The 72,089-nt window shown below is 43.2% G+C and overlaps 1 protein-coding gene across 1 annotated transcript; it reads left to right on the plus strand.

The window, feature by feature from the left end:
- Positions 1-17,656: 17,656 nt before the first annotated feature.
- Positions 17,657-58,872, plus strand: ZFAND4 (zinc finger AN1-type containing 4). Its single transcript, XM_088475753.1, has 10 exons — positions 17,657-17,959; positions 21,439-21,724; positions 35,354-35,429; positions 35,543-35,610; positions 39,190-39,376; positions 46,294-46,441; positions 48,547-49,650; positions 51,802-51,856; positions 54,261-54,378; positions 58,144-58,872. Exons 2-10 carry the CDS (start codon positions 21,541-21,543, stop codon positions 58,277-58,279), a joined length of 2,076 nt encoding a protein of 691 aa, XP_088331879.1. The 5' UTR covers positions 17,657-17,959; positions 21,439-21,540; the 3' UTR covers positions 58,280-58,872.
- Positions 58,873-72,089: the final 13,217 nt, after the last annotated feature.

Below are 72,089 nucleotides of genomic sequence, written 5' to 3' on the forward strand. Positions count from 1 at the left end.
GTTTCTGAAGAAACCAGTGTGGTTATGTTTTTTTTTTTTGTATGTAGGAATAATGTTTTCCTACATAGGAATAAGGAATAATTGTTTTGCCTTCTTTGGGGACAATGCACTGTGGGGGAAATGTGATTTTTTTTTATGTGGGGACAATGTGTAATATGTTACTTCTGTGAGGGCTAATTTGTAATATGTTGCCTTCTGTTGAGACCAGAGTGATGATCATTTTTTTTTTTAGTGGGGGCCAATGTGTTTTATGTTTGTTTTCTTTTGGGGCCAATATGTTTATTTTGTTTTCAATGGATACCAATGTATTTTATTTTGATTTCTGTAGGGTCCAATGTGATTGTTTTCTTCTGCTGGGACCAGTGTGTATGTGTTGTCCCGTCCTGTTGCATCATGGGTCCCAATGTGCGTGTTTTTCTCTGTGGGGTACAGATGGTGTGCCTTGGAAATGTTAAAATCGAGTTCGGTGTGCCACGCGTTGAAAAAGGTTGAAAATCACTCCCTTAGACGATAAATGGGTTCATCTTTTCAAAACATTCATTGAGGAAGGAATTGATGTTTCAGTGCAATCATCTGTGGTGGAATTTCTATTCTCATTTCCAGAAACTAAGGCTGGGTACACACGTAAAGATTTTCTGTCCAAGCATCCAACTAGTTGATCGGTTGGAATGAAAATCTGGTAACGTATGGGAGTAAATGATGATCAGCAATTTGCTCCTAAATGCCAGAAAGCAGATGAAAATGGTCGTCAGACAAGTTTGTTAAATGTTTGATCTAAAGTCCAGAGGTTCCCAATCTCGGTCCTCAAGGCTCCCCAACAGTTCAGGTTTTAGAGAGATCCATGGTTGAGCACAGGTGATTTAATTAGTACCTCAGTCAATTTGATTTAACCACCTGTGCTTAACCATGGATATCTCTAAAACCATGACGTCTCTCCCATCACCTGCTGCGGGGTGAGCCGGAAGGTGGAGGTGGTCGTGAAGAGTCAAGGTAAAAAATAATGAAAGAAATGGTACAGAGATACATGTACTAAGCCTTGAAGAAAGATAAAGTGGATGGAAAAAAGTACCAACCAATCAGCTCCTGTTACTTTACAGGCTGTGTTTGAAAAAAAATGACAGGAGCTGATTGGTTGCTACTCAGTTTATCTCTCTCCAAGGCTTAGTACATAGACCGTATAGTGTCCTTTTTAGATTTTATTCATTATTCAGTTTTTTTTATACATCTATATAATATTTCTGTCACATTTAATTGAATCTACTCTCTAGATCAGGGGTGGGAAACCTTTTTTTCTGCTGAGGGCCATTTTGATATATATAACATTATTCACGAGCCTGGTGCAGGCCACGCCCCCTCCATGTAAAGTCACACGGGGGCTAGGCCACAATCGCAAGTGATTACAGCAATGCCCGGATCATCCTGATCCCTTCGGGGAGCTGTAAGAGCAGCAGTGTGACCATCTGAAGTGTCCTAATAGTGCTCCAGGCGGCACTGCTGCATAGATTCTGGCTGCAGGGTACCATTCTATGCACCCTGCTATCCAGATGAGGCTAGCAGAAAAAAGCTCAGAGGGCCAGACCAAATGATTCCGGAGGCCTTATACGGCCCACGGACCTGAGGTTCCCCATCCCTGCTCTAGATGATGAGACACAAAAAATGTAAGCTGGTGGCCCAGACACTGAACACCATCCTGGCCCCATGCTAATTTAATTATACCACAGAACAGCAGACCACTTTTTTTTTTACAACCAACATACTTCAGTTTCACTGGGTGATTCGTGTCATTAGCCCCTCCCTCTTGTGACGTGATGTGTGAGTTTTGGTCAAAATGGTGTTAGAGGGTGGGACTTCGGTCGCAGACTATGGCATACAGCTCCATCTCAAAATAAAAATTTGGCCCATCAGTGGGGTTTCTGGGTACTCAACCCTTTTGCGCGCCAATGAAAAGGTCTCTGGTCATGAGAGGTTACGGCTTAGAGTTAAGCCTTACAGCCAATATGTTTACGAAATAAGTCAATCCATCTAAAGTTACACTTAATTTAAAAATGTAGTTCTGGGTACAGATTGATAAGAGAGAAGCGAATAAACAATTATACTTCCTTTTAGTTCAGCGATATACTGACATATTGGGTCCTCCAATGAACAAGTTCTACAATCCTCGCTCCCTCTAACAGCTGCTTGGTTCACACAATAGGCCATGTCATAGGTGAGACGTTCACAATTAGGAGTATTAGCAACATTATTTGTTTTAAGCACAATCATTTAATGCATTTAGGAGATTATTGGCTACTTTGGTAACAAGAAACAGGCACATCATTATCCAGCATTTGGTCTTAATATGTAATTTGCTTGTCTGCTTTAGGAACAAATACACAAAAGAAGGCAAATACAGCTATTCAGTAATATAGTAGGTATTTCCCTAACTGCAACATGTCCTCCTCAATAACTTTCCTCAGTCTCTAAGGACTTTGTCCTGGTTTCATGCTTCACCTCTGTGTCCTGATGTATAGAAAAGATTGAGTGGGTTTCAGCATTGAATCAGCAGCTTAGTTGCAAATAATAAAGTACCAATGGGAAAAGCACACAGACCAGTTGTCCTCAAGACTTTTGTCTCACAGATAAACACTTGCATGACGATGAATTGTTTGGTTCTGCTTTTTGTGTCTCTGGCTGGTTCTCAATGTTCGGAAATTCCATTTTGCTATATGCTACCTAGCAGCATATTTTACAAAGTGGGGGGTCCAAAACCCAGTACCAGAGCCAGCAACAAGAGTTTGGACCTCTGGACTAACATGACAGTGATTTTATCACATAAATTATGTTCAGGTCATTGAGAACCAGCTTGAGATACAGGGAGCAGATCTAAACCATTTATCTTCATGCAAGTATTTATCAAGGACTGATGAACAGGCTGCAGATGTCCATGTGATCTGAGCTGTTGACAATACACACCAGCTAGGTGGGTTCCTGATGACTTACTCACTTACAAGCAGAATGTACAATGCAGAGAACCACCTCTAGGTTTTTGGGAAACACCAGGACCTAAACTCCATAAAGAAAGTGGAGTGGGATCAGTCATTAGCCTTCTTGCTAACAATCAACTTAATTAAATTATTTGCACGGCCGCAATTCTATTGAAACATAAAACAATTGGTACAGTAATTTTGGAGTACTTGGGGGTCTATGGGCAATTACAATGATAAAAGATTGGTATGGCAGTATCTAAAACCTAGTGCAGTGGTTCCCAAACTTTTTAAGAATCACGGCGGCCTAGAGTATCAACATTTTTTTCCATGGCACCCCTGGGCCAAAAGTTTCTTATTGAGAAATTCAGAAAAAAATAAATAAAAAATTGTTTCTATATGTCACACTCAGTCATGAGGTGGTTGACACGGCTGCACTTCTATTTGTCCCCATATTTTATGATTGGCAGTCATTAGCACTGGTTTTGCCTATTACACTGACTAAAAATAATTTTTTATGGTACCGGGCCACCAACCCGAGGCACCCCAGGGTGCTGTGGCATCCAGTTTGGGAACCACCATCCTAGTGTAAATAAATAAATAACTATACCATTGGAAACAAATGATGGTTCTCCTACTATTTCTGGACCAGTTAGTAAAGAGACCATACCAATGTTTGTCAGAGCTGTTCAAGAGAGACTTTGGCTTTGGAAGTTGAACTTCTGTTCTTATTAGTGTCTCAGACAGTCTATCAAGTCTACTCAATGCCTGTCTCTTTTATCTTCAAACAATACTATACTAAAGTGGGACTACAATGTTGCTGATGTATTTGTCAAGAAATCAGCTGAAACACTTCCACCACATGATTCCTATGAAAAAATGGTTATGTGTATTATTCTTACATAGATTTTCTTTATTAGCAAGTCTTTATATAGTGCACGTATATTATGCAGCATTTTGGAGAGAATATTTAGTAATTCTCATTGTCCCTGCCCAGTTAGAGCTTACACTCTACATTCCCTACCACATAGACACTCATGCACATACACACTATAAAGTCAGTAGTCAGTTAACCTACCAGTATGTTTCTGGAATATGTGAGGAATCTGGAGCACCTGGAGGAAACCCATGCAAACATGGGGAGAACAAACAAACAACACAGATACAGCCTTGGTCGGGAATATATATATCCAGATCTTTATGGAGCTATTTTACTGAACTAATAAAATGCAACCAGAATCAAACCCATATTATGTAGCCACTTACAAACCACCATAATGCAGCCAGTATTAAACTCCTATAATGTAGTTGTATTACACTCCTTATAATGCAGCCAAATTTAAATCCATATTATGCTGTTAATCTCCATAAAGTGCTGCCATTATCAAAGCCGTATAATCCTGATAATATCATACCCATATAATGCACTCCCTTTTAAACCTCCATAATGTAACCACAACAAAGTCTCCATAATATAGCCAGTTTTAAGCTTGTACACATTAAATGATGTGTACCCAGCCATGTGACGGGCGCTTGCCAAGGTGACGGGCCGACATATAGCGCATCGATATGTCGGCACACTGCCGCATCCCACTGCATGGGGTCATCAGTTGCATCGGCATATTGAGCTGCATGTAGGGCCGACCTGATGATGCGACTGACGACCAAACGGGAGCGCGCAACAGCCCCTGTCAGATCAGCCAAAGTTTAGTCTAATGTGTACCCAGCTTTAAGCTCATAAAATGCAGCCAATATCAAAACCATATTATGCTGACTGTATAATATCCATATAATGCTCCCATGATTAAACTAATATACAGCCAGTATGATATCCAAATAACCCTAGCAGGAGCAAACCTTTTAATACGCAGCCAGTACAAAACCCATATAATACCGCCAAAATCAGACCCATATAATACTACCGGTATCATACACATATAATGCAGACTCTATCAAACCCATATAACACAGCCAGTATCAAACCCATATAACACAGCCAGTATCAAACCCATATAACGCAGCCAGTATCAAACCCATGTAATGCAGCCAGTATCAAACCCTTGTAATGCAGCCAGTATCAAACCCATGTAATGCAGCCAGTATCAAACCTATGTAATGCAGCCAGTATCAAACCCATGTAATGCAGCCAGTATCAAACCCATGTAATGCAGCCAGTATCAAACCCATGTAATGCAGTCAGTATCAAACCCATGTAACGCAGCCAGTATCAAACCCATATAATGCGGTTCGTATCATATCCATATAATGCCGCCAAGATCAAACAAATATAATGCAACCAGTATCCAACTCGTATAACGCAGCCAATATCAAACCCATATAACACAGCCAGTATCAAACCCATATGGTGCATACACACGGTCAGATTTGTCAGATCATTATTGTTGAACGATAACGAACGATTGAACAATTTCATGAACAATGAACGATTTCTGACAGTATTAAAATAAATGAAATCGTCCAAATCTGTCTGCAAACACAGTCGATATCAGATATCGTTGGTCGATGCATGCCCTACATGTCAACGATATGAACGATTGAATGATTTTTACAATTGTTATCGTTCATGTTTTTAACAAAATCTGACCGTGTGTATGCAGCAATATAACACCGTCCATATCAAACCCATATAATGTAGCCAGTATCAAACTAATATAGCTCAGCCAGTATCAAACCCATATAATGCAGTTCGTTTCAAACACATAAAAAGCAGTATCAACAGATGATGACTCCGGTTTGATCTGTAATGATAAAGGTGAGTGATGTCATAAAGATGCATGTCATCGTAATAACTGCCTGTATAACCTCCCCACCTGAACACAGCACAGAAAAAGTAACTACTGTATAGTAATTTCTGGTCTGATAAATTCGATGTAATGATTTTTCCTATAATGATGGAGGTCCAGCCATGGACAGGTTATATAGCGGAGACGTTGGGAGAGGACAGGGAGTGAGCAGATTAACAGAAGGTAGAATATATCTGGCATTGGTTAAACCACAAAACTGGGATGGTAGAAAGGTGTTGTGTGTGTGTGTGGGGGGGGGTTTGTCACATGATGGTTTTTGGCCCATTTTTGGGAAGGGTTTGTCTTCGGGGGTGAGTAGGGGTTACTAAACTCCATCATTACAGTCCATGGGGGAAATATAACAGGGTGCGACTTTGAAAACGGTGCGAGTTTACATACGCTGAATGTAATAGAGTGCTACAAGCTGCATGAAACCTCGCATGAAGCATTTTTGTTCCTTACAAAGTTGCATCCAGATGTTTCCCATTCCAAATATAGAACTTGCACTATGTAATAGGGTGCGAGTTGTAAACTAACACAGAACTAATAAAAAGAACACGTGCAACATAATAGACCTTTTTCAGGCTAGCGAGTTTAGCCTGAACAGCAGCGTGTATAGCAGAAGCCTGCACAGATCAGTGAGATTTGTGCAGACTTCTGTGTGTAGAAAGGGATTTAAAGTGTTAAAGTAAAATAAATGTGGTCCCCCTCCCCTCTAAAAGCACGACCTGCGCCGTGCTGAGTGAGCCAGTCCTGGTTGTGAAAATAAGGGGGGGAAAAAGACAATGGGTCTCCCCGTATTTTCATCAACCAGCACCAGGCTCCGTAGGCCGGTCCTGGTTGTAGAAGTACAGTGGACAAAATGAGTAGTAGTTATCCACAACCAGCACCAGGCTCTAACTAGGGGGTGTAATATCACTGCCGGGGGACATGCTTCATGGGGACCCTTGGAGAAAGCATTCAGCAACCCACACTAGTCAGCCCAGACGAAGGATCCCTTGGGAGGTGGGGACCCCCCAATAAAGGAGAGATTTGAAAATGGCTGTGCAATGACGCTTCCCATCCAATCTGATGGAGTGTGAGAGGTGCTGCAAAGAGGAATGGGTGAAACTGGCCAAAGATAGGTGTGCCAAGCTTGTGGCATCATATTCAAAAAGACTTGAGGCTGTAATTGCTGCCAAAGGTGCATCAACAAAGTATTGAGCAAAGGCTGTGAATAATTATGTAAATGTGATTTCTTAGTTTTTTTTTTTAATTAAATTTGCAAAAATCTCAAAAAAACGTTTTACACGTTGTCATTATGGGGTAATGTGTGTAGAATTTTTAGGACAAAAATGAATTTATTCCATTTTGGAATAAGGCTGTAACATAACAGAATGTGGAAAAAGTGAAGCGCTGTGAATACTTTCCGGATGCACTGTAGTTAGAGCCCTAAAGCTTTATTTGAACAGTAGATAAATACATTTTTAATCTTATATAATGCACAAGGAGAGGTTGGTTGCAACCAAACACACAACTACAAGATGGATTACTTGTCTGTTAGCATGTAGTCTCAGTGGAACAGCTGTGTCAGGCTGCTACCTGGTCATTTGTCCACAATGATTTATAGGTTCAGTCATTTTGCTCCAAAGATACTTCCTTTGAATGAAATGTTTTGCAGTCTGCTGCTTCAGATACTCCAACACTTAAGGAATGCATTGTTGGTGCTCCAAAGTGGTTGTTAACGAAAATTTGTTTTTTTGTAGCTACTTTAAATCCTTTTCCCGGGATTGGAGACTCAGCGGCAGCTGTCTCCCTGGTCCCACTGCAGCCCACACAAAGCAACGTGTGCTGGGCTGCTGACAGCTGCTTATCAGGCATTTCTTTTCAGGGGCTCAGGAAGCTCCCAAGAAATATGCCCTATAACTATCTGTTTTCGGGCAGGCACTGGCGTTAACACATAGGATCTGTGATAGGATCCGTGAATTTATGTGTTTTCGCACAGAAACAGAATTTTTAAGGCAAATAAAACAGGAACTAATTGAATTGCCCGAAGACAATTCAAGCATTAAAATCACATTTAGTGATATCCGTTATAAAGCTACCCCACACAACCCTGTACTAACGGCTAAATTACTGGATGAGCCTAACCTTTCCTGCCTGACACCTTTTACATAGGGAAGCATTAGAAGCTGAAATAACTGAGGAGGAGATTGCTGGCGCTGTAACTAACATGCATTTAAATAAATCACCCGGACCGGATGGTTACTCAGTGGAATACTACAAACTCATAAAGCATGACTTGGTGCAAGCACTACATGCACTTTTTGGTAGCATTAGAGCGGACGCTCCCTTCTAGCCTAGTTTTCAATCAGGCATTTACCTCCCTGAACCCAAAGCCAAATAAAGATCTGACTTTCCCCTCTTCTTACCGTCCAGTTACCCTCCTAAATGTTGACTACAAAATAATGGCAAACATATTGTAGGTCTTTCTGGCCTCTATACTGACGGATCATCAAATGGGCTTTGCCAGAGGTAGACATTCCGTAAAAGTAATCCGTACAACAGCCATTGCGGTGGTGATGGGGAATGGGTATGAAATACCGCCGGCCGGTTCGATTCCCGTCAGCGGCAGCCCGACAAGAGCAGAGTTAGAAGCAGCGGAAGGTCGACAGCGCTAGGTAAGTATCTACTAACCTAACCCCCCTAACCCTAACCCTCCTTAGGGGTGCCTAACCCTAACTTCCCCCCCAAGTGCCTAACCCTAATCCCCCCTCTAAGTGCCTAACCCTAACCACCCCCTTCCCCGCTGCCTAAACCTAAGTTTAGGGGGGTGTCTAACCCTAAGTCCCCCCTGGGGGTGCCTAACCCTAACCCTCCCTCCCCCTAGCCTAACCCTAACCCTCCCGGGGGGTGCCTAACCCTAAGTCCCCCCGGGAGCCCTAAACCTAACCCTCCCCCCCCAGGCTGTCCGCACGCGGCGCCCGGCATCACTACGATCGGGATGCCGGGCGCCGGTCTCCCGGTGTCGGGGAAATGCGGGCGTCCACATCTAGACGCCCGGCATTTCACCCTTGCCGGGATATGACAGTAGGAAAGCCGGCTGCCGGTATTTAGGCAGTCGGCTTCCCGATTGCTTCCCGGTGATGGAGACCAGTCTCCAAACTGATTTTTCAGGAATCCTCTTAAGCCTTGATGCCACAAAAGCATTTGATATGGTATCCTGGCCCAACCTTTATGAAATTTTAGATAGAAGGGGTTTTGGATAGGGTTTTCAAACCTTAATTAACATTTTCTATACTTCTCCAACCACTTCATTATTAATTAATGGTACTGTGGGAGAGGGTTTGGTATATCCGATACTTAGACCCTTTCCCCTAGCTTATTTACAAGCTCAGCACTATGTGGCCGACCTTTCCAAGGTACTCTCACCAGATGACTGTAATAACTCTTTAGATGATTTATTGATGAAGGAAAATTCCTCCTACAAAGCCATCTCTAAACATTAGTCTTTCCTTCACACTCCTTTACAATATGATACACAGAAAACTGGGCTGGCAAAATGGAGAGACCAATTTACATCTCTAACCACAGATAAATTGCTGCGAACACTTGAGACCTCTATCAAATGAATCCCTGCAGCATCATATGCAGAATTATTCCTAAATATAATTCATAGGACATACCATTCCCATATCGTAGACACCTCATGGGGACCACGGATGACCATTCATGCCCTAGATGCGGCTCTCAAAGGGCTGAATTATCACACAGTTTTTTCGGAGTGTCCGGTAATTTGGAGATTTTGGATACAGGTATGGGGTTATGTCATTCGACATTTAGTTAATTGCATACCCTTAACGCCCGAATGGGCAGTATTCGGCAAACTACTCAAAGGCACCAGAGTGGTGAGGGGGTACGGAAATGACTGTTAGCCATATCAGCCATAGCTAAAAAATGTATTCTACAAATGTGGATACAATCTGCTCCCCCCTCCATTCTCCCTCTTTTTAGAAAAACTTTTTCATGTTTTTAGAATGGAATGGTTAGAGGCCTCATTACAAAAGGACAGGTTTACCGAAGATTATTCAAAACATGGGAAAGTTACATAAAAACTAGGGGTGTGCACCGGCCACTTTTCGTGTTTTGTGTTTTGGTTTTGGATCTGGATCTTTCTTCGTGTTTTGGATCTGGATTGGTTTTGCCAAAACCACCCTTCCGTGTTTTGGGTTCTGGGTTTTGTGTTTTGGATCTGTATTTTTTTTTTAAAAAGCATAAAAACAGCTAAAATCACAGAATTTGTAGGTTTTTCTGCTCCTATGCTATTATTAACCTCAATAACCTTAATTTCCACTCATTTCCAGTCTATTCTGAACACCTCACACCTCACAATAGTGTTTTTATGTCCAAAACGTTGCACCGAGGTAGCTGGATGACTATGCTAAGCGACACGAGTGGGCGGCACAAACACGTGACCCATCTAGGCGTGAAACTGCAGTGGCAGACAGGATGGCAGTTTGAAAAACTAGGCCCCAAACTGTACATAATGCAAAGAAAAAAAAGAGGTGCAAGATGGAATTGTCCTTGGGCCCTCCCACCCACCCTTATGTTGTATAAACAGGACATGCACACTTTAACAAACCAATCATTTCAGCGCCAGGGTCTGCCACACAACTGTGGCTGAAATGATTGGTTCGTTTGGGCCCCCACAAAACAAGCTGGCAATTAATGTGTCCCTGCACAAACTGGCTCTATGGAGGCAAGATGTCATCCTCATCCTCCTCATCCACCGATTCCTCACCCTCTTCAGTGTGTACATCCTCATCCTCACAAAGTATTAACTCGTCCCCACTTGAATCCACCACCACAGGTCCCTCTGTACCTTCTGGAGGCTGGTCTCCCTGGAAGAGCTGATAATTCATTTTGATGAACATCATCTTCTCCACATTCTGTGGAAGCAACCTCCTACGCCTTTCGCTGACAAGGTTCCCGGCTGCACTAAACACTCTTTCGGAGTACACACTGGAGGGGGGGCAACTCAGGTAAAATAGAGCCAGTTTGTACAGGGGCCTCCAAATTGCCTCTTTTTCCTGCCAGTACAGGTATGGACTGTCTGCCATGCCTACTTGGATGCTGTCACCGATGTAATCCTCCACCATTCTGTCAATGGTGACAGTATCATATGCAGTGACAGTAGACATGTCAGAAATTGTTGCCAGGTCCTTCAGTCCGGACCAGATGTCCAAACTTGGTCCTGCCTGCCCTGCATCACCGCCAGCGGGTTGCTTAGGATACCTAAGTTTTTTCCTGGCAGCCCCAGTTGCAGGAGAAAATGAAGAAGGAGCCGTTGACGTGTCACGTTCCGCTTCAGCTGACAGTGTGTTCACCAGCAGGTCTTTGCACCTCTGCAGGCTTGTGTCGGCCGGAAAGAGAGACACCACATAGGCTTTAAACCTAGGATCGAGCACGGTGGCCAAAACGTAGTGGTCTGATTTCAACAGATTGACCACCCTGGAATCCTGGCAAAGCGAATGAAGGGCTTCATCCACAAGTCCCACATGCCGAGCGGAATCGCTCCGTCTTAGCTCCTCCTTCACTTTCTCCAGCTGCTTCTGCAAAAGCCTGATGAGGGGAATGACCTGACTCAAGCTGGCAGTGTCTGAACTGACTTCACGTGTGGCAAGTTCGAAGGGCTGGAGAACCTTGCACAACACGGAAATCATTCTCCACTGCGCTTGAGTCAGGTGCATACCCCCTCCTTTGCCTATGTCATAGGTGGATGTATAGGCTTGTATGGCCTTTTGCTGCTCCTCCATCCTCTGAAGCATATAGAGGGTTGAGTTCCACCGCGTCACAACCTCTTGCTTCAGGTGATGGCGGGGCAGGTTCAAGAGTGTTTGCTGGCGCTCCAGTCTTCGGCACGCAGTCGCTGAATGGCGAAAGTGGCCAGAAATTTTTCGGGCCACCCAAAGCGTCTCCTGCACGCCCCTGTCGCTTTTCAGAAAATTCTGCACCACCAAGTTTATTGTGTGAGCAAAACATGGGACGTGCTGGAATTTGCCCAGATGTAATGCCCGCACAATATTGGTGGCGTTGTCAGATATCACAAATCCCCAGGAGAGTCTAAGTGGGGTAAGCCACTGGGCGATGATTTCCCTCAGTTTCTCTAAGAGGTTGTCGGCGGTGTGCCTCTTACTGAAACCGGTGATACACAGTGTAGCCTGCCTTGTAACGAGCTGGCATTTCTGAGATGCTGCTACTGGTGACGCTGCTGCTGTTGCTGCGTAAGGTGATACATCTACCCAGTGGGCTGTCACAGTCATATAGTCCTTAGTCTGCCCTGTTCCACTTGTCCACATGTCCGTGGTTAAGTGGACATTGTGTACAACGGCATTTTTCAGGACACTGAGGACACTTTTTCTGACGTTTCTGTACAGTCTCGGTATCGCCTGCCTAGTGAAGTGGAATCTAGACGGGATTTGGAACCGGGGACACACTACCTCCATCAATTGTCTAAATCCCACTGCACTAATGGCGGATACCGGACGCACGTCTAACACCAACATAGCAGTCAAGGCCTCAGTTATACGTTTTGCTTCAGGATGACTGCTGTCGTACTTCATCCTCCTCGCTAAGGACTGTTGGAGGGTCAATTGTTTAGTAAAAGTAGTGGTGTTCCTACTTCCTCTCTGGGATGATGAACGACTCCCAGCAGCAGCAACAGCAGCAGCGGCAGCAGTAGGCGTAGCAATGCAGGATCCTCCAGAGGAATCCCGGATAGGAGAGTCAGTCATGCCAGTGACATGGCCTGCAGGACTACTTCCGATCCTGACTAAGGAGGAAATTGACGAGGAGGGAGTTGACGGTGTGGTTTGCAGGCGCTTGGATACAACAGGACAACGGGATTTAGGTGTCCCTGGACTGCTTACGGTCTTAGCCAAAGTTTCTGAACTTGACAGTAACTTTTTATGAACGCGCTGCAGGTGCCGTATAAGGGAGGATGTTCCTAGGTGGTTGACGTCCCTACCCCTACTTATTTCACCTTTACATATGGTACATATGGCAAGACAGTTGTTGTCCGGATTTGGATAGAAATATTGCCAGACCAAAGAGGTGGAATGTTTGGTCTTCTGCCCAGGCATGACCGTGATGGGCTTTTTCATCCCACGGACAACAACTGTCTCCCCCGGAGCCTGATTTAAACAAACCACATCACCATCAGAATCCTCCTCGCCAACTTCCTCCTCAGCGCCAGCTACACCAGTATCCTCATCCTGTTGTACTTCAACAGTGACATCTTCAATTTGCATATCAGCAAGTGGACTGTGGGTGCTCCTTTCAGCACTTGCAGGGGGCGTGCAAATGGTGGAAAGAGCCACCTCTTCCCGTCCAGTGCTGGGAAGGTCAGGCATCGCAACCACCACCACACTTGGACTCTCCTTGGGGATTTGTGATATCTTCTTAGAAAGCACAGTTCTTCGCTGTGCTTTTGCCAGCTTAACTCTTTTGATTTTTTTAGTGGGAGGAGGGCTTCCATCGTCATGTGAAGCTGAACCACTAGTCATGAACATACTAGGGATCGACCTTAGCCGTTCCTTGCCACTCCGTGTCGTAAATGGCATATTGGCAAGTTTACGTTTCTCTTCAGCTGATTTAAATGTCTTTTTCAAGGTCATTTTCCTGAACTTTGCCATTTGGGATTGTATGTGCCCTCTACTATGACATTGGGCATCGGCCTTGGCAGACGACGTTGATGGCATGTTATCGTCTATGTCATGACTAGTGGCAGCAGCTTCAGCACTAGGAGGAAGTGGTTCTTGATCTTTCTCTATTTTATTTTTATCGGAGAAAGTTTGGTCCTCCATTTATGTTATATCGATTTGATATATACGTGCGGCTAAACACAGAAAATAATTTTTTTTTTGGTTTGGACTGGAGTGTACTTTGTGGGTTACAGCACCCTTTAACGGTCAAGCCAGCCGGCCCTTTACTTATGACACAGGCGCCCGCTTGGCACTACTTTGTTGATGCACGTGCGGCTACTGCGCACACAATTCACAAACACAGAAAATAATTTTTTTTTTGGTTTGGACTGGAGTGTACTTTCGGGGGTTACAGCACCCTTAACGGTCAAGCCAGCCGGCCCTTTACTTATGACACAGGCGCACGCTTGGCACTACTTTGTTGATGCACGTGCGGCTACTGCGCACACAATTCACAAACACAGAAAATAATTTTTTTTTTGGTTTGGACTGGAGTGTACTTTCGGGGGTTACAGCACCCTTAACGGTCAAGCCAGCCGGCCCTTTACTTATGACACAGGCGCACGCTTGGCACTACTTTGTTGATGCACGTGCGGCTACTGCGCACACAATTCACAAACACAGAAAATAATTTTTTTTTTGGTTTGGACTGGAGTGTACTTTCGGGGGTTACAGCACCCTTAACGGTCAAGCCAGCCGGCCCTTTACTTATGACACAGGCGCACGCTTGGCACTACTTTGTTGATGCACGTGCGGCTACTGCGCACACAATTCACAAACACAGAAAATAATTTTTTTTTTGGTTTGGACTGGAGTGTACTTTCGGGGGTTACAGCACCCTTAACGGTCAAGCCAGCCGGCCCTTTACTTATGACACAGGCGCACGCTTGGCACTACTTTGTTGATGCACGTGCGGCTACTGCGCACACAATTCACAAACACAGAAAATAATTTTTTTTTTGGTTTGGACTGGAGTGTACTTTCGGGGGTTACAGCACCCTTAACGGTCAAGCCAGCCGGCCCTTTACTTATGACACAGGCGCACGCTTGGCACTACTTTGTTGATGCACGTGCGGCTACTGCGCACACAATTCACAAACACAGAAAATAATTTTTTTTTTGGTTTGGACTGGAGTGTACTTTCGGGGGTTACAGCACCCTTAACGGTCAAGCCAGCCGGCCCTTTACTTATGACACAGGCGCACGCTTGGCACTACTTTGTTGATGCACGTGCGGCTACTGTGCACACAATTCACAAACACAGAAAATAATTTTTTTTTTGGTTTGGACTGGAGTGTACTTTCGGGGGTTACAGCACCCTTAACGGTCAAGCCAGCCGGCCCTTTACTTATGACACAGGCGCACGCTTGGCACTACTTTGTTGATGCACGTGCGGCTACTGCGCACACAATTCACAAACACAGAAAATATTATTTTTTTAGCACTTGGGGGGAGCACCCCTGATGGACAGAGCACCCCCTGGACAACACTGCAGCACTCCTTTAGGACTGGGACACTGCACAGGACTTTGGAGTGGACACAGCCCCTATGGAGAACTGACTGCACAACACAGTCCAGCCAGCCCCTATGGACTTTGAAGTAGTGGACACAGCCCCTATTAACAACAGCAGCACAGCACAACACAGCCAGCCCCTATGGACTTTGAAGTAGTGGACAACAGCAGCACTACACTACACTACACAGCCCTAACTCCCACCCTCCCTCTTCACTGTCCACAGCCGAGTGAGAAAATGGCGCCGACGTGGGTACCTTATATAGGATCCAAAACCCGCGAGACTCGGAAGGCGGGATGATGACGTTTTGCCTCGATTTCAGATCCGAGTCAGGCGGGAAAAGTCGAGCCTGATTCGGATCGGACTCGGATCGGGGGGGCTCGGGGGGGTTCGGATTTCAGAAATCCGAACCCGCTCACCCCTAATAAAAACCCTCTCCCACTCACTTAAGTAACTGATTTGGAAGTGTTTCAGAAACACCCTATGGCAGGGGGTTCCCAACCACGGTCCTCAAGGTACACTAACAGTCCAGGTTTTAAGGATAGCCATAGTTGAGCACAGGTGACTTAATTAGTAGCTTAGTTTTTTTGATTTAACCATCTGTGCTTATGCATGGATATCACTAAAACCAGGACTGTTAGTGTACCTTGAGGACCGAGGTTGGGAATCACTGCCCTATGGTATGAAATGCGTGTATGTTTTCAAGACCCTCTGATTTCCCTCACTGCTGACTAGTCTATGGTTGATTTTATTCATAGTGAAAATGTATTTTATATTTGTTACACGGGCATGGATAGGGTAAGAGTGGACAACATGGTTCTCACCATAATTATTATATTTATTGTTTTATTTAACATTTATCTGGAATGTAATGATCGATTAATTTTAATGTATATTCGTTATTTGTCCCAGTAATGTATAATGCTGTATTTCTATTGACTGTATTATAATTGATAATTCATATTGATATGCTTCAATAAAGGAGAAATACATTTTTTTTTTTTTAAATCACGTTTTATTTGCCTGAAAAATTATCGGGTTTAATTCAGCAGCGGCGCCTACCCTCTTACCCGAGGAGTGCTGCTGCTGGTCTGGCTGGCCGGGTCCCGGTACCTGCACAATGGGTTTGTCAGGCACCAAGACCGGAGCATGAGCGGCGGTGCCGCCACGCATGCGCATAACATCGGCTTCAAGGGATTGCATTACAGTGGCTTCCACTGAAAACCGATCTCTGCTAATCGCAGTCCGGACTGGCAGTCCCAGGGGGAGGAGACACCTCTCGCTGGGACAGCCTGTCCTGTGTGTGACTGGCAGGTGGTGCTTCCAATGGAAAGCCACCCCCAGTCACAGTGTAGAAAGTGCAGTCACAGACTGCAACTGGCTCACTGAAGTGGTGAATTTTAAATACCCATTATCAGCTTCATCACCTTTGCTTAAATGGCATTTTTGATCTCACTGGATCTTGGAATAGTACCACCAGTAACTGCCTATTACTGACATTGCCCACTGCACAGTGGGTGTGTAACTTTCTGTCACTTCCAAACTCCTAAACCGGCACTTCTTATAGCTTACTTCGACCAAGGCGTCTACATTATCACCTGGAACCATTTCTCCCAGGCTCTTACGTCAGCACCTCCAACCGAGACATCCTGCATATACAATTACATTTACCAGTGTTATTACCTGCATTTAGGTTTTCCTCTACCCACCTGGGTTGGTTTGTACCATTGCATGCTTCTTTCAAAAGGCCATCTGATGATTAAATGCACTCCTTTGCACAAATATCCTGGGTGCCACTGCACACATGCACTAAACAACCATTGATGATTAAACTATTGAATAATTAATTACCTTGCAACAGCTACATTACATTGCAAAGAATGTTGCTATATTGGCAACACTACCACTATTCGATACCCATTTTGCAATGGCCATCTGAACCTAGTGAATATTATGGGGTTGATGTATCAAGCAGTGATAAGTGAAGTTGCCCATAGCAACCAATCAGCGTTATGTACACTCTATTCTATACAGTGGTAGCTAGAAGCTGATTGGTTGATATGGGCAACTTCCCTGCTGGTTCACTTCTTGATACATTTACCCATGTGTCCTGTAAATATTAGTACAGTCCTGTCTGTCACTGAGGGGAGGATTTATCAAATCCGGGATAGAGATAAATTGGAGAGATATCTGTACCAACCAATCAGCTTCTATCATTTTACAGGCAGTACTTTAAAAATGACAATTAGAAGCTGATTGGTTGGTACTTTATAGCTATCTTAGATTTGGTCAATTTCCCCTAGTCACCACTCTGGTACCGGCACCAGCCTGCACCACTTACTACTGCCAAGTGACAGATGCACACACACACGATTACATACAAGTCTACAGTAGAGTATTTGTGGTCACATGACCGTGCCAACCACCTGACTAGAGAGGTAAATCACGTGATACCCGTTGTTAGGGACACGAGTTAACGTCCGGGTCTCTTCGTAACAACAACAAGCACAGGCAGACACGCCCTCTCGATTTCTCCTGCCAGTGGTAACCTCCCTCCACTGTCTACATAGTCCCGCCCACTTTCCTAATTGGCCGCAGCTAAGGAGCCCCCAGGCCGTTGTGTACTCCTGACGTTGTATGGCTAACTGTTCTGCCTGTCTCTGACGTCACAAAGGCGAGGCGGGCTCTGAGGTTCGTCGCTGGGTAGTAGGAGTAGGATACGGGAGGTCCTAGTGCCCGCTCTGCTATCTATATGGTGGGTGGGGTGATGTGCTAGTGTTTCCGCCGAAGGTAGCAGAGCGCTGGCGGGGGCGCAGTGCCGGGAGAGGCCATCTGGTGTGTGTCCGATGACTCCATCATTGAATCTCTGTGGGCCACCACCGCTGCCCCCTGTGTCCCTGCCCCTCGCCGAGTGACCTACAGTCTGACACACTGAGGTAGGTCATGCCCTCCGCTAGACAATGGGAATAGAGTGTAAGCTCTTCAGGTGATTGCCTGGCCTTGGTTACACCGTGTAGGTCGTCTGGATGATTATTATACAGTGTGACTGGCGTGTTTGAGAGGGAGCTGATCTGTGACCCTGGAATGGCTGTGTCATAGTGGAGGCAGGCTGTATACAGGCACATTACTCCTATTGTTTCCTGCCTTGTGGGCTCCTCATGTAGCCAGGCGCAGTGAGCTTGCTCCCCTGACGGTGTCCTCCTGACTTAGAGCCGCCTCTACCTGGCCAATGATCACCGGAGCCACCAGTCTAATTAGTGACCCTGTACAGTACATTTGTCACAGTGTAATGATTCTCTCATATTAGTCAGAGGCATAACTAGACTTTTTGGTGCCCTGTGCCAGAGAGAGCATTGGAGCTCCTCCCACCCCATTTTTTAAATCGGGACATAAGACCGTGCATCTGAAAAAGGGCCAGGGAAGAGATAGGGGTACTCCTGGGGCAGCCAGGAGATGCTGGGGATAAAATAAGAGGAAGCTACAAATGAGAATGATAATACACAAGAAATTTGACAGGCCCAAACAGTGCCCTGTGCCATGGCACAGGTCGCACTACCCTAGTTACGGCCCTGTGATTAGGTGATTGGTGTTTTTTTCAATGCCACGTTTTTACGGCTAGATAAAAAAAACATTCTGAGCAGTGAGTGTGACACAGTGTGTCTTGGTCACAGGAGTGGTGTCAGCTGTAAGACCATTGCTGGTGGCGGTTACACAGGAATAATGGTGACATAGAAATGGTTTATAAGTGTTGTCACTGCCTGAGTGTTTCACAGCTTATTATTAGCACTTATAATGCCCTGACCTATTGTGCAGCGCTGTACATTCAGCTGATGATTCCTCCAATGATGCATACAGTGACATGTAGTTAAGGTCGCCCTGCACAGGTGAGTTTGCATAAGGAATCTGCATAGCAATTGTAGGTGAGGATAGGAAAGGCAGTGTGTGTCTACTGTAATGCTGGGTACACATTGTACAATATATTCTTTACAGCCTCTAACCTATCTATCGTTTAGTGCATCTGAATATATGACGATATATCTGTGAATGATATTGTTCTCAGATATATCACATTGGCTCTGCAGCAGGTACCAGCTACGATGATGTCACAACTGTCTGGGCAAATTTAAATGCCCGCCCAGTTGTGATGTCTGGCTAGACATATCAAACAGCCGATTGGTAAGTGTGTATGCTTACCAAATCATTTGCTCGGTTGTCTAATAATAAAGCATTCATTGGTGACTGGTGTAACTTACTGTGCAGCAGCCAGTGGTGCGGTTTGGTTGGAATGGTGATCAACAGTGGAAACAAAACCTTAACAGTAAGCTGCTGGCAACCAAGTATGTCCTTGATCAATTATAAGTAATAGACAACCTGATTCACTTCGGTGGCCACATTGGATGGCCTTCAAAAGTGCCACTCATTATAGTAAGTTAATGAATACATTTGATCAATAAGAGACCCCTATCTGTAATAACATACCAGCAGGCCTTTTAAACAAGTATTTCAAGCTATATCAAACATATGACATCAAAGCAGGTAGAAGCTGGGAGCTGCAAATAAAGGCTTGGTGGACTGTCTGTTGTCCATCACTGAACGATAAAAACTAAACCTCTTTCTTGTTTTCATTCTGGCATAGGCTTTTGTGCCGGGATGCAGCAGCAGTCTCCTTTCCTCTGGGGGGGTGCGATCACACTGATCCCTCCTAGATTTACCCCTGGCTGAGGGGCCCACAGAGCCCCCCACATCAGAGCACCCGTTTTTTTTTCCTCCTAAGGGGGACATGGCCACTCCTCCCATGATTAGGCCACAACCCAGATAAATTCAGAGTCTTTGGGGCTAATTGAATTGGCCCCCGGGATCAGTTAGACAGTGGTAAAGTACCGTGGCTAATTGAATTCACCTCTATGCATACATTTCCTAAATCATTAAAAAACCACTGTATAACTTTACACATGAACTGTTTTACACTGTAAACCCATCTTGCTAAATACTATTCCGATTTGCCCAAACTGCAATCTCAATCCTAGATTCAGTCCATCCCTAATTGTCTTTAGTGGCAGTTTTTACAGGCAGCATGTTTTGAGTGTAGAATGTCGGTGTTAAAATGCACCTTCTTGGATTATTTAACACGCAGGGAAGCCCATAGAGTCTGCATTTTATACTGAATCTATGGGTTATCGCACATTGCACAAGAGTTTACCGTGCTGTGAAAATGTAAATAATTGAGTAGCTCCAGCTGTTCCCCATGCGGTAAACCTCGAGCCTAATTGGATATGCCCAGGGCTCTTGCTAGGTGTCTCGGCACCCAGCTCTGTCCCGTGCTCCCTCTCCGCCCCTTCCCTCACTGCGCACTCCCCCAGAGCTTTAAATAAAATAATTACAGCAGCGGGTGGGTGGAGGGCGGGGATCTTCCGCAGCCAGCGCATTTGTGCGGCCACAGGCACTGAGCGTGCCTGGAGCCAGCCCTGGATATGCCCCATAGTGTACAGTAATCTTGTTGCAGTTTTTGAAGGAAGAAAAGGCACGATTTCAGATGCCACCTAAGATTTACCCGCAAGAGGCCTGGAACCATGAAGCACATCATAGCCCTGTCCCCTGCTGTATAATACCACGGTATGTGGCATTGTGCAGCGTGAGGCCACAATGACGCAATTCACAGCGAATCGCATCATCAAGCCCCCTAACTACCCACTTGGGGGAAGTGAATAGATCTGGAACCTTGTTCTAATTTCTTTCTGGAGTCCAGGAGAGCTCTCCAAAATGCTTGAATCTCCTAGATAATCCAGTAGAGGAGGCCACTTGACTGCTAAAGCAGTCGTATCCTGGCTATCTCTGGTGGATGAGCCACTGCATCCACCATAACCGTGCAGTTCCTCTTTCTTGCCTGGTGTGTCACTCTATGCTTCAATGCTTCTAGCACACTAAGGTGATGCAATAAAGTTCTGAGAAACAATCCAGAGTGTGCGAGAAACATCAAAGCAGAGAGCCTCACCCCAGGCAGGCGTGAGGAACTGCACGGGTTGTGACAGGTGCAACCTTGAGGCTCGGTATACTGTGACAAGTATGGTGCTGGGGTGACAGCACTTATTGAAGTTATGGGTTATTGGCACTCCCACTCGCACCACCCTCCGTAGCAAGTGAGCAGAAAAGATTTGGGGGTGCACTACCACCAGTATTTGAAATATTAAAGGGGGTTTATACTGTCAGTTGACTTTTATTAGTGAATCCACTCTTACTAAACACATTACTGTTTTTCATGTTTTGTTGGACCTGGATATGACCAAGAACTTTGTGAATAAGGCTGATTTATGTTTTATCTAAGAGAAATTAAAATACACTTTATTTTTTTCCCTGGCTGGAAGGCTCAGGCCTAATGACTCTTTAATTTTCTCTGTTTATTTCTGTCTCTTTCTAGGTTTACACGTTTAAAAATGGAGCATAATAATATGCAAATTTTCTGCAGTTCTGACGTCTCCTAACTTTAATTATACATATTCCAAATTTTATATCCTGTGCAATGGCAAACAAAAAGGAACCTCCTTTTTTTAATGAAGATAAAGTCGGATCACTCCACTACAAGCTACCTTTTTATGAGACAATGGAACTATTAATTGAAACACTTACAGGGACGTGCTTTGAGCTGCGGGTGTCACCCTTTGAAACTGTGGTCTGTGTAAAGGCTAGAATTCAGAGACTGGAAGGTAACTTTGTTTTCCTGTTTGGGTTTGGCTAACCTCCTAGTGAAGGGTCAGCACAGTTGATTCTAATTAGATGGACTAATTTATTATAATATTATGAAATGCCTATTTTCATTGTATTATTTAGAGGCTTTCAATGTCAAATGACTAGATGCTATGTCAAGTCTTTTTGTGCACATTAATATGTCTCACAAACACATTCCTGATAGATTTGCATTTATCAGTATCCTGTGTCTGTCTAACTGTTCTCTAATGACCCATAAAGAAGGCTAATATGAATTTGTGTGTTAGTTTATTTAAAAATATATATATAATTTTTTTTTAATTATATCCCCCCTGTGTCCTTAGGCCCCCAATAGAACCCCCCCGATCATAAATCCTAATACCCCCTTACCCCATTAATAGTAAGAAAAAAAATAACCCTCCCCCCCCCCCCCCCTCCTGGTAAAAAGACCCTTTTTCTATGCCCCTCCCTCTTCCTCCTCCTCCTCCCCCTCCCAGTATGTTTTTACTTTTATTATTTTATTATTTTATCCCCCTCTAGAGTCATATTTCTCTGTATTAGCCCCCCTCCCCCTTATGCAGAGCGTGTGTCAGGGGGGAATGATGATCAGTCCCTCCTGCTGAAGCTGATCTCTGCACTTGCAGAGATCACCCACATAGTGCTTGGAGGGGAACTAACTTCCCCTCCTCGCACATGCGCCCCAGAGTGTTCGCACTGTATTCTGGGGTGTGATTCCGGAAGTGATGTTGGCGGTCATAATAAGGGAGTTATAAATCCCACCCTCAGTGTATATATCACACCTTGACCCTCTGTCCCCACATTTTTATACTCTGCAAAGGGCAGTATATACACAACAATTCTGTAGTGCACACATGGTTCTGGTTGGGCCCCATGACAAGTCTGGGTAAGCTGCTTAGTGATCACTACACACAGTGTATCATAAGGATTTGTGTACAGTAGGAACACAAGATGCCCAGTTGGTAACCCCAATGACAGTATGTGAGGTCAGCACCTGCCCTAAAGCTGCAGGCAGGAGAGGAATGTGGACAGTGAGACCTGCCACAGTTATTATTGTACCATGGTGATGTCAGTTAGGTCTGCATCTACAGCAAGTCACAGCAATAGCTGCAGTTATATCGGCTCAGTCAGCTGTACAGTACACTAGTGTTCATTCCAGCACCCTGCATCTGTCACAACCTGTGCAGTTCCTCTTTCCTACTTGGGGTGTCAGTCTCTGCTCAGCATCTATTCATCCGGGGGAGATCGGTCACCGCAACTTTTCCCACCCGCGGGACACTGTGGCCCGCAGGTGGGGAAGGCACAGGGCAGGCTGTTTTAGCGGGGCGCCGCAGGGGCAGGGCGCATTTTGCCCCTTTCAAATCTGGCAGGGCATGGCGTCCCACTAACTCAGCCTAGCGGGAACATTACTGCAGGAGGAATTGTGGAACATAATCCTTTTGCCATTAAATGCATATAAAATTCACATTAAGGGGACAATTCAATCAGTGATGATGGTGCGACTGCACACATCACTTATTCAGGTAACCCAGCATCTCAGATATTCCTGGGCACCTCGGTGGGTCGCAATTTGCTGAAGAGCTGGTTGGCGCGCTGGCACCTCTGCCTTGCTGCCTATTGAATTTTCCCCTAATGGTTAAAAAGCACATCACCGTGGGGGTGGTATGAACTGTCGACACCAGAAGTACGGCAGGTCGACAGTCACATGTTGATATGGACATTAGTTGGACAAGCAATATGTCAACATGGTTAAAATGTTCATAACGTTAATAATGTCATCACCAGACTGTTTTTTGTTTTTGTTTTTTTTTGCACATTTTGGCTTAACCATGAAAATATATATACTGTCGACAGTATGATCACATCGACATTTGTCTTATCAAAATTCTGACTGGAATCCCCATCACCATAAAAATTGTACTGATCACAATGGAGGGGAAACCCTCCTGTTATTAATTGGTTAATAATGCCCCTTTCAGACATACATGCCGGCAAACTTGCGGCTCTAACCTGGGTTTTTCAACAATGGTGTAACCCGGATCCCAGCTCAGAGAGCCCCTTTCTGAGAGCGTCTTGTCTATATTGAAGATTACCTCTGTGGTACAATGTGGCCTAGAGACCGCAGACGTGGCAAGACTATCTGGGTGACTAGGGAGGCCTATTTACCATCTGCTACTGAATTTTCTTACCGCCCTTGTAGCAAGGATTTTAGCAATATTGCTGTAAATGGAGGCATCCTTCACTGTGCCCGTTACTTGGGCCTTTATCTTCTCTCCCCGCACTGCCAATAGCTCCCGCACCTCCTCATCTCTCCTGTTCACAATTTAACACCCTCTTCCATTTGCCGCTGATGAGGTCCTCAGTAACAGCCCCAGGCAGTCCCAAACAGCCAATCACTGCGTGACCTCGGTCTAAAAACCGAATTATCAGCAGAGAAGAGCTGTGGAAATAACCGCAGATATATTTTTGCAGTCTAGTATAGCCAGGCTATTGGTTTGGTTGTTACATAGAGCCTGATTCTGACTTCAGAGCACATTTAAAAAAAAAAAAAAAAAAAAAGCAAGCAACTTTGCATCTGGAACAAATCATTTTGCAATGCGATGAGTGCACATACATTTCTTTACATACATAAAGAAATAAATGTATGTTTATGTATGTAGGGTAAATACTTGTACTGGCTGTTTTCTTCTTCAGGGTCCATAGGGATCCTCAGGGATACCATTGGTATATTATGGTTGGAGACCAGGCACCAAACAGTTTCAAGCTTCAGCTCCCAGGATGCATTGGGTCCTCCTCCAAATATACCCCGCCCCTAGCCATAGGACTTCAGTTGTTTGTCTGGTGCGGCAAGATCAAGATGCACCTTTGGAACAGGGGACTGCTTTGGCAGTCCTAAGCTTTTATTTTATGTTTTTGGGTTGGCAGTACTAAGTGTCTGTATTAAGACGCATATACTGCGACTCCATCTACCTCTGCCGGGCCGCAACCCAGTATCTGGGCTGGTGATTTCGGCAGGTCGCGGAAAAGCTTGCTAGCCGCATTGCTGCTACCTGGACTGCAACTGGATGTACGGAGATGTCAGGTAAGGCGAGAGCTACCTCCTACTGTGGATGCTCATGTGACACATTTAATCAGAAATGTTACATTGTCTATTCCGTCAGCATTTCTCTGAAGGATTCCATGGCTAAAAAGATTGAAGCATGTCCTCAAAACGATCTTTTCATCATCTGGAACTGTTACCCGTCCAGCTATGGCTGGAGCCTGGGTAGCCAAGGCTGTTGAAGAATGGATGGGAGCATTGGAAAATTCTCTACCAAATGCTACCAGAGAACATATACGGGAAGCGGCTTCCTATCTGGGAGGAGCTGCTGTAGATGCTGGAAATTTCGCTTCTAAAGCATCAGCAGCTTCAATATTGGCATGCAGGGCCCTTTGGTTAGATCCTGGAAAGCTGATACAGGATCAAAGAAGGTGCTGGAAGATTTACCCTTTTTTTGGAAAAGTACATTTTGGAGCAGAGTTGGATAAAATGATAGCTACTCTGGCAGCTTCAAACTCAGCAGGTCTGCCATCTACGGCACCCTATAATATCTAGACAGGTTTATTTTTGGTCCTTCCGTTCTCAGGGATGAGCAAGGGACCAGCCTTCCTCTAGACGTCTAGTTTTCACAAAATATCAAGGCGATATACTAAGAGGTCTAGCCCGGCAAGACGTCCAGCTTCTAAGCCGGACGACAAGCACTCTGCCTAATGGGGCAGGCCTCCTCCTGGGGGATCCCAGGGTGGGAGGCCGACTTCTTCAGTTACGGATTGTTCGTGTCAAATAGATGCCTGGGTCCGAGAAGTGCGCTCTCGGGGTTATGCCCTCACTTTCAGGAGGCATCCTCCCCAGAAGTTTTTTGCACAGATCTTCCAGCAGATGCGGTAAGGCTTTGGTCCTTTTAGAAGGCCATTCACTCACTGCTGCAGGCGGGGATAATAGTCCCAATTCCTGTGTCGCAACAGGGAAGGGGTTATTATTCCAACTCATGCCCTATACTAAACCTAGAAACCCTCAATAGGTTTATCCATGTACCCACATTTCATATGGAAACTCTCCGATCAATTATTTTGGCAATGGAGCCGGGGTATTATATAGTTTCCCTCGACATTCAGGATGCATATCTGCATGTTCCTATTATACCATCCCACCAGCAATTTTTAGGGTTTGCTGTCCTTCAGAAACATTACCAATTTCAATGGCAGTCACGACGCCTATCTCAGGCATCAGGGAGTCAGAATTCTGCAATATCTGGACGACCTTCTTATGTCACAGACTCCAGTTGTTTTACAAAACCATCTTCAACTGACCATAGCCTGCTTACAAAAGCACGGCTGGATTAGCAATTGGAAGGTATCATCACTTTCTCCAACTCAGCAGATGGTACATCTGGGAGCTCTTTTGGATTTTCAGGCACAGATGGTGTTTCTGCCAGAGGACAAGATTGTGTCCCTATCGTTGCAGATACGCAAGCTGATTCACGATCCTTCTGACTTTTTGGGTTTTAAGCAGGAGGTGTCAGAAAAGTTGCAAATACGCAAGCTGCTTCACAAACGAAGGGTATCCATTCTGTTAATAATGCAGGTCCTGGGATCAATGGTATCCACCTTCGACATGGTGGGGTATGCTCCGATCCATTCCAGGTCTCTGCGAAAATTGATTTTCTCCAAGTGGAACGGACAGTATCATCAAATAAAGTCCCAGAGGATCCTTCTTACTCAGGAGGTTCATCACTCTCTCCTGTGGTGGCTGAGAAAGGATCATCTGAACAAAGGCCGCCCATTCCGGATTCCAAATTGGGTGCTTCTTACCATAGACACCAGTCTTCGGGGATGGCGAGCAGTGACAGTTCATCACACCTTTCAGGGAAGGTGGACAAATCAGGAAAGTCATCTGCCAATAAACATTCTGGAACTGCGAGCAGCATACAAAGCACTTGTCATGGCACAGGACCTGCTCCAGAGCAAGCCGGTCCAGATCCAGTCTGACAATGCGACAACAGTGGCCTACCTCAATCATGGAGGCACAAGAAGTTATGCAGCAATGAAAGAAGTGACAAAGGTTCTGATTTGGGCAGAACGTCATCTTCCAGCTATCGACAATATTTATGCCGGGAGTACGCAATTGGGAAGCAGACTTCCTAAGTCGCCAGGACAGTGTTTCAGCTCCTGGTAAACAAATGGGGTCTACCAGAAATAGATCTCATGGTGTCACGTCACAACTACAAGGCCCCCAGGTCCAGAGACCCATCAGCAGCCTTTGTGGATGCACTGGCAGTAAGATGGGACTTCAAGCTGGCGTATCTCCTCCCAAGAGTTCTCAAGAAATTCAAACAGGAAAGCAGAACAGTAATATTGGTGGCTCCAGCTTGGCCCAGACATCACTGGTTCACCGACTTACAGAATCTATCCATAGACAGTTCGTATCCTCTTCCTCTATGGCAGGATCTGCTGACGCAGGGTCCCTGCCAGCATCCGGACTTGCCTCATCTGGCTTTCAGTTCTGTAATTCAGACGATGCTTATGCCATGAAAGCCTGCTTCTATCCGTATCTATTACAGGGTTTGGCATTCTTTTGGTCATTGGTGAACCCCCAGAAAGTATGATCCTAAGGTATTCAGGATTTCCAGATACTGGCTTTTCTCCAGGCTGTTTTAGACATTGGTCTCCACCTGGCTACATTGAGAGTACAGGTTTCTGCGCTCTCTCTCAGGTGTACACACAGGCTGATCTCCCTGTCCCAAGCATGGCGACGGCACATTCTACTCGGTCTGTAGGGCCATTGTGGGCATTTAATCGTGGTGCCTCTGCTGAACAATTGTGCAAGGCAGGTACGTGGTCTTCTGTCCACACTTTTCTTAGGTTTTATGCCTTTGATACTTTTGCCTCTCAGGATGCTTCCTTTGGGCGACGAGTTCTCCTTTCTGCTCAGAAGCACTCTCTAGGAGAACTGCTTTAGGACATCCCCATGGTATCCCTATGGACCCTGAAGAAAACATTTTTGAGTTATGGTAGACTTGCCTAGATAACTGTTTTTTTTTTTTTCTTCGAGGTCCCTAGGATCCACAGGACACCCACCCTGACACACTTGGCTGCATGGGTAATTTTTTCTTTTGGTCACAGATTACCTAATTTTGTGTGAGTGTTTCTGGTGTTCAATTTGCTCTTCCTTCTCTTTCCTTCTCCTGCCTTGAGGCTTCTTAACTAAACTGAAATCCTATTGCTAGGGGCTGTGTATATATGGAGGAGGACCAAAGGCATCCTGGGAGCTGAAGCTTTAACTGTTTGGTGCCTGGTCTCCAACCATAATATCCCCATGGTATCCCTGTGTACCCTATGGGCCTCGAAGAAAAGGCGTTATCTAGGTAAGCCTACCAGAACTAATTTTTTCATGCAGCCCACAAATGCTGGACAGATTATGTAAAAATTAATGTAGATTAGCGTTTAGACACACCCCTCCCAAATCTAAATCTCTCTGCACATTTTACATGGTTTTGTCAAGGTACAGAGTTACTTGCCCTTTTTTTGCTTTGCTCTCACCTCAGAATCAGCCTTATAATGTGTTATACATTGCTTTAGGTTTTTTTTCTTTTCCTGTTTTCTGTATGTGTTGGGCATGACCTAATACTTTTGTTCTCTTGGCAAGTACGTACAAACTTGTGGCAGGTTTGTTCTCCCATAAGTCTCTAGCTTGTGTCACAGGGTCATGTGTGATGAAAAAATTAGGAGAGGAACTCCATTAGCCACAGGGCTTACCGCAAGCTTTTAGCTCCCTGGTTAAGTGCCCAAAGCAGTTATATCCTGCAGTAAGCTCCACTGCTAATGCGTGGTAAGGCATCAATTCTGGGTTAAGTGCCCTGAGCTATGCAGTTACCATGTGCAGCAAGCCCGAGTGTGAACTTAACACTGATTTCTGCTCGCACATCAGGAGGGTGCAAACAGAAATCCACTTTAAGCGCTCCCCTCGGGACTTACTGTGCGCGGTAACTGCATAGCTCCAGGCACTTAACCTGGAACCTATGCGGTACCGTGCATGAGATGCTGGGTTTACCGTGTTATATGGGGCTTACTGCGGGATATAATTGAATAACTTCAGGCACTTAAACCAGAAGGTAAAAACCTGCAGTAAGTCCAGTGGCAAATTGAATTCCCACTAACTGCAGTATATATTTACCGCTTCCTATTTGGATGTGGTATAATAGATCTATATGAATAAGGTCGACAATGTCTAGATAGACCCCAGATGTTAGACAGTCAATAGGTCGACACACTAAAGGTCAACTGGGTCAAAAGGTCACCATGAAAATAGTCGACATATTATTTTATTTGTTTTCTAACCTTCACGCTAACCCTCCACTTGGTGCCTAACCCTAACCGTATTTTCTACTACCTAACTCTAACCGTCGGGGTAAGTGCCTAACCCTAAAGCTGGGTATACATTAAACTATTTGCTAATGATGCAATATCGTTAATGATTTTCCCTGAACACCTGGACAGATAATATAGTGCATACACCCTGTGCAATATTACGAACGACAAAACAATATATTGTTCGTCTTTAACGATTTCCAAATCGTTAGAGCCTTAATGATATATCGTTTGCTGTCCCAAACACCTGACGACCATCTTAAAGTTTTCTGCCCAAATTTAAATAATGGGCTGTACTATGACACAGATGCATGCACAGATCAGTGAGAAAATCCCCCCCAAAGAAAAAAAAAAGACGTGGGTCCCCCTCTATAAGCACAACCAGCCCCGGACTTTTTAGAGCCAGTCCTGGTTGTGAAAATATAGGGGACAAAAGACGTAGGGCTTCCTTGGATTTAGAGCAACCAGCACTGGGCTCAGCAAGCCGGTCCTGGTTTTGGAAATACAGGGGGCAATATGAGTAGGGGTCCCCTGTATTTTCCATAGCCAGCCGCGGACTCTTTCTAGCAGGGGTGTAATGCAACAGCCAGGGGAACCCTTTCAACTGGTCCACCGGCCAAAGCATTATGCCTGACCATTGGTCAGCCCAGGCCAGGGATCCCTGGGGGGGTGGGGGTCTCCCTCTCCAGGGCACCAAGGGCCTGGGCTGATAGCCCAGGGCTATCCCCGACACCCGTTGTGTATAGTGTTGTATAAAAATATTGTCTCTTGCTGGAAATTTCCAGGTCCCAGCAAGCCTCCCCCGCATGCTAGTACTTGGAGAACTAAAAGTACCAGCATGCGGGGCATTAAGGGGCCGCTGGTAGCTGTCCCCTGTATTTTCACAATCAGGACTGGCTCTGAAAATTCCAGGGCTGGTTGTGCTTTTAGGGGGAGACCTTACGTCCGATGCGTTGGAATCGGCCAAATCGCTCATGATATCGTCTAATGTGTAGGGGCCTTAACCCTCCGGTAAGACCCTAAAAACAAAAGTTTCAACTGTTTTCAAGGCAACCTTTTGACCATGTTGACCATTTATACCTGTCGACCATCTTCCGTGTTGACCCTTAGTGTGTGGACACTTTGTCCCTGTCGACCTATTGTCTAACATCTTGGGCCAAATGTAATAGGGTGAGAGTTTAGAAAAGTGAGAGTTTCTGACACTTTTTAAACTTTGTCAATGTAATAGTGTCCAAAAACAAAGTAACAGAGTGAACTTGCATGTTTTTTTAGACTTAAAAAACTCTCACGATTTAAAATCTCATTCAGATGTTTTCCCATTTTGAAGATAAAACTCAACCAATGTGAGATTTTACTGCTAAACTCTCACCCTATTACATTTGGCCCCTTGTGTCTATCTAGATATTGTCGACCTTTTTCATGTAGATCTATAGTCTGGATACCTTCCTATTTACAGTAGGCATTTAAATGATGTTCACCGATGACCATTTGTATTGCATTCATAGACCATTTGAATTCCCTGGAAATATGTTGAAGGCAGGGCATTGAGTCAGTTTTGGCATATGGTATAGGTCTTCCAGGTGTGTGTGTGTGTTTTCTTTCATGCAAATTTCATGAATGAACCCCCTACAAAGGGCAACATATGTCATAGCTAGATAATACCAAATCCATTTAAAAATAGTTTAGTTAGCGACGTGAGATACTGCTGAGTTAAGGAAACTCATACAGCTTAACAGCTACAAGACAGGACCCATATGAACTAGTCTATACTGCACTTTGGCCCATAAGCTTAACTGGGTGGCCATATTTGCTTATAGCATCTACAGCCATTGTGTACTTGGGTTTCTCACGTGTGCTGATTATTGTATTGTCACTAGGCATCATTGTAAACACTACTTCCAGTAAGTCTGGTTTTTATGCTCCCCCGCTGACGTCTGTACATTGAAAACTCTCCTCTCTAAAAATTGCATTTGGCAAAGGTCATTTTTAAAACTCATTTCCCTTAATTTTTGCCATAAAATATCTCTATTCTTTAGAGGAACTGTAATTTTTATATTCTAGTAATCAATGTTTTAGCAATGCTTAGTGAATTGGAAACCAGGATCTGCTTTTTAAGCAGAAGACAAAACAAGAATAATATATTATCTTCGGCCAAGTATACCCTCGCAAGACACTATTCTTGTATCCCTAACAGTATCCAGGTCGGATCAAAGTACAACTATTAATACAACACGACTGTTCTGCTCTGAAGTTGCACAGCTGAAATGCTCTTCCTATGCTCTAAGGTAGAATATGTGCTTGAACTTACCAAAGCTGCTGTCAGTACGGAGTTTCTGACCTGGGGACACTTTTCGGTGATTAAGTCCATTTGTAATGACATGGTGTTGGCCGAGGGTGGGTAAGTAGAAGACGAACCATTGACTCCCTTGCGTACACTTGCAGTCTGCTTGTAATAAGAGCGAGCAGCGGCAAAATGATGTGTGCTCCACTCCCTATTGTAAGGTTGGGGTTCAACTGTTTGTTTTAAAAATAAAAACTCAATCATTTGCACAGATCAATGTGTTTTATAGGGAATCTGTATACGGTTGCGTCTTTAGAAACTGGGTTCATTGTCTATACTCTTGTAGGTAATTGGGGAATGCTTTAGCATTTGGTGGTTGGTGTGCTACGGTTTTTTTGTATTTACAGAATATTTTGTGTTGATCAGTGGTAATCCCTGCATAACCCAGTTTGATTCTGTGATGTGTGTGTGTGTATATATATATATATATATATATATATATATATATATACACACACACTGTACAGGGCTGTCCTGATTGCACACACACTGGGTTGGGAGAGAGACTGTGTCTGGCTGTGTCCTGTGCTGCAACAAAGGAGAAGTGGTTCCTGGATTGTATAATAAGTAGATGAAATAATATATGAAGTCCTCCTCTCTGGCTCGTATATTGACAAGGGTGACAGACCGCATATCAAGGGGAGTGAGCAGACCATCACCACTTTATGTGGGTACTTTTGGGGCTGAAAAATAAGGAAGAAACCTGGATAAAGTTACCAAAGGTTAACACTATATGCATCTACACAAGAATCTATCGGGTACGCATAACCATTTATTACGAGACTCAGTATTCTGAAATTACTACACTATATTATTTTTCTTCTTCACCTGGCTCTGTCAAGAGCCTTTCCCTACTAAGGTCCTATCTGGCACCAGTAACCCGGGTCCAGCTTTGTATACTCAATCGACTGACAAGATTTACAGATAAGCCTTAAAGATTTATCTTTTGGTACGCACATTATTATTTGAGCACGGGCACAATTATTTTTTAATTTATCACACTATTTGGCGCTTGTCCTTTCCACCCCATTTTCTATATATATATATATATATATATATATATATATATATATATATATATATATATTTAAAAAATACGAAAGAGTAACTAGGTTTTAATTAGCCACTGTGCCTTGAAGCTACTATCTGTTCAGACCATTGACATTTAAGCTGTTGAGCAGGAGCCAATGGTAATTAAGAACCATGTAATGTTGTGAGATAAGAAGCCACAAGAGCAATGCAAACAGTAACTAAATACTAATGAGAGCATTTTGTTGTTATAAATTGTTTGCCGTTTGTACAGGTTTTTCTAACCATTGTGTTCATCTGGTCTATGTACAAACTTTGTACTAATGAGGATGTATTGCCTCATTGCTACATTGCTGGGAAAGCGTTTGTGTTAAGCTGGCCACACACATAGCGATATTTTACCCTATCTGGCCGATTCCGACACATTGGAACGATAGATTGTTTAAAATATGGCCAAATCGTGAGTCCCCACTCACGATCACGTTGCGATGCGCGTCCCCGCTGGTCGCACATCGCATCATCAGATCTGCCGTGCAGTAGGGCAGATCTGACAGCCTAGGACACGGTGCACTGTAATAGTCTGGATGCAGGAGAGATCGTATGAAGATTGGACAACAAATTGTGTGCAGATCATATGGAGATCGTGTGCAGAGCTGCCGGGGAGAGTTTCAAGGGAAATCGTACACAAATCGTACACATCGGCTGATCGTGTGCAGATCGCCATGTGTGTGGCCAGCTTTAGGTTTTTGCTTTGTGTGAACCCCCTTAAAGTAGATGTCTTTAAATCTTGGGGTTACAGGAGCACTGCTTTGTGCTTCCTATTTTCCTTATCTTCACAATTGTCACAATGCCAGCAATTGTTTATACCCAGTGATCGCAGTGAGTGACAAAATATGTGGGTCCCAGGGCCTTCCACTTTTTAAAAAAAAAAATGGGGTCCTTCCTGACCGTTTCTGGGTCCCATAATAATTTATGCTTTAGAGCTCTCCATATAACTTTCAGACCTCCCCTAACCCCTTACAAATGATGCCACACAGCCATGCTCGGCCTTTACACATTATGCCGCACATTAATGCCCATAGTAGTCCCCCCCCTATGCATTGCCCCTAGTAGTAATCCCCCTATGCATTACCCCTAGTAGTAATCCCCCCAATGCATTGCCCCCAGTAGTTGAGCCCCTATGCATTGTCCCCAGTATTGGCCCACCTATTTGCCCTTTAGTGACTTGGGCCTAATGCCCATGTCACTCACAGCTATTTGTGGTGCAGATACCTTCAATTGGGCCTAATGCCCCTTTTGTAGCCCGGGTCTTGTGCCCACCTATATACCCACAGGCCTATTGCCTGAATTTATTCCACGGGACTAGTGAACGACAACCCTTGTGGTCTAGGGAGGAGTTAAATAACGGTGGCCCAAGGCCGCCTGCCTGTACGTTGGAAGAGGCTTCGGGGGGGGAGCTTTGTTAGCTCTTTTTCTTTCCACCCCCGCAGTCCTCTCCGGTCCTCAGCTTCTTTCTTCTGCCGCTGGCCCGTCATGGCCAGCGGCGCTGCCTCTACCTTTCTTCCTCCTTCATCACGCAATCTTCTGGCCTCTTGCGCGGACTGCCGGAACTGTTGCCGCAACGCTCTTCTCTTCGGGAGGTCTTCATTCCTCCTCTCCGCCGCCGGACTGAAGTTTCCTGCTCAGCGGCGTCTAATTCAAGACACCACGAGTGGGCGGGGCCATGACGCGGCGAGCCATGATTGGCTAGTCGCGTCTGCCTCCTATTGGCTGCTGGACTCGCGGCCAGTGCCAAACAACCGCCGCTGCTACTTGGCTTCCGGGCAGCAAGCTCCACTTAGTTTGCGCCTAGAGCCAGGCTTCTCCCGCCGCCACTTTACCGCCGACGCTGGTGGAAGGGACCAGGTGGTCCCTTAACCAAGTACCCGCCGCGGTGGCTTACCCTGCGCTGGGAACAAACACACTGTCCCAGCGCCGGTCACAGATGCTGTGCCGATGTTGGGATCATTGGCCGCTATAAACAGACAGCGTTGTGTCTTTCTCAGGGGGATGCGCTGTGCTGCTGTCAGGGATTGGTCACAGCACAGCGTGTCCCCGGGGACCCGGCTACTTTATAAAGGTGAGTCCCCAGTGCTCAATATTGGGTAAAATACGCACTATAGCGCGTATTTGCGAACACTGAATACCAACACAGTGGTCCTGATATTCTTTGTACATACGGGTTTGTGTGAATAATGTCTATTATAAATTTGGACCCTGATTTTAATTACGGCAGCATGCTAGACTGCAGACGCGGGCCGTGCACTTTTGGTCTAATGTGCACGGTGCATACCTGCCGCCGCTCTTTATTAACATGCAGCTGCAACCGGCGAGTTCAACATCCAAAGGCCTCTGCCGCCCCTGATACCAAACTGGATGACGTCATCAGAAATAACAATGTGGAAAGCGGGAGAACAGTGAGAGAGGAGGCAAGAGAGTAGTGGGGGATAGGAAGAGGGGAAAGGACTTCAGCGGGAGAAAGAGTTGGAGAAGAAGTTGGTGATGGAGGAAGAGAGGACGGAGAAAAAAAAAAAGTAGGGGAAGCACTCCTAAAAAGAGAGAGAGGGGAATCAAAACCCAGGCAGTGCCGTAGATAGATGAATGTTATATATATATATATATATATATATATATATATATATATATTATACATACTTTCTATTGTAAGTTCAGTAATGCTTTGTATATCATTTATGAAGGTTATAATTTGTACATATATATGCAAATGTACATGGACTGAAGTTTTTGTAGTACATATTATATTTTTTTCTAACTTTTTGATTCCTGTTTCCAGGCATTCCCATTAGTCAACAACACTTAATTTGGAACAATGTGGAACTAGAGGATGAATGTTGCCTGAATGATTATAAGTAAGTGTATGACCCCAAACTGAAGCCTTTGTGTTCTAGACATTGATTTGATTTTAAACCAACCATAAAACTGATTTACTTCCTTTTTTTTTTTTTTTCCCTTCTCTTCTAAGCATCTCTGAAGGTTGCACCTTGAAGTTGGTGTTGGCTATGAGAGGCGGTCCAATTAACACCCGGAGAGGTATGTACGGCTGATTTCTGCACGAGGCACCAAAATTATGTGCTGTAATTTGCATCAAATGCTGTACTAATTATTTAAAATTGGCCATAGTACCTATGTCTGGGAATATCCAATCTCTAGATCAGGGCCAATCAAATGGGATAACTTTTTTTTTTTTTTTGGTTCACTGACCAATCCCTTCTAGTGTACCCTGCACTGTTATGTTTCACCTAAAAGGTGGTCACTCATAAATTAATAGCTTTAGATTAATTAGCCCATAAAGATCCTATTTCTTTTCATTCAGCTAATGGGGCAGATGTATGAAGCTCTGGAAAGTGATAAATGACCAACCACTCCGCTCCTGACTTTCATGTTACAGGCTGTGTTTGAAAAATGACAGTTGGGAGTTGATTGGCCGGTCATTTACCACTTTCTAGAGCTTAATACATCTGCCCCCATCTCTCATCCATGCCTTTTCTTCTCCCAAGCAGAACCATGTTCGTCCCACGCCGGTATCTCTGCAGTTTAGGAGAACCTGACAGGTTTTTGTCACAGCACCTTGTCCATTCCCAGCACTGTAGCTAATGGGACAAAGCCTCGGCTCTGCACAGTGAAGCATCTGTGTTAGAAATGGTCACAGCTCTCTTTGAACTGCCCCTTCTGCTGTTGACCACCTCTGTGGTGGTGAGCAAGTGTAGGTGGCCACCAGAAGCTATTCAGTTGATCCTATAGTAGCATAGGCTAGTCTCAAAGATTAACCCATGCACATGTAAGTACACAGAGCCAGTTTAGTGAAACTGCGACTGTCTCATGCTGCTGGGATTCCTGAAATATGACTCGTGCCAGATGGTTACTTTCTGGTCATTGCTATTATGTGTGAACGGTGTGAGTTGCTGTTGCAACAGCGTTAAAATGCAGGCAATGGACCGCCACCTCGCACCCTCCGCGGCCCGATCCGAGCCTGAATTTGCAGAATTTTACTCAGAGCACTATGGGGCTGTGAGCAAAATTCAGCGAATCTGGGCTGCCGTAAAGTGTGGCCATTTCTGATAGGATTGACCCCTTTTGTGGAGGGGTGGGTGTTTATTAAAATGATATTTTTAGTGATATTCTTTTTATTTTAATATTGAAGTTTTGTTGAAGGGTGTATTCGGTAAAGTAAGGAAAAATTAGTCAGTATGGTATTTTATTGTCCACCCTCCTGTGAAGACTAGCTGTCATGCCAATGTGTCTTTAACCACTTACCTGTCATGCCAGCTGGGCACTCGATGACTGGGTCACATCTCATGCAGCGCTACCTGCCCCAGCCTGTGAATGAGGAAATCTGTTTTGCATGTGTGCAGAACTGATCTCCTCCTGCTCGTCCACCCCCTGGCATTGATGTCAGCGGTCTCTGACTGTCAAAATGGCGTCTCAGAATGCCGTCCGTACGGCACACTGGACGAATGTGCCAAAAATGTAAAGTGCAAGGAGTTTAGTTTTTCCTCGAGCACTGTGAGGCTGATCTCTAAGAGTACAGAGATCAGCTGCAGCAGCGGGGACAGATGATCAGCACCCCCTGACTCACGCCGCCCCACTGCACTCTGCTTTAGCAGTGAGGAAGGGGCAATGCCAAGGGGGAAGGGCATTGACGCTGGAGGAAGGAGTGACGAAGGGAGGGCGATCTTTTGTCGCTGAATGGGGGGTGGCTCGTACTTGTGGCTATAGGCCCCCACTGTAAAATTACCTGTACCTTCCTCCCCCAGTCTCAATAAATCCCCCAGAAGCAACAGACCCCCAGTGGGTCATTCCATGGTAACTCATGTTACTAAGTGACATAGCCATGCATATACTTGCTATCAACCACAAAAGGAATTTGTGAAATTAATTTTATTTACTGAGATAATAAGACTGGTCATGCTTTAAAAAAACTGTAAACAGGATTTGCTAATTGTTTGCTGTGTCACTTTGTAACGTGAGTTACTATGGAATGACCCAGTTGCATTACCTCCATCCACCCACCAGTGTCTATAGCCCCCATGTATTGGTATATCCCACCCGCCCAGGATCAATAAAACGTCTATTGACTGGTTTTTGCCAGTTATACAGATATACAATATTTAATGAGAAGTAGATAATTCTAAATGTTCTAGAAAGAACTGGTATGCTTGTTATAAGAGCGGTGTGCTGATTATGTGCTCATAAAGTCAATTGCAATTGAGATATGCCGGTAGGACCAATTAGGGTTGTTATACACCTGAGTCAGTTTGGAATACCAGCTAATGAAACAAAGACAGACATTTTAAAAGACTAGCACAATGGAGTGTTAGACACAGACTAATAATCATATAATAAAACAATTCAAGCTGTCAAAGAATGAGAACACAATTACAGGTATGAGGCACTGCAAATACTACAAAAGAAGAATAATCAACCAGTGCTTGTTTCAGTCTAGAACAAAGTCAATACATAATACATACATATTAGTTGTCGACCTAAAGTCCATGTCGGCATTCTGACTGGACACAAGAAAAGTAATGTTACCATTCTAGTAGACATTCAAAATATTTGTGATGGGTATCTGTGTCATAGTCTCATTACCTAGTTAACCTAGCGCATTGGTTAATTCTAATTGCCATATATGTGAACAATCTAGGTATTGGAAGTGTGTGTGCGCATGTGTGTAAGATATACTGTATATGCAGTATACTCTAATTTCTGTAACACACTCCGTGGGGTATATTTACTAAAGTGAGGGTTTTTAGAAGTGGAGATGTTGCCCATAGCAACCAATCAGATTCTACTTAACATTTAACTAGCACCTTCTAGAGCATAATAGCTATAACCTGATTGGTTGCTATGGGCAACATCTCCACTTCTAAAAACCCACACTTTAGTAAATATACCCCCATATGTCCATTTTGTGTGCAACCCATGTAAACGGGACTTTCAGGGGGAAATAAATCAACCTTAGCTGTGATTACAGTGTATAATAGGTTATAATTTCCTTTCAAAATAGTGTTTCTAAATAACACAAAATGTATTTTATATTTTGTTTTTATTTCTTTTTCCTAGCTAAAGATTAAATGCTGCCTGGTAGATCAATCCTATCTCACACAATTAGCAGATAGAAGTGCTTATTATGGAGGAAAGTAGCTGCATTACAGGAAGAGGGTGTTCCCAGAATGGAAGCTTCCAGGAAATGAACATTAGACTCTCTGCTGAATTTAAATAAATCATTTGCACTTTTCAAGATGGGTAGAAAAAAAATATTTAGACTGAAGGTTTTACAATGCAGACGTGGGTGTGTATATACAGCAGCTGGATATGACACTCTATATGCTGGGCTATTGTGAAAAGGATGGAGAAACTCCTCATAGAAGCCTGGTCGCCTCCCTCCTATAAGCCAGAAGGTCCTCATGCAAAATGAGATTCCCATGTTGACCAGTGTAGGAGGATATCAACATCCGCCTAAATTGCTAGAGTATATTATAGCAAGGATGAATAGAATGTAGACTTTAGGGACTAGTTGGTCAAATCCAAGAGAAGACGCCCAAAGGTTAGACTCGAGCAGTCATCTCTATTTGTCTGTGTTTGTCCCTTTTTATTTGCGGTGTTCAGTGCCTCTGGAGGATCCAATCAGGGAAATAGCCGAGTACATGGATCCTGTGCAAGATGAGATGTGGGAAAAGATCTCCTCAAATAAGCAGGTTACCTTTTTGGTATACCGTGAAGGTGATCAACTGAATTTCTTCCGTGTGGTGGACAGAGGGGATGGTACATTAACTCCGCTATCAGAATCTCTCAGGTAATTCTGTTTCTTTTCTTTATACATGCCTCGGTTTTTGCAAGTCAGATATGCTTTGGGGGAGTTGGCTTGTGGATTTGATACCAGTTGGTGACCTCTAGGAAACAGCACATTACATACAAGCTGATGTTTAGCTTCCAATAGAAAGGACAGCTGATATTAGTGGCACTTGTCTAAAGGATTCTCTGCAATATTTTGCAAAGTGCATACCTTAAAGCAGTGTTTGTCAAGCCCGGTCCTCATGGAACCCTAATGCGGGGTACGCACTTGGCCGACCAACCGATTTGGTGTGTATGCACAGGCGCATACTTACCAATCAGCCGACCGATATGTCTGGACAGAGGAAGCAGTATTGACGCCATTTTAACCACTTTCTGTGGCCAGCATATGGGTCGCTTGGTCATGTGTACACCCAGGCAGTTGTGAACAATATATCTGCAAGATACATCTCATCTGTCGTGCTGCGCGGCCAACACGATATTTCTGTAAAATACATCGTTTACAGATATATTGGGTGTACACACGAGCCAACGGTCGGGGCGATAGATCATTTGTTGGCTTATGAACTATTTATCGTCCCGTGTATACCCAGCATAATAGAAAATGTTTTCCATATAATCTAGCTCAAGCACAGAAGTTTTGGTGGTACTAATTATTCCTGAGGAAACCTTGAAAACACCTCACTGTTAGGGTTCGACAAGGACAGAGTTTGAGAAATATTGCCCTAGAGCAAAGCTTCCTGCATTATTTTCATACAATTTCTAGGAACACATTTAATTCCGATCGGATACATCTCTCTGTGTAGTATGCATTACCTCCCCCACCCCCCCAGTGGTCAAAACGAGAATTTAGAAGTGCTAGTGTGGAAATTTGAAGTGAATGGCTCGGTGCTATCCAGGGCCCCAAAAGCATGAGGCATTTTGAGGAGTGTGAAATTAATTTTAGATTCTTTTTTTTTTTTACACTGTATGACCTGTGATCCCCACCTCTTCTTTGTCCCAATTACTTCAGCCCTGTTTTCATCCTCTTGTCTCCTATATTACTTCACCCATGTTCCTATATCACTCAAGTCTTTTGTGTACTTGCATTTATATCAGTGACCCATAACTATATTAGTTTATTGTGTAACACTGCTGCGCTTTTAGAGCGCACATCTCATTTCTGTTTCTCCACCAGCAGATATTCACTAACTATACAAAGAAACAAAATGGCTGCCAATCTCATAATAGGGACAAATGTTGTTTTACATTAGTAATACTGTATTTTACTGTAACTTTTCCTCTAGATAAGTGACCACTCAGATTGTCAAGAATATAATATATAATATTTCGAATCTGTGGCATATTTACTGGCAGAAAAAAGATAGTTACTTCCTTGTTTCACTGACATCAGACCTTATTATATGGCCCTCCCACCTGTCAGCTGGAGGCATGCTTTTCTCCAACGCAGTTGTTACGATAGGTTGTCTTCTGAGCAGAAACTTGTACAGCATCTTCGATGATCTCAGTTCTGGGCATACCTGTCAAAAAGAGAAAAAAATTCTCATACATACCCTGCTATTAATATTCATACCATATATCAGTGATTCCCAACCTCTGTCCTCAAGGCACACTAACAGTCCTGGTTTTAGTGATATCCATGCTTAAGCACAGATTGTTAAATCAAAAGAACTAAGGTACTAATTAAGTCACCTGTGCTCAACTATGGCTATCCTTAAAACCTGGACTGTTAGTGTGCCTTTTAGGACCGTGGTTGGGAACCCCTGCCATATATATTTAAAGTTTTAATATATCTATATTCCCTTTTCCCCTTTTACCCCTCTGGAACAACATGGATTTTGTTCTAGGCAACCCTCCAACTCTCTTTATTGTTTGGAAAGATAAGGGGGTTAGGATGGGAGGTACATAAGCCCATTGACTAGCTAACAACAAAGTTATGACCTACAGCATATATAAAACCATTCAAATACCTCCAATTTACACATTTTATTAACTTTCCTAAAGGGTAATACCTCCAGAAACCTAATACCTTTTTAGTTACTTTGTATTCCGTTCCTATAAATAAAACCATAATGTTTTCTCGCTATAATATACTACTAGTGTCCAAACAATATCCAAACCCCTAACCTGAATATAAATTAGGAGCCTACTTGGGTGGATCACGGGCTTGAGAAGCCTGGTGAACATTCCAGGAAACCATCACTACATCCTTGATCATGAGAATTAACTTACAATTTATTATAGATGGTACTTCTCGACTGCCAAAATCCACTGCTCTGCTCCTTTGTGTTTGTTCCTTCTTCTACACCTTGTGGACCTGCCCACGGATCTCGGCCTCCTAGGATGCATGCTTTAATTATTAAATTCTTATTCTGAAAGACCCATGGGGGGTATATTTACTTTTTCACAGGTTTGTCAAAGCTGCCTATGACTGATGGTTTTTAAATGGCTAATCACTATTGCTGTTTTGAATCCATCATTCAAAGTCAAATATGCTCGGTGGCTTTGACAAACTAACGGCTAGTAAATATTACCCCTTGGTCTTTTTTCCAAGGTTTCCAATATACCGACTTGGGGTGTGGTATCATATGTCAACATTCATAATGTTGACATGCAGCATGTAGACACTGATGCTTCCTGCGGCATCTTCCGGGTCTCTACGGTCATGTGACTGTCACTTCCGGCAGAGTCATCTGATGGCACGGCGTTCTGGTGAGTATTCTCCCCCTAACCTTAGCCCTTCCTCTAGTGCCTTACCTCCCCCTAGTGCCCTTCCGTACCGCAACCTAACCCTAATGTTGCCATGCTATTAGTCAAAAGGCAAAAACATACAAATGCTGCGCTGGAGTATAGAGATCAGTTAAAGAATTTTTTTAGTCATAACAACAATTACCAGAATAAAATAAATAAACATGCATAAAGATACGAAAAAATACAATAAAAAATATGTTTAAAAAGCCAAATTCAAATTGATACATACATAAGTGTCTCAATCAAGGGCAACATTTGTATCAAACACTAAAAAAGCTACATAGCAGCATATAGTAATATCAGCTTATACAATGCACTCTTGTATAGTCTATCACTGGAAGATATTAAAGTTGTTTATAGTGCTGAAAAGGTGATACGCACTAATAATAATAATAAAAGTACTTCTGTTTAGGCTGTTTTAGCTGATTAACTAACTCCAGTGTTGGCTGAGTGTAGCGTCCAGAGCAAGAGCGCCGAGAGTCCCAGGTAATCTCTCACGGGTCTCTATCGGCGGATACACTTCTGTATGTATCCATTTGACACTTCTGTATGTATCCATTTGAATTTGGCTTTTTAAACATATATTTTTTTGATTGTATTTTTTCGTATATTTATGCATGTTTGTTTGTTTGTTTATTTTATTCCGGTAATTGTTGTTATGATTAAAACATTTCTTTAATTGATCTCTGTACTCCAGCGCAGAATTTGTATGTTTTTGCCTATTGTTTTGTGAGATGGGCAACACCTCTTATTATTCTGCAGCAGGTGTACTTCTTAAGCTGCATACACACACAACGATTTTTATGAACGATTTTTATGAACGATTTTCTGTCAGATTATCTGTCAGATTTTTTAAAGTGTAATGAATGATTTTTATGAACTACAAACGATTTTTGCATATTCCCTTAATGAAAATCGTTCAGTTGACAAGTCTAACTGAACTACAAACGTGAACGCGCATGAACGATAATCGTTCATCGTTTGGCACAGAAAGTGAACGATTTTTTTAAACGATATCGTGTAACGATAATCATTAAAAAAATCGTTGTGTGTGTATGCAGCTTTAGAGTGGGTTCAGCTAGTAGTATATAACAGGTGCTGAGACTTTTTATAATTGGCCATTCTATGTGTCTTGAATTCACATTCTGAGCCTATAGACATGTTGCCTGTCAACATTTAATAATGTCTACATCATAACTGATGGTTTGACCTTATGACTGCATCCCAGTATTTGACAAATAGCAAGTGAGTGGAAACGGCACATTCTTTAGTAAATTTACAACTTGCTGTTGTTTTCTGAAGATGCTTTAAACAAAAAATGAAGCAAAGAGATCACAAATAGTGTTTCCAGCTGTGACCACTTGGCAGGATAATTTTGAGAAGCTGCTCATTAAAATAGTCTATCATCTCGCTGTATTTCTTAATTAAATTTAGTGTGCAATTATCCCATATTACAGCCTGCAGGGATTTTATTTTACTTTAACAAGAACCTAAGTTTCCTATCCTCAAAACTGAGAACTGATTTGCAGAAACAGATGACACTCAACAGCTTCATATTCCTCTTTACCTATCATCAATTTTGACTTTTTGGTTTGGGTAGTTTGTGCAACATCGCTTTATTACTAAATATACATGCATGCATACATGTCTTGACAAGCGATTCATGTCTGTTACTTGCTTTGTATAGTAATGGTTTCAGTATGCTGCTGTTATTGCCGGGCGTCCTGGATTGGCCAAAGCTAAAAGAGATTGTTCTCCTACAGATGGACTTAATGTGACTTTCATTTGGGGTCCTGCAAAGTATATTTACCTTTCATTTAGATGTTGTAGTTTTTTTTGGTTTGTTGTTGTTGTTGTTTTGTATTGGATTGTTGTTGTGCTTTGCAGAACTTGAGTCCAGGGGGTATATTTACTAAAGTGCAGGATTTAAGAAGTGGAGTTGTTGCCCAATTGGATTCTAGCTATTATCTTCTAGATTCAGAAGGTGCTAGATAAACGATAAGTAGAATCTGATTGGTTGCTATGGGCAACATCTCCATTTCTAAAAACCTGCACTTTAGTAAATCTACCCCCTAGTATAAAAGCAAGGCATTCGAGGTAGGGGTTAGCATGTACAATCAATACTATAGTAATCGGATTTCCCAGTATATAATTTTATACTGGTGCTCAATATTCCTGTTCACTCTGATTTTCTTGAGCAGTTTGTTGATCATAGAGAAGGTCACGTTTTTTACAGATACGTCACGAAAACTGAAATATACAATTATTATAATGAATATCAATGTGTTATATGTAATATTTTTAGTACTATAAGTAATATTTAAACTCTTTCCCATTCAACTGTTTGTACAACAGACCCTTAAGTGCCCATTAGCTACCTCTGCCATATGACAATTTGTGGGAAGTTGACACAGAAAACACTGTGGGGAAATCTATTCTGTTACTTGTCTGTTTAAGTCACAGGTTCTCAAACTCTGACCTCAGGACCCCAAACAGTGCATGTTTTCGAGGTCTCATCACAGAATCACAAGTGAAATAATTACCTTCACCTGTGGATCTTTTACAATGTGTCAGTAAGTAATGAATACACCTGTGCAGCTGCTGGGTGACCTGCAAAACGTGAACTGTGTGGGGTCCTGAGGACCGAGTTTGAGAACCACTGGTTTAAGTCATAGCTCTATGTACAGAAGTGCAATCCATTAGAGGCTACTCGAGACCTTGGCGGGATCATGTTACATCTATCATGCTCTTAGCATGCATTAAACTTTCCATCTCCAAGGTGCTGATGACTTCCGGGGGGTACCTCGGCCAGAGATTTGATCTGACATGCCTGGATTATGCTGGGTACACCCCTATACAATCATTGGGCCATTCTTCAGATATCGTCCTTATGATTGTATGTGTGTAGGCAGGAACATAAGCTGATAAACGGCGTAAAAAGCTCATGCAACGCTCCTACAACTGTCTGATCAGAAGGTTTTATTTTATGTGCACTTTAATTTTTATACTTCCGATCTCCTGATCCAATAGAGGAACGTACACACTAAGCTATTTCTAGCTCCGTGCGTACAGGGGTCACAAGGGGTCAAGCTTTGTACACACTGCTATGCTGATCGGGAGAGTTTAATTTGTTCACCCGAGTGGTCGGCATAGTGTGTACCCAGCTTTGCTTCTGTTCCCTGTGTCAATGTGCTAGTAGACCGATTTCTGTCATGGCCTCTGGAAGAGGCATTTGTATATTTACAGAACAGGTCGTGGCATGGTGCTCGGCTAAAACACCCTAGTGGTAATACTAAATATATCAATATCTTAGTCTTTTAATACATTTATCATGTCACTTTACTATGCAGGCACCAATAAATGATGGGTAGTAATTAAATTAGAGCTTTCATTAAAGATTAATTTATGCTGTAGACTTGCTAAAAAAAAAAAAAAAAATTAATCCTCAAGCTCCTTTCTATTGTCTTAGCTTCTTCAAAGTTTGACTTACTCTAAAACAACATATTTTGTTAATAATCCCAGCAAGAACAGGCCCACGATAGGTGGAGTCCAAAATAGTTTTCAGCAGGATACAGTAGTTTTATGGAGAAAATGCAGCGGTATTATTTTGTCAAAGACTGGCAGATTAAGGTAACCATATATACATAGATTTAATTAAATATTATTATTTATTTATTACCAGTTATTTATATAGCGCACGCATATTCCGCAGCGCTTTTACAGAGAATATCTTATCATTTACATCAGTCCCTGCCCCAGTGGAGCTTACAATCTATATTCCCTACCACATGCGCATACACACTAGGGTCAGTTTTGTGGGGCGCAAATTAACCTACCAGTATATTTTTGGAGTGTGGGAGAAATCTGGACTTAATAATTAAAATTGCAAGCACCCAATGTTTGAGTTGGGTGTTACTGCATTACCCACTACTGGTTGAAAGTGGTAGCTTGACAGCATTGTGTAAGCATGGTAGGGGGGAGGATCTGTATGAGCTCCTCCATAATATCCAACAGTATATTTGGGTATAATCCATAATCCTTGAAAAATTGTAATTGAGTAAAATTTGATGCCCTGTTTTGGCATCAAAGTAATGGAAGTTTATAATCCTATATATTCTTCTTAAACGTGCATTTATCCTATATGTTCTGTTTCTGTCTTCTCTGTAGTGGAGGTTCGGTCTATAACTTGTACGCTGAAGACGAGGATGAAATTGAGGCTTCTCCATCTGGCCAACAGATAATAGAAAATTCAATCACTATGAACAAAATGAAGATTTTGAAATCAAATATGGAGAGCATGAACCTAAATAAAAAGGTCTTTAAAATGACCCAATAAATGATTTATTGGAACAAGTACAGTTCTGCCTGACATTTCTCCAAGTCTGGAGTGTGTCTATCAGCTATGAGTGTATGCATGCTGTGATTTCCCGTTCTGCTGATCGGCTATCGTCGATAGGTGATCCATTGACAGATCGAGGACATTTTACATGTAAAGACTCGTCGATTCTGACCTTTTTATGGGTTAGGATCAGGGAATCCAGATTTTTCAAAATGTTGAATGGCCCAAATTTCCTGTGCCCCCCCCCCCCTTCGGCAGAATGAAATATTGCCGCTAGATGTATGGGCCCCTTAACTTGCTGTTCATTCTGGACAGACCATTTGTTTCACTTATCAAACTGCCCTATGCATTGGAGCTGTATTTATTAGTAAGTGTTGGGTAATGGTCATTATGTCTTGCTCCACATTGTACATCACAAGCAATGCAGATATATTATTATTATTATTATTATTATTATTATTATTATAATTTTATTTATATGGCACCACAAGTGTTCCGCAGCGCCTTACAAAGTACATAAACAAATTGTAGATAAGCGACTTACAGAACAATACAATACAGGACCAGGACATGGATAATATATATTTCTACATTAGCGACCATATCACCCAGATAAGCAACAGAGCATAAGCAGCCAAGTGTTAGGTGCCCTAGTGGTGAGTAAGAAGTAAATTACACTAAAGTAAGGAGAAGCACAAGAGGGTAGAGGGCCCTGCTCGTGAGAGCTTACATTCTAAAAAGGTGGGGGAAGATAGACTGGTTTGACACAGATGGGGAGGAAGTAGCATGTAGCAGGGAGTTAGAATGATCGCTGGAAGGCTTTGATGAAATAATGGGTCTTGAGAGCCCGTTTGAAGGATTGCAAAAAAGGTGGAGAGTCTGATGGGGAGTGGGAGAGAGTTCCAGAGGTGGGGAGCAGTGCGGGCAAAATCTTGGAGGCGGGAGTGGGAGGAAGTAATCAGCTGGCATGAAAGGCGGCGTGCATTAGTTGAACGAAGAGAGCGTAGAGGAGCGTAAAGGGAGATGAGATCAGAGATGTATATGGGGGAAGATTGGGTGAGGTCTTTGTGAGTGAGCGTGAGAACCTTAATTTGGGTTCTAAAAGGGAAGGGGAGCCAGTGGAGGGCTTGTAGGAGAAGGGAGACAGATGTAGAGCGTTTGGAGAGGAAGATGAGCCGGGCAGCAGCATTAAGGACAGACTGGAGAGGAGAGAGATGGGATTTGGGGAGGCCAGATAGGAGGAGGTTACAGTAGTCCAATCTGGAGATGACCAGTGAGTGTATGGGTGTTTTTGTAGCATCCTGGGTGAGATAGGGTCTGATCTTAGAAATATTTTTGAGATGGAAATGGATATATAATGTCAAGAGGTATAGAAGATATTTTTAATAATTTTGTTTTTGGAAATGTTGCAAAAGGATATGGCATATATCATAACAGTAACTTATAATTACCAAAATCATAATCGCTTCTAATAAGCACACACAAGTGATCAGTAATCTATGCCACCTCTCCAAAATGGGAGAATATAGTTATTAGTATATACTCGTACTTTTACTACAAATAAAATATTGCATACTTGCAATCTTTTCTTTGTGCTGTTTAGACCACAACTTCACCAGTCTTTCAGTACTCCTATAACAACAAGCGATCTCTGTATACTGCAATACATATAAAACAATAATGCTACAACCTGTATCTTCAGTTACATAATCTTAAACATAGTACATGTAATACAAAACCGTTCAGCGTAGATGAGACAATATTTCTGTGTGGCCTACTGCTTATGCATCAGATGAAGGGTGTCTCGGGCACGCTTGATCTTGCCATGAGGGGTGGGTTGGTGGCTGTTCAGGAGCAGACAAGATTTTATTAACAATTATTGTTACTCCTTGCTTATGAAGCAACAATGTCTTATATAGCACGGTATGCAAAGGGTATCAAGATACAGTAAAATATTGCATACATTGTATCCTGCTTAACATTTGGAACGTTTCCTGCTTGTCCTTATAGTGTGTATTTACCACTGTACCATCAGTTCTGTTTCTGCATTTTATTAATTTCCTTCTGTTTCTTTTATGTAGCCGAAGAAAACTTCAAAATTGAAACCGCGACCTCCCATAGCTCCACGACCATCGACCGCCGTTGGTCACAGGCGTTTAAGAGTTCTGCCCCACATTGAACAAACTTGTCTACACCCAGGGAATCCACACACCACAGAGTCTTCCTACAATGCACTTTCTACCCTAACTGCTGCTACTAGGACAATACCTTCTGTTGCTGGTAACTATCTGAATGAAGATCAGACCTGGGAAACCTCAGCACTGATTCCATCACTCACTAGTATTAACATACCTCCCAAATTATCCCGTGTAGAACTTGAAAATGACAGTCATTTAACAAATACAGTACTCCCCCCTATTCCCATTACAAACTTGCTTCAGAATGATGTGTTACCGAAAGAGAGTGACTCATTCTTTAGTCCAAATCTAAATCTCTTCTCACCTGAAGAAACTTCTAGGTCAATTGCAGAGTCCTTTGCATTATTAACTGATGTAGGACCTCCTGAGCAGTATGCAGAACTATGCCACTTGGGGAAGTTGAAATCTGAATTTGAATTGACAGAAGGAAGCAACGAACCTTCCACTATTGAGACCCATCAAGTGACCGTCTCAAAATCTTTGAACTCTGATTTGATGGAGACCTCTATTAATACCACAGAATTGAGTCCACCAAGAAGCAAATTTTTGTCGCCCATCCATTTCTCCACACAGATAAATGACCACACCTTTCCGAAGACACAACGCCAGCCTAAATGTTTTGACCTGGGAAGCTTGAGGCCACCTGCTCCACACTCTCCTTTCCATTCTCTGCATGTTCGAAACATGGCGGAGCCCACGTTTTCCAGGACTACTAGATTTAGAGGAGTAAAAGTCGAATCTCCAGGGAAGCAGTCTGATGTTATTTCCAAAATGGAGGCTAGGGACATGACTGAAGTGGCTAATAAGGCATCTAAAGAACCTTTGGGCTCACTGAATAATTTTGGATTCTTTGCTTCGCTGGCTCGAAGCACAAGTAGGGACAACTCCAGCACCAGTATCCCTGGGAGACTGCGAAATGTTGCTCCACCTGGCAGTCTTCTGGAAAATAAAATCTCCCCTCCAAATGACAATTCAAACATCTTCATTGTGAGTATATGGCTCAATGGACTCCTCCATAGCTTACATTTAATTGAAAAAAAATATATGAAATCGGGAAAGCCTACACACAGAATGTACTTTTAGATCTATTATCCATTTCAGCATTGCTTATTTCCTTTCACTTTTCTCTTTAGCACATATTGCACTCTGGCTGACATAAGTGGCAGTGGCTTGGTACACAGCACTGAATAAGTGTTTTATGGAGAAAATTTGAGTGAGGCCAATAGCCCAACTGCCTCGTTGCTAGGGGTGTGCTACAAACATTCTGAATGTCAACATTCACAAAATCAACATTGGCAGAAAGTCGACAGTTAGCATTTTTATAATTAAGTTTTCCATGCACTTAACTAATGCGGGCCATACACCTACAGCCCAATTCCCCACTCTGCCGACGCCGTTCAAAAACCTTAATCAGTGGACATTGATGATCGGCGATCCACCAGAGATTTGGGGAATTGAGAATTAATAATAAACACCAAATGTCACTCAACCAATACACTCGGGGTGGGGGAATCAATTATCCATGGAGTTTACTCGCACGCTTCTCATTAGAGGCAGGATTTCTCCTCACAGCATTCGGAGCTGTGTGGAAAAATCTGTGTTAAAATGCAGATTGTGCATTTTTACACGCGGGGAAACCCATTGATTATCAATGGGTAGCATGTGTTAACCCACTGTTTACTGCACAGGGAAAAGGAATAATTATTTGAATAGCTATTCCCCACGCTGCATGATCAATTAGCTGCGATGTCTATCCCGTGGCTCGATTGAATTCCTCCCTCCGTGTATTTAGTATGCAGAGTACATATCCTAGTTATACATTTTCCTAATATACCCTGAATCATTTTAACTTTAAATTAGAAAACTGCAGAGATGTTCAGGAAGACTCCAGAATTGTGATAGTGAAAAGATAAATTAAATTCTTGCCCTATATCAGGCAGGGAAATGCAATGACCCACATGGTAATTAAAGGTAAAATGTTAAATGAAAACCATATAGTCTTTATAGGCCTAAGACAATTGGGGCTTATGTAATAGGCTGCGATCTGCAGTTGCTGTGGGAATTCCTGCAAGTCTTCCCTTATTTTTAAAGCGGCAATCATTTTAAAGGTAAAACTAGCTTGGTTTTGCCTTTTAAAATGATTGCCAAAATAAGGGAAGGCGTTCCCGCAGCTCACAACCTATGACATAAGCGGCCTTATCTCCTTGTACAGTATTTGTTGAAGGGCAACATACAATCGCTTGATTTTTAGGAGCATGACAAAATATAAAGCCTGGTTATAGCCAAGGATTATGACATCTATATTTGCTTCAATGTTGGAAATGTCACTGCAATCCACACCGTAGATTTTCCTGAGTCACAGCTGAGAAATTGCTCCATGTTCTGGAAAGAGTTGTTTTCTGTAACTGCCTGTTCTGTGTAACTGGTTTGATTGGTCAGGTGGATTCCTCTATTATAGTCTGACTCTAAATCCAAAATTTCAAGCAGATTCATCTTTATTTTATTTATTAAGCTATTTTTGTAGAAAGATACACATCACAACAAGGTGGGCATCCTCCCAGAATAGTGAATGAATGCAGTTGTATCATGGCCGATAGGGACGGATTAGGAAATTTACGCCAGAGTAAACTGGTGCTGTACAAGCGACCAGAGCCAACTGCTCATAGGCTCACACATTGTGGTCAGGTCTTACTTTATCTGTTGTTCTGTTTGGCTGCAGTTGTTGCCATGCCCTTATTGTGGACAGTGAGATTATTTTTGGATAGTCCTCACCCTAGCACTCCCCGGGGCTGGGTAACTTAGCTGCCGGATGTAGAACTCTGTAGTAGCTGACCGGCAAGACCAGAACACATAATTTTGTCTACAGATAAAGTTGTCATCCCGATGAGCTTGTATTCTATATAACATTGTGGCATTTCTTCTATTTAAAGCTCTGTATGTCCTAACACCTAGGGGAAGAAGTATTGTTGGTAGCTAAGCAATTTAGGGTGGATCTCAAAGGTCCTCTCATTTTAAATTAATAAACTTCTTCATTATATTAAAAGGTTTGTCTTGTGTGGAAAAAGCCTTCTTATTAAATACACAGTAGTGCTGTCCCAACTAGATGTACTACATCTTTTTATTTTTATTTCCCCCCAGGCTCCTCATGGACTTGGAGAGAGTATGGGCAGTAAATACTGTGGGAACAGCACAGGTAATAAATATACCCTTATGTGTACATCTCTGTGTTGTGCAAGAACTGATGGGCACTAAATGACTGACTAATCCCAATTGCTGTGTATTGTATTCTCTAAGGTACTGTGTATATGGAAGCAAAGATGCAGGGATAGTACAGGCTCTGTCTATATATAGGATTCCCCAATGCACCACAAGTGCAATAGTATGATACATGGCACTACTGGCAGTCATTGGACATTGTAATTAGACTGTAGACATAGACCATTCCATCCCAATCTCCTCCTCTGTATACTGCAAGTACTCACCTTTTGTCTGCTCTAACTAATAATGTACCCATAAACAAGGGAAATTGACTAGAGAGCGACTTAGTGGGTTCCTAATTACTATATCTAAAGTGCCGTGCAATAAATTAATATACAAAAGACCAATCATAAATTCATGTATAAATGTATCAGTGCCATGATAATTTTATATTCAATAAAGTGCAAGTGCTGTTTCAAATATAACTGATAAGACGATATAATATCGATAAAAATTATAATGGTGAATAGTGTTGATAAATCAATCAGATAAATATATATAAAAAATATATTTAATAGAGAAAGTAATCCGCATTGTATAAAACTTAGATATAAAGAGTGAAATAAAAATACAATAAAGAGCTGCTTATCTGGTTTAAAAAGGTAAATAGTTAATGTAGCAGGATACACAGGCACCAACGTGTTTCGTCTGCTTAAGACTTCATCAAGGGAGTGGAAATATAGTGGGGAGACAGCATTTTTATACCCCACTAATAGGGACTAATTATGAGCAGTTAGGCAAAATATCCGGAGAGGTTCCCTCTCATTTGTGCACTTAATACAGATCAAATTAGACTGATTCAAACAATGACATGTAGTTGTCCATATAGATAATCTAAACGCCAACATAGTATACTAAAAATAACAATTTTAAAAGATGAATTAATAGTAGAACCATCCTTCTTGGAAGGGCACTTCCGCCCTGACATCGTGTGGTCCGGTGCAGCTTCCGCCCGAGCTCAAAGCATCACTTTCGGCTAAAACCACGTGTCTCCACGGGTACTCGTTCTTCCTTCTAGGATGGTATATCATGGTGATCCTTCCGCCCTTCGTTCCAACATGGATAATGTACCTTATATGGTTAAAGAAGGATTTATGTTAGTTCACAAAATTTGTGAATCAAAATATAAGGGGCACACCTGATTATTGAAAAATAAATAAATATTTCACTTGAAAGAGAACCACTCTGAGCAAAATATCGATAATATTGCAACCAAGACAGAAAGAAAGAAATATATGCTATTTAGATTGAATATCTCAAAAGAATAGTCAGTCAATTGGGTTTAATAAATCCAAATAAATGTGAATAATTTATTGTCTTCCAAAGAAAACCAAATATAAAATAGTTATTGAGCTTCAAAAATTCTCCCAGTCTGATTTCATTCCCATTGTCGTTGCTCTTTAAATCACTAATAAAGCTTCTGGACAACATTCCTTGCATGTTGGTAATAACATCTACTACACCCGGTATTCTCAGGAGGTCTCCCATCCAAGTACTAGCCAGGCCCAACTATGCTTAGCTTCCAAGATCGGACGAAATTGATTAATAATGTACCCAGCAGCCATTCTTTACCTGGTGATCCGCACACTGTGTTTCCTAATCAGAAAGCTCCCTACCCCACTCCTTCACTCTTGCAATGGCTGCTAAACACTTACCCTCCTCCCAGTCACTCCCTGTGGTTCCCTGAACTTATTCATTGATCAGTTTATCATTGTCTGAATAACCTTCCCGTTAAATTACGGAGCTGTGGTCCAAATACATCACATTCACAAGGCAGCAGTTCCTGTTCGTGCGTGAAAGAAATCCTTGCCGCACTACCTACATGTGATTGGTGAGGCTATATGTTACCATAAATTAGGCAAATACGGTGGCTTGTGGGAGAGAACTTAACATGTTTTTCTTTTTTATAAAGTGAATGCAGTTTCTTTTCTGTTTGCTTGGTATCACATTGCTAAAAAAATAAAATACTCCTGATAAAGGAAAACAAAAAGAGAAGCCTAATTTTTGCCCAACTTTTTTCAAAAATTAAAACCAATCTCCAGTCTTAATTAAATTTTTAGTTTTGAGGTATGACTGCTGAAAGTCACCTTTTAAATGGTTTGTCCACTTAATCCAAATTGATATTGCTGCAAACATTAATTGTGCTTGGTGAACAAACGTCAAGATGAAGCTATTTGACCTACTGTGGTTGTGCTGCCTAATGTTACTATGCTAGAATACAAGTTCTGTAGTGTGGGTAAAACATTAAGTATTAAACATTGTAAAAGCACTTGGCTTTAGAACAAGGTAAAACTTTGTACTAGATCATCCTGTCCTAAAAAATATTTTCTCTCACACAGTTGAAGCAACACCTTTATTCCCTCCTGTTAATTCTGCTCTTCGGAACAAGAAGAAAAACGCAAAGCATTGTCTTCAATGTGGGAAGAAAACCGGCTTGGCGACCAGCTTTGATTGCAGGTGATCCCTCCTTTCCCATTTCTGCTTAATCTCATCCAAATAGCATAAAATCATTTAGACCAGTCAAAGTAGGTCAGATAATGAAGCTTGGTGGTAATGAAACACTAAACAGTACATAAACTGGCCATGCACTGCTAATCCGGCCGATGCACGATAGCTCTGAATGATTGTCATTCCTTGTATACACATCAGAGATAATCCTCAAGATTGTTGGTTTTGATTTTCAAACACTTTTGATCTGTCAGACCATTATGTACTGTACATTTGATATGTACTAGCTGATATACCTAGTTACACCTGGGAAGACCTTAGATATTTTAATTTCCTTCAAACCATTTTAACTTTTATATGCTTAGTTTATTTTATGCCTCTGGTGTAAAGGAGCGTGGAGACCCCAGAGGTATAGCTGCAGTGCAATGCAATATTCAAATAAGGGAGCCACACCAGCTTTCACCCCAAATGATGCCAAACATCACTGGCAGTTGGTGTGGCTCCACTATTAGAATATCTGAAGTTGCCACTCCACCCAGACAATGAGCTTACAGTCCCACAGCACTTGGGATATGTTGCTTTGTCACCCAGTCATCTCCGTCGAGCGAATACATTTTACTAATTTTTCACCCCCTGAAGGGGTTGAATTTAAAAAAAAAAACCCTGCATAGTGAGTGCTTACTTCATGGAAGGAATAGTCTCCCCGAATTTGTTTCTAGGTTAAGGGGTTTAGGCAGGGCGTTGATGATTTTAGCCCTTTTAACCCCCTTAGGAGTCAAATTTAGAAAAATCCCTGCTTAGTGGGTGCCTACGTCATGGAAGGGTGCGGCACTATGGTCCAAAAATACGCCAAGAAGCAGTGTAATATCAACATTTCAGTACCTTTTTTATACACTGTCTTCAGAATGACCAAGATAAATCATTTATTTTTGTCATTCTCAAGACAATATATTAAAAGCACTGAAACGTTGATGTTAAACTGCTTCTTGCCAGCTTTTTGGACCTGAGTGCCACACCTACAGACCTACTATCCATTCCTCAGTAAGGGCACCAGACACATTTATGTATTTACCTGAAGTGCTGGTCTATTGGCTGTATGTATATATGTATACGAGGGGTGTGCAGTAATTTTCTGGATGCACAAGTATTATATTTACAAACAAAATGAACATTACATTTTTTTAAAGTATTCGCCAGAGGAGTCTACGCAAAGCTGCATGTGCTCAAACCACTTGGTGAAGCAGACCTTCATCCAGCATGTCTTCTACAGGCTGAATGAAGGTCTCCACTGCAGCTTCCAGTGACTCAAAACGAATCCCACGCATCTTGCTCTTGATATGTAATAACATGTAGAAGTCACAGAGGTCCAGGTCTGGACTGTACGATGACCAAGATCCTAGATGTGTTCACAGGCCATAAAATCCACCAATGTCCTGTACTTGTGGGCAGGTGCATAGTCATGATGGAGAAGGGCACTACGAGCGCGAGTTCTTGGACGGCGCCTGGAGATCGCGTCCAGCACTTGCGGCAGGCATTGGTTGGCGTACCAGCATTGATTGGCGTACCAGTCCCCAGTGACTGTGTGCTGCTGCATAAGTGGTATAATAGCTTCATGACCAGTCTTGGCCACAAAAACAGCCACCATCTGCTTGGCCACACTGCGCTCACATTGGAACTTCTGTGATGGCACATCTCCAACTGAGGTCCACTGGGCCAACTGTTGCTTAGTCTAAGGGTCGAAACTGTAGATCCTGGGTTCATCGATACTGATTATGTCACAGACAGAGTTTGAGCGCCCGCCATCAAACCTGGCCAGTATGTTGTAGCACCAAGTCACCTGAGCCGCCTCCTGCTCACGAGTGAGCTGATGGGGCACCCAGCATGCAGAAACCTTGCTAAGGCCAAGCTTTTTCTGGAGTATTGAGCAGATGGATCCTGATGAGATGCTTATCTCTTCTAACTGGGCCACAGTTTCTCTGGCGTCCACCTCAACTATGGCCCACCTGGCAGCAACGATATCCTTGGTGACGGTGGACAGAGGTCAGCCACATCGCTCCTAGTCTTCCAGGGACCGTCTCCAGTGCCGAAATTCTGCAAACCACTCAAACACAGTGGTTGGAGATGGTGCTTCATCCCCAAAAGCAGCTCTTAATCAGTCAAAACCCTCCTGCTATTGCAGACCACTCTTGTAGTCGTATAAGATCATGGCTCTCCAGTGGACTCTGTTGAGCTCCATAACAAGTTTGTGAAGTGAGTGAACAAGCTAACTTCTTCAGTGTGCAGTGCTGCTTATATACGGTTATGTTCCCTGAAATTTCTCAAGAACTTTACTCCGAGATTAAAGTTCACAACCAGTCAGTCAGATTGTGTCTACTCTACATATGGCACTGCACATCCAGAAACTTATTGCACACCCTTTGTATTTTTATTTTTCGTGCCAGAATTTATAATCATACTGTAATTGTCACAAGCATCATGTTAAGCAGTATTCAGTATGCTTTCTATATGCTTAATAATTTGAATGAACGGGATGTAGTCAGCATCCCGGCGTGCGGGTTTCTGACAGGTCGGGATCCCGGCACCAGTATTCCGAAGGTAAGTATCTGGGTGTTAGGGGGAGGTTAGGGTTAGGCACCGGGTAGGGAATGTTAGGATTAGGGTGTGGGGAGGGGGAGGTTAGGTTTAAGCACTGGGGGGGAGGGGGTGTTAGGTTTAGGCACTAGGGGGGAAGGTTAGGGTTAGGCAACGGGGAGGGAAGGTTAGGGTAGTGGTTAGAAAAATACTTACCTGTCTTCCCCTTGGGTGTCGGGATGCTGCTGCCTGTATTCTGACCAGCGGCATCCCGACAGCCGGGATTTCATACCCAACCCGACTGAACAATTGGTGCAGCTGTGTCCCAGGAGGCAAGCTCAGATTTTATTATTTATCGACCTCTTTAGTCGTGTGTGGGAACATATTCCTTTTTACATATTTTTATTTCTTGCTTTCATGATAAATGTGTTTTTTTTTCTTCTGTAGTAGTATTTTGCCTGAATTAGATTTTATTACATTTTAAAATAGTGTGAACAAGATGATAAAGATATTCCTAAATGGGCATTCCTAGGACAATGTCTGTCCGTATCCGGGTTATTGGAGCTAGTGCACATCACAAATAACCTCTATGGTCATAATACTGAAAGCAATAGCGCCAGAAATGCTATTTGCCAATGTGAGCTAAGGGATGTAAAAAAGGGGTTGGGTACGGGATCCCGGCGGTCAGAATCCCAACGCCGGCATCCTGACAGTGTTAACAATAGGTGTCCGTATCCTAGCCCTCCCTTCCCGCACCCTAAACCTAACCTCCCCCCGAAATCCCGATGATTCAAATCCTGACAGGGGAACGGTGAGTAATGTTTACGGTCTCCTTGCGATCGGGATCCCAGTGACGAGGTTCTGGCAGACGGCATCCCGGTTGTCAGGATCTTAACCGCTTCCCTTAGTGCCTAAACCTAACCCTCCCCCAAGTGTCTTACCATAGTGTGCCTAACCCTAACCCCACTACTTGCCGCTGGGATTCTGACTGGTTTCTGGATTTCGACACCGGCATTCTGAGTGCCGGCATCCCGTCAGCCGGGATTTTAACTACCTCCCGTAAAAGGGGTCTTTCCACAATGCAGACAATTTCTCCATGTGCTGTATATACTGTATAATGTGTGTAGTGTTTTATGGTTTTATTTCATCATTGCTAAATTTAGATTTTCTTCCCCAATGATAAATTACTTCTCCCTTTTTCAGGTGCGGAAACAATTTTTGTGCCATCCATCGTTACGCAGAAACTCACAACTGTACGTATGACTACAAAACAGCCGGAAGGAGATATTTGCAGGAAGTGAATCCTCTAATTTCTGCGCCAAAACTCCCTAAAATCTAAGTGTCCACAGCCACACTTCCACCCCGCACTCGCATCAATCAAACATTTGCTAATCATGCAATTTATTTTTTGCCACTTCAGAAACTAAAACTTTGCCAAGCTGGAGCAAATTGTTTTATTAAAATGTGTGGATACCATTTTATTGGGATACCACCAGTGACTTGGGAAAGTTGATGTTTCAAAAATAAAATAAAAATCTCACTGATATATTTCCTTAATTCACATTGTGTGTTGTGTTTTAGATTGGTAAAAAAAATGCTATTTCACTAGACAAGTCTTTCAAAGGATGCACTTTACTGAAAAAATATTTACTGTATAATCTAAGGATGTGGTAAGAGGGAGTCTTTTATTTTTTTGTTTGTCTGTTTAAATTATTTATTTCAATATTTTAAGATACACACTGCAAAAATAATTGGCCCGATCCATTCAAATGAATTGAAACATTGAACATATATTAATACTGTCCCTGCACTTGGGTTTGCAATGAAGTGTGTCATGTTATGCCATTTAATCGTGCATTTTTATTCTTTTGTAATCTTAACTTTTTAAATGTCAGGGTTTGTTCCTCCTAAAATTGCTGTCATGAAAATTCAAATAAATATTGTCTTTTAAAATGTTTCATTTATTTTCACTTTCTGTATATAGTATACATTGCAATACTGTGAGATAATAGAAAAACAAATATTACTGACTTTATGCTCCTATTAGGTCTGACCAACATGATGTTGTTTTTGGCTCTAGAAATGCATCCCAGTTGATTGGTCTACAATAAAATGGTTGACATTCAGAAGGTTGACCCCCCTGGTTGACACATTCTGATTGTCAACATGGTCATAGGTCAAAATGTCAACAATTGTAATTCATGATTGTTTGGGTTAGGGTAAAAAAAAAAAAGGTGACGTGTTAAATGTCGACATTTTCAATGTGTTGACCATTTAACCCTGTCGACCTAAATACATGTCTTCAGAATGATGGCCGACCTAATGACCAGGTTGACCCTTTTACTTTTGACATCCAGTCGATCTTCTGGGGTGAACCTTCAGAATGACTACCTTTTTTAGTTTAGAAATTAGGAGGGTGGTGCTTCTCAGTCTGGCAGCAGTGCATAGTTCTATCTTATGCGCATGATTGGAATCTTTTCAAGGGCACATTTATACTATAAAGATTACATAATACCTGTACAGTGTATCGAGCTATGTGCAGTGTTGTGGATTCATAGTGAGTTGTGTCAAAGCTACCATACATTACATACTCTATTTTGTTGCTTAACCACCTTGTGATTTGTCAGGACAATGTACTAAAGTTGTGATTTGTGGCCTCAATTGTCTTTAATGAAGGCAATCAAGGCTCAGTGCCACTTTCTTTTGTAACTGCTGCAGTGGATAGTCCGTATTGGTATGTGAAAACTTACATTTTGAGGTTTAATTATAATTCTACCAAACGGGAGGGTGTAAACAATCTAACACCGCGTATAGCAGTGGTCTCCAACCTTAATTTGGGTGGGAGCTACAGTACTTGAGAAAAATGAGATGTCTTGAAGAGCACATTCTTTTTTGAAAACTAAAATCTGGCTAATAACCAAACCGTAGAAAAATAACAATGCATTTATTAATATAGTGATAAATATCAAATAGTATACAAATTGAAGGATATACAAGTACAATAACGGGTCTTAAAGCATTATACAAAACTGGCAGATGTATGCCATTGCTGGGCTTCCTGTAACAGAAATCAAAATGGAAAGTTGCCTACGTACAGAAGCCTGTGGGATTCCCCTGCAAAATGTATTCAACATTATCAAGCACCAACTTGAGCCCTTGAGTATTATTCTACTCAGGAGAATCTCACAGGCTTGTAGGGTCCAGACTGCAACATTTATTACCAGCAAAGATGCCTCCTAAGGGGGAGAGCAGACTCAGTACCTGAACCCTGCGGTGAACATAGATGTCTCTACTCATGCTACTTGCTGGTAAGATCACTCAGGTGCAGGATGCTGCTTTTATCCTAATTAGACGCTATGGGGCATATTCAATGCAGGGTTTTTTAGATTGTGAGTGCCTCCTCGCTCCTCCAGAGCAAGTCTGATATGTCCTAAAATCATTAATTTTAGGAAAAATCATCGGGACTTGCTCTGGGGCCCCAGAAGCACCCCTCCCTGAGGACTAATTGCGCAATTGGAAGATACCAATTAGCTTAATTATGGCGGGGAGGCCACCGAGAGCTGCAGAGACCCCCGGGCAGTTAAGTGTAATAATTTTTCTTTGCGCGGTGTGGGATTTTCAGAGCTGAAAATACTGCGACCACTTTTTTTTTTTCTTATTGGATAACGCAGGTATCGGGAGCGCACATACCTGCGGTAATCCAAAATTGGGTGTAAGATTTTTTACTTTGCTAAACCTTGTGCCCAATTGAATGTACCCCTAGGACGTCACCTCAATCACTGTTGCCACATTACTAGTGCAGGGGTGACTTGCTGTAGAACTTCTCATACAGAAAGGGGCCCACTGACATCCCAAGCAACCACACTACTGTATTAGCGGAACATTGATACAAAGTTTCTTATGATCCAGGGTAGATGCACTAAGCATTGGAAATTAAGTGGAGAGTGATAAAGTACCAGCCAATCTGCTCCTAACTGCCATGAAGAGACTTTGAAAATTGACAGGAATTGATTGGTTGATACTTTATCTCTCTCCACGGCTTAGTACATCTACCCCTCGGAGAGAGCTGACTTACTTCCCAGTAGGGGGGACGACGACAGATTTGTGCCAGGGGCAATCAATTTGCGGCTGCTTTGTTAGGTCACGTCTGGGTTGCAGAAACGTAAGGGCGTGTCCGTGCCTTTTATTGGGAAGCTAAAAGAGCACTGTAGGTAGGATGAGAAATTCATCCTAGACAGGATACCATCCATCAGACCCCAGGGGCTGCTCTGTTCATCAGTTTTTCTCCATTCTTTTAATGTTTGGGTTTATGATGCTGCAGAACTTATGTGAGTGGCAGAAGAAATAAACAGCCACAGCCTCCCTGATATCACTGACGTGGGGATTGTGTCCTTCATCTATTATTTTTGACACTGCACATACAGATATGAGTGTCTGTCTTAGAAGTCCTGAAAACCTTTGAAAAGAACATTGAATGTGTGGAAAGTAGTTATGTGTTTTATTCAAATATATTTTTGTCTCCACGTCAGCTGTGCACTCAATGTGGTACACAAATAATCCCTGGATAGTCTCCAGCATATGTATTGTAGGGGATGCAGTCAGGATACCGGCGGGCGCTATCCTGCCCGCCGATATCCCGACACTAACATCCCGATGGGACTAATGATAGGCATTGAAATCCTGACAGTTATCATTAGCCACACTACGTAATCCCGACACCCCGAACGAAGGTATGCCTGGTGTCTTAGCGTCTAGCTGCACGGGTGTTAGGTTTAGGGACCCCGGGGGGACTTAAGGTTAGGCATCCCCTCGGGAGGGTTAGGTTTAGGGTGCTGGGAGGAGATTGTTAGGTTTAGGCACTAATGGGGGGAGGTTAGGGTTAGCACCCCTAAGGGAGGGTTAGGGGGGGAGAGGGGAGGGCTGTCGGGATTTCGATCCACCGGGTTGCCGCTGTCATTTTTGTGTGTTGTTTTTTTTTTGTTTTGTTTTTTATCTGATGGCTAAACATACCGATTCTGCATTGTAGATATTCTAATGTGTTTCCTCTTTTTACTCAGCTTCATTCCATCTGCTCTAATTTTTGTAGAGAAAGTAGCCGGATACCTAAATGGTAAATTACAAAGAGCATATACATTGCACCTTCTAGTGTAGCACATTATTGCAATTATGTTATTTCTTTTCAGATTTGTCAACAAAAAATTAATAGAGAAAAAGAAACATGGCTTGTAAAGTAAACCAGCTTGTGTTCTACCTGTTTTTCATTAGTACTGTATTCATCATTCTTCTAGCATGATGTCCATTGGGTTTTACCTGAAGTTGCTGGCGCCTACATCATAATTACTAGCACAGTGAGACTCTGCACAAAGTAATGAGGCCAGTTACCCACTATAACAGTGTGTAATTACATCTCCAACTGTAAACCCTGTTCCACTGCTATAGAAAATTTTAATATTTTCTGGTTAATGTTTTACATCATAAAGCTTTTCATAAAGTGAATTGATGAAATGTCTCATGTTTTACAGCTTTCTGTCCAAACTGAAAATTCCTGTTTTGCATGGAATTCCGTGAGTTTAATGTTAATGTAAAATATTACTTATCTAGGATCAAGTGTTAGGGTCAGTGTGTCCCCAAAGACTTCTGCCATCCTGTGTTTCTCTACTCACTCCTCCTTTGGTAGAATTTTATCCCCATAAATCTAATAATTTGGTAATGTTTAAAGCTAGTAACCTTAGGGGCCTATGTATTAATAATCATGGAACTGCTGTGATTATTAAGTATCCATATTGCGGTTGATCCTTTCATTTTTAGTAATATCCTCGCTATGTATAAAGGTTAACTCGCAGAGACAGTGGTTGCTGTAACTTCTGTCCCTGCAAGTTATATCCCCGGCAAAGGCTTAAAACAGTTTACACCATCTGAAAATGGTACAAACTACCAGGGCCAAACTCTCAAAGCTTTTCGGTGTTTGGTATATAGGGCTGAGATCGTAATCCCTATTGATAATAATGGGGAGTGCAATCTGCAGCGCTAATGTGCACTCTGCCAGAGATTTCTGTGACATCTCCTGCATTGTGCTATTAGTACATAGCAACAATACAATTATGCATACATTGCAGTTTCTACATAGGCTCCTAAAGCAGTGTTTCTCAACACCAGTCCATGTTGCTCATACTCGGGTGTATTCATGGGTTACAGTTGAGAACCCGGAGGTCGAGATGCCAGAGCTAGAATCCCGACACCAGTCAAAATCCTGGTGCCAGCATCCCGATGGTAAGTATTTTGGTTAGGGGGAGGGCTAGGCTGCGGTGAGGTGGGGGAATGATTCCTGCCGACAGGTGACTGTATTCCAACCCTGTAGGGATGCCGGTGTTGGGCCACAATTTGCCAAGTAACTAGTTCCCCACTGCTTTTTTTCAGCCTCTGTAAAAGAAGAATTTTAATTTGAGTGTTAAGTACAGTGAATTGATGACCAAAAAATAAACCATTTCTTGTTCCTCCACCTGATCACAAAGCTGCTTCTGACAGCTGGGTTACAGGTATTGTGCTGTGCATTGCTGCAAGTGGAAAGGGAATACTGAATAAACACCTTTCACTCGTATGAATAGTGTCATTGCAAACCCTCCAACATGACCCATGCCATTAGGTACAAAATGCTCTGCTCCTGGACTTCCTTCTTAATTTATGATTGCAGACACCTGTGCTGAAACACCCGTCTCATGAAATAATTATCTCAACACAGGTGACTGCAATCAGTAATTAGGTGGGAAGTCCAGGAGCAGAGCATTTTGTACCTAATGGGAGGGGTCATGTTGGAGGGTATGTAATTGGTGTGTCTGATTACTTTAATATACTTTACACCTCAGGATCCCAAACAGTGCATGTTTTCCATGTCTCCTCACAGAATCACAAGTGAAATAATTAGCTCCACCTGTGGATCTTTTAAAATATGCCAGTGAGTAATGAGTACACCTATGTACTACCTGCTGAGTGACCTGCAAAATGTGAACTGTGTGGGGTCCTGACGACCGGGTTTGAGAACCACTGATTTACACCAACTGTCCCTGAACATTCTGTGCCTATAAAAATTGGTCTTTCATGCAAATATGTATCACTATAGTGTTATTGAACTATTTTAAGGGATTTGAATTAGAAACTTGGCATCTAATTAGTGAAGATGGTCTATGAAGTGTAAAATGGGAAAATATTGGAAAAAGATTCCTTCTCTAGTCTATCAACTTTTCAATTACATCTTAATAATATAAGTTAGCAGTGGCAGATTTTACCTAGGGGATGCGAGGCTGCAGCCCCACAGTACAATTCTCAACTTCAGTGAGCCAGTGCAGTCCGTGACTGCAATGGCTACACTGAGACTGGAGGTGGCTAACTATTGGAAGCACCACCTGCCAGTCACGCACAGGACAGGCAGCCCCAGGTGTCTCCTCCCCCTGGGACTGCCAGTTTTGGGCTGCCATAAGCAAAGAGTGGCTCTTCCTTTTGTGGCAGCCCTACAAGGCTGGTGTAGTGTTATGCAAATGCACAAGTCCCAGTGCCTGACATTCATTGTGCATGTGCTGGTGCCAGAAGCAGCGGCAGCCCCCCTCAGGTAAGAGGGCAAAAGCCGCTGGTGTAAGTTAAGGGTTCTCAAACTCTGTCCTCAAGGCACCTTAACAGTCCAGGTTTTAAAGATACCCATGCTTGTGCATAAATGGTATTATCAAATTGACTGTGGTACAAATTATCTCACCTGTGCTTAAGTATGGATATCATGAAAACCTGGACTGTTAGAGTGTCTTGAGGACCGAGTTTGGGAACCACTGATATAAGTGTATATTTACTTGTTTCGCTAGTCTTCTAACTCTCTCTCTCTCTCCCTCTCTCCCAATGAATATAATCCCCGGTTTAAGGGTCTGTCTGTTCATTCGGGCTAATTTCTTGTACCACTGGATGAATTTGATGGGGTTTTCACTTTTCTATACAGCATTGGTCGAGGAAGGTTTAGGTGTATGAACCGTTCACCTGTGACAAAAGGGAGCCGAGCAGTGACAATTTTACTGAAGCAAGTCACAGAAAAAAACTTGTGCTGTGTGAGGGCTGTGCTCTGTTTGCTCTCTGAGACAGTGAAAGCCAATCAGAGATAGCAATGTGCCCTGTTGCTTATAAGCAACCTAGAGAGGGGGGGAGGGAGTAAGGTACTCATTAGGGTCACGTCTGAGGCAGGCAGAGAGTGAGAGACAGCCTCCAACTAACCCATGAAGATGCACTGATACAGATGCAGTAGCCAGGAAGGAGCCTGTTGATATTAAAATGAACCTCTATATACCCCTGCCTCTACCTTCTAAAACCCTTCCTATAAACCTCTAAGGATGACGCTAATTTGCAGTCATACCATAAATAAAGATTTAGAAGTGGAATCTGTGGTTCCAAAGCACAAGTGATATTCAGGTAAAAGTTCAGACAGTTACACGCAATTGATCAAGACACAATTTAGGCGCAAAAGGAAAATTATACAGACCCAAGTACAGTATACATACGCAGGCGCTTCCGGACCCGGAGATGGGCATAAGCAAGAGACCCCTAGTCATACATCGTTCAGCATGAAGACTGAGAACCAGCGTTCGTGCACTCATATTTATACCACCCCAGAATAAACAGGACAATAGGGAAGTCTGTTGCTGATATCATTGGTTCCCAGGGGAGAAGCATCTGTTACAGCACATTTAACAGGCTGGTTCAAACAGACTATCCCTGCCTCTAACAGCTGGGGATCTTCCTCTTCACGCCCCCTGCAACATCCTAACAGCTGTTCCTAAAATATACATTTTGTTGCTCGTAGGCTCTGCGATCCATAACTCGACAATGCTTGATGCGATCTCCTCACCGATAACACCGGAATACTGTAAAAATAATACGCATCAGTACAACTCCAAACACGACTTGTTTAGCATGTATAATACCTTAGTTATCAAATATCTTTATTTCTCAGCATTTAACTAACTGAACCAACTTAAATCATACACTTTAGAGCTTATTGAACCTTATGTGTGAATGTAATGTGTGGGTATTCGGGGTTTGATATAAGGACGTTAGTTATTAATGGGTGAGAATTAAGTGCATAATTTCTCATACACGAAGTGAACATCCAGCAGTGTGGATTGCTGAGCATTGTAGTCCCACATGCCCTCTGTCAGCAGGCCCCCACCTGTCCTGTGTTCAAAGGAAAAAACCTCTTTTGTTCTCCCAGACTCTTGTGTGAACTGTGAATCAAGCTGTGAAGTTGGGGCCATCCTGTCTCTGTGTGGGGCTAAGACCTGTTTAGGATTCAGACAAATCCAATTGTGTAGATCAATGCCTGGATTATATTACAATTGCCACAACTATACTTTATCTGCATCCAGGGATTCCCAATTTGTATGTAAAAATACCCATTGTCTATTCTATTTACTTTTACTCAGAAAGCTTGTTCTTCCAGTTGCCCTTGGTAGATTAACAAAAACATTGCCACCTGTTCTTAGCTCCTGAGTTGTAACTTGAAATGACGCTGGTCACAAAATGGCGTCTTGCAGATTCTTGTTTCTAAAATGGAGTCTAGCTGCCATTTGCAAGATGGCGTCGCGCACGCTTCAATTTTAAACTGATCTTGTCTCAGCCAATTAATCAGCTTCGACAAACCAGTGGAGGCATAGCTATCAGATCTAAAAAAGTAAAAATAACAGCAACCATCGGAACACCATCAAATGATTTTCATTCGATGTGACAAGCATCGGACCACCCCCATCAAATGGTAAAAAACACTACCATCAGAACAAAAACATTTGTGAGTAACCATCGGATTACAATGTCCATTCCATGTCCAATGTGGACGGACTCCAGCCACCACCATAAAGTGCTCCCCCTCCAGTGTGATATTCCCACTCAGCCACATGCCCTCGGTGAACAGGAGGCACATTCCCTGGAAGTCGGCGATATTCCTGGACAGGGGCATCACGGCGAGGTAGCTCAACAGGAAGACCAGGGAAATTGTGCAAAGAGGACATTGCTAATCACCATGTTTGGCAGCCGGGAAGGGGTACGCATGGAGGCTGTTTGAATATGCACAGGTGCCCCTGCCCTGGGGACATGCTGCTGATAATGCTTACGGTAGCTGCAAAACAAATCTTTCATCCATGATCCTCCTACCCTTCCTATCAGAGCTCAGTGGCTGGGCCCCAGCCAGGTGCAGGGCAGTAGCAGGGGGGATTTCTTCAGGGTCCATAGGGATCCACAGGGATACCATGGGGATATTATGGTTGGAGACCAGGCACCAAACAATTAAAGCTTCAGCTCCCAGGATGCCTCATGTCCTCCATATATACCCCGCCCCTAGCCATAGGCCTTCAGTAGTTCGTTTGGTGTGTCAGGATCAAGCCGCACCTTTGTAACGGGACTGCTCAGGCAGTCCTAAGCTTTTATGTTTTAATTTACGTTTTTGGGTTGGCAGTACTAAGCGTCTGAATTAAGACACATATACTGCGACTCCATCTACTTCCACCGGGCCGCAACACCAATAACTGGGCTGGTGATTTTGGCTGGTCGCGGCTGAGCTTGCTAGCAGCAATGCTGTGACCTGAACTGCAATCGGACACTACATCACCGAGGCCTTATCGTCTGACTCCGGGGATTGGCAGCAGACGCTTCTGCTGCCACGAGGCCAGCGTACCTTAATGCAGCTTGGGGGAGGTAGGCGCTCAACCGACAACTCCTCCCAAAACGCAGTCCCTACGAAGGGTTTTGCGCTTCTGAGTTGCTCCACCTACACTCCATGTGTATATGAGATGCACCAGTGCACTGCTGTAGCTGTTGGTCTCAGAAGGGTTTGGGTCAGTATACGTGTATACCTCTGCCGTGGTTAAGGTATACAAGGCTCTATAATCCTACCATTCCTGGTGTTTGTGTAGTGGATATAGAGAGACCATTGTAATTATATTACATATGCATTGTATGTGACTGTTTGCTAGCTGCTATTGAGACTGGGCCTGATTCAGACCTGCTTGCGAGCGCATAGAGCTCGCAAGCGGGTCGATGGCCGGGCAGTGCGCACATTTTGTAGGCGTGCAGTGGGGGTGGCTGGACAAACGGAGGCGTTCCTGAAGGAACGCCTGCCGTTTGTGGGCGGGCCTACTGACATCACCAGTGATGTCAGTAGTGAATTTCCTGCTCTATTAGAACAGGAAGTTCACTGGGGCTTGCGGTGGATGAGACCCTACCACAAAGGGTCTCGTCAAAAACCCGATGGTCGCAATAATCAAAACCATCGCCAGGCCGCCCGGCTCTGAATCAGGGCCACTGTCTTTTATTTCTGTTTGTCAATTGTAACTATCACTATTTTTTCTCTCCATTCTTTGGGGTGGAGGTTTTTCTTTGAATACTTCATTTTAATTTGACATTTTGTGAAGGCTGTCACATAGCATTGCATTTATTACCTTTATGAACATGTCTAAAGATAAAGGGAAACAGGAGGGGGAGCCCCTGTGCTGGTTCACATATATCATGTATGGCCTATGTGTCCTCTCAGGACGTAAAGGATAGTTTGTGTGTTGTCTGTTATAAAGAGCCACCTCACCAGTCTCTGGACAAGAGCCATCTTGGATATCCTCTTTGTCCCAGGTAATGAAGCAATTTGTGGATCGTATGGCTGCTCCCATGATGCCTCCTTGGATGGAGTGTCCACAGCATGCTATGTTTGCACCTCCTATGCATCCTTCCTGGAAAGATGTTTATGGCCATTCTAGTCAGAGTATGGCACCATCTAATGTTGAAAGTAGACCGGTAGTTACTAAGGCGCCTAAGCGCAAGTTATCTTTTTATCAGTCTGCTCAACATATGGATTCAGACACATCATCAGGGGAATCAGATGATGCACAGGGTTCCTCTCCATGGTCTAGCTCGGGGGAGGAGGACCATCCATCCCCAGTGGATGTTCCTTCTTTGGTGAGGGCGGTTAAATCAATCCTATATATTCAGGATGATTAACCAGCTCATAGTAAGAAGGCTTCAATGATTAATCACCACCGGAATGTGGTCAAGATGGGAGTTTCCTGTACCTGGACAGCTCACTGAGTTTATGGATGAGGCATGGGGTAAACCAGATAAACGATTTTATGTGAATAAAAGAATAAAATCGTTGTACCCTTTCCCAGCTTCCGTATGTACTAAGCGGTAGGTACCTCCTACTGTGGATGCTCATGTAACGCATTTAATCAGAAATGCTACATTGTCTATTCCGTCAGCATCTTCTCTGAAGGATTCCACAGATTAGAAAATTGAAGAATATCTTAAGGCAATATTTTCATCATCTGGAGCTGTTACTCGTCCAGCTATGACTGGAACCTGGGTAGCCAAAGCTGTTGAAAAATGGACGAGGTCATTGGAAAACTCTCTTACAGATGCTACCACAGAACAGAGGATGTATATCTCCCACATACGAGAATCGGCTTCCTATCTGGGAGGAGCTGCGGTAGATGCTGGAAATTTAGCTTCTAAAGCATCAGCAGTTTAAATAGTGGCACGCAGGGTCCTTTGGTTAAGATCCTGGAACGCTGATACAGGATCAAAGAGGGCGCTAGACGTCTTACCTTTCTATGGAGAGGTACTTTTTGGGGCAGAGTTGGATAAAATATACTACTCTGGCGGCTTCAAAATCAGCAGGTCTGATATCTACGAGGACTATAAAGTCTAAGTAGGTTTCTATTTGGTCCTTCCATCCTCAGGGACAAGCAAGGGAACAGTCTTCCTCTAGGTCGAATAATTTTCGCAAGACAACAAGGCGACAAATTAAGAGGTCTGGCCCGCCAAGACGTCCAGTTTCTAAACCGGACGACAAACTGTTGGCCTGATGGGGCAGGCCTCCTCCTCGGGGATCCCAGGGTGGGAGGCCGACTTCAGTTTGCGGATTATTGGCTTTAAACAACAACAGATATCTGGGTCCAAATCGTGGTCTCTCTGGGGTATGCTCTCATTTTCAGGAGGAATCCTCCCCAAAAGTTATTTTGCACAGATTCTTCATTAGATGCAGTCAAGGCCTTGGCTTTTCAGGAAGCCGTTAACTCCCTGCTGCAGGTGGAGGTAATAGTCCCGGTTCCTATGTCGCAACAGGGACCGGGTTATTATTCCAATCTGTTTCTGGTTCAGAAACCGAATGGGGCTTATAGCCCTATACTAATCTAAAAACCCTCAACATGTTTATCCAAGTTTCGGTTGGAAACTCTCCGGTCAATTATTTTGGCAATGGAGCCAGGGGATTACATGGTGTCCCTGGACATTTAGTATGCATATCTGCATGTTCCTATTATACCATCCCACCAACAATTTTTATGGTTTGCTGTCCTTCAGCAGCATTACTAATTTCAGGCTCTACCCTTTGGCTTATCTACAGCTTCCCGGGTATTTACCAAAATAATGGCAGTCATGACGGCCTATCTCAGGCGTCAGGAAGTCAGAATTCTGCCATATCTGGACGACCTTCTGATATTGGCACAGACTTCGGTTGATTTACAAAGCCATCTTCAACTGACCATATCCAACTTACGAAAGCATGGCTGGATATTCAACTGGAAGAAATCGTCACTTTCTCCAACACAGCAGATGGTACATCTGGGAGAATTGCTGGATTCTCGGGCACAAACAGTGTTTCTGCCAGAGGACAAGAATGGAATGTGGTGCTGTCATTACGAATGTGCAAGCTGATATGCAAGCGAAGGGTATACATTTTGTTAGCAATGCAGGTCCTGGGATCAATGGGATCCACCTTCGACATGGTGGGGTATGCTCAGTTCCATTCCAGGCCTCTGCAAAAGTTGATTCTCTCCAAGTGGAACAGATAGTATCATCTAATAAGGTCTCAGAGGATCATTTTCACTCCAGAGGTTAGTCACTCTCTCCTGTGGTGGCTGAGAAAGGATCATCTGAATAAAGGGCGCCCATTCTGTATTCCAAATTGGGTGCTTCTCACCACAGATGCAAGTCTTTGACAGGTCATCACACCTTTCAGGGAAGATGAACAAATCAGGAAAGTAATCTGCCAATAAACATTCTGGAACTGTGAGCAGTGTACAAGGTACTTATCATGGCACAGATCCAGTCCGACAATGCAACTACAGTGGCCTACCTCAATCATCAGGGAGGCACAAGTAGTTACGCAGCCATGAAGTGACAAAGGTTCTGATTTGGGCAGAACGTCATCTTCCGGCCATCTCGGCAATATTCATACCGGGAGTACTCAATTGGGAAGCAGACTCTCCATCCGGGAGTGTTTCAGCCACTGGTAAACAAATGGGGTCACATCACAACCACAAGGTCTCCAGGTATGGGTCCAGGTCCAGAGACCCATCAGCAGCCTTCGTGGAAGCCCTGTCAATAAGATGGGACTTTAAGCTGGCGTATTTCTCTCCTCCAATTTCTGGAGGACTTTGATAGCATATATAAAGGACATATAGGGATATATGAAGACATGCAAGATGCATTTGGGAGCTGCGTATAGAGGAGTCTAATAGTATTTAAAGAACAAATTTTATGGCAAAATAATAATCTTTCTGCATGCATGTGGGCTCATGTAGAGTGTAATATCAAGCACATGGGGGTAGATGTATGATAGCGGCACTTAACGTGCCGCTATAACGCTTCCTGCTTCGCAGGAAGTACTACCGATGAGATGTAAGCACATCTCATCGGCCGGAGATGGGGAGCGTTAACTTCCCCCTCCGGCTCTGCCCGCTAGAGATCACAGCGCATCAGCTTAGTGCCCTGTGTCTCTGTCCCGGCCGTTAAGTGGTCACCCACAGCTTAGCGAGCGGCCAGCTCACATAAAAAAAATGCCGCCCTGATTCAGAGCGAGCGCTCTTAAAGAGCGTCCGGCTCTGAATAAGGCCCTCTGTCCGGGAATCTAACAATACAAAAATGTAATGTCACTCACCTTTAGTATAAACATCTAAGTTTGGTAAACAACTCTTAGATATAAATGGTGAAATGCAGGCAGGTTAGGATTTATCACCTCAGTATGCTGTATCTGCTGATATGACATTTCATGGTGAAAGGAAAGTTTACTTTTAAACAAAATGTTATATGAAAATAATGTTGAATTAAATATGATCGGATGGATAGAAAGATCTAAGTGA

This window comes from Taudactylus pleione, unplaced genomic scaffold (genome assembly GCF_031769625.1).
Source record: "Taudactylus pleione unplaced genomic scaffold, aTauple2 ptg000016l, whole genome shotgun sequence".
Classification (NCBI taxonomy): domain Eukaryota; kingdom Metazoa; phylum Chordata; class Amphibia; order Anura; family Myobatrachidae; genus Taudactylus; species Taudactylus pleione.

What these genes read in the sequence shown, in the direction of transcription:
- ZFAND4 (XM_088475753.1), top strand. Translation starts at nt 21,541, where the DNA reads ATGGCAAACAAAAAGGAACCTCCTTTTTTTAATGAAGATAAAGTCGGA. An exon ending in TAGAATTCAGAGACTGGAAG is followed by an intron (nt 21,725 to 35,353) that starts GTAACTTTGTTT and finishes TCCTGTTTCCAG; the next exon opens with GCATTCCCATTAGTCAACAA. An exon ending in ATACTGTGGGAACAGCACAG is followed by an intron (nt 51,857 to 54,260) that starts GTAATAAATATA and finishes TCTCTCACACAG; the next exon opens with TTGAAGCAACACCTTTATTC.